General features: G+C 35.0%; 1 long non-coding RNA gene across 2 annotated transcripts; it reads left to right on the top strand.

Annotated features, from left to right (window-relative positions):
- The first annotated feature begins 11,751 nt into the window (after positions 1 to 11,751).
- Positions 11,752 to 64,205, top strand: LOC138809287 (uncharacterized). 2 transcript variants are annotated; one of them, XR_011366771.1, is made up of 4 exons: positions 11,768 to 11,836; positions 25,049 to 25,113; positions 32,391 to 32,589; positions 64,028 to 64,205. It is a non-coding gene; the product is annotated as an uncharacterized lncRNA (long non-coding RNA). The 2 variants fall into 2 exon arrangements; XR_011366772.1 differs by lacking the exon at positions 25,049 to 25,113 and having other exon boundaries at positions 11,752 to 11,836.
- The last annotated feature ends 7,884 nt before the right edge of the window (positions 64,206 to 72,089 follow it).

The following is a 72,089-nucleotide window of genomic DNA, read 5'->3' as shown; positions in this document are numbered from 1 at the left end:
ACACACACACACACACACACACACACACACACACACACACACACACATCACATCACATCACATCACATACAGATTTATCTGTTAATGGAGTCACATATTAAGTTAAAGGAGTAACATATGTAATTATAGCTACTAAGGTGACTAAAATCAGAGAACCACAGTTCATTGTAGGCAATGGCAGAAAAGTCCAGGAGATTCCATATCCAATAATCAGAAACATGACAGAGAGGAGTCAAGACTCAAGGGGTAGAATGACAGCTGAGTACAAGAAGGCCAAGCAAGATCACAGTGCTCTGAGTTCAAGCACTGCTAACAGAACCAACCAAACCAAACCAAACAAAACAAAACTAATAAAAGGACATCAATAAAATAAATACATGAGTACATGTTAAAACAATGTATTTCAAACTTGTATATTAGAATTAGCAGAGTAACTTTAATAAATATACTGATTCTTACTTCCAGAGAGGTTGATTTACTTCATCTGAAACATACATAGTCTAGGTAGGTTATTAAAAACAAAGACATAAACAAACAAAGCTCCCCCTACATGTTTTCTTCTCACTCTCACAAACATCTTTTCAAGTAGCACTTGAATGTTGAAATATTTTCTAAACACTGGTAATATAAATAAAAATAGCATATATATATCCCTTATACTTACAGACCTTCATGACACATTTTAGTCACTGTGACAAAATATCCGAGAAAAATAGTTTTGGGAGAGCTCCTGGTTTCAGAGGATTCACTCCATGATACCTGGATACCATTGTTTGTGGACCAATGTGGAGGTAGTACATCTTGGGGCTGTAGGGGGAGGGGAGGATGAAGTCCCTTAGCTCATGGTGTCTGGGAAGTAGAGGGAATTTGTGGGGGTGCGTCATGCACCCTGTGACATATTTTATCTATGTGATTCTATCAAATCATGAAAAGTTCAATGGATTATCACATTGATTAAATCTGAGCCTTCATGGCTCAATTTCTTCCCTGAAAGCCTCACTTGCATATATTTCACTGAAGGGATCAAGCCTTCAATGCTGGAATTTGTGAGGACATTTTATATCAAAGCCATGATGATGAGATAAAATGAGGAAGCATTCATGCCACTAACAGTCATATAAAGGAGTAGTGTTACAATGAGGCATGTATAGTTAATTTGCTCCGGACAGCATTCAGGGGCAAATGGTAGTGTGAGAGTTACTACAAAGCCTTTCTAGATATATATGAACACATATATTATATAATATATAGTTATATATGAACATATTACATATATTATATACTATATAATTATATATTATATATGAACATATTATATTATATACTATATAATTATATATTATATATGAATATATGTGTTATGATATAGAAATGCTATATTAGTCAATCTGAGTGCAAGATTTTTTTGTGATGACTACATAAAGCAAAACAGCATTTAGAGAGGCCACACTGGTTTTCCACATTCACTCAAGTGACATGAATGGAGAACAGACACTCCATTGGGCTGGAAATAAGTGATCGTTCATGAGTCAATTGGTGTTAAAGAGCTGTTAATAGAGTTCAAGAAAAACACTTCTGAAAATCCCTGAACACACCCATTTCATTCATGTTCCTTCCCAGCAGTATGAGTACTTCCCTCCAACAACATAACAGAGCCAACCCTGCCAACCTGTGGGGTGGGATCTAGAAGATGGATAAATAGTGGAGAGGAACAAATGAGAACATCCATTTTCACAATGACCTAGAATAATTTAAAATATGAAGCATTTGGTAATAAAAGGAATTGAAAACCAATCTCTCTTAATTTCATTTGATGGGCATAGGAAAGAAAAATTATGAAGGTTCTTGGAAAAAAATGGCACCAACAACTAGTAGAGAATTTTAAGAAAATACACATATCTATTCAGTTTTCCATTTTATATTGGCAATAAAGTGACACATTTTAAGTTGTTGATTACATTTTTGGACATATTCATCTGAGAAACTAAAGATTAATAAATACTGCATGTTCAGCAGTGATACTCACTAGATATTATGTTGAAAATGAACTATACAACTCATTGATGAGGGGGTTGGGAGGGAAAAAAACTGGAGAAAATGAGAGAAGAGGTGACTCTGTTAAAAAAGAAATGTGCTCATTACCTGATTTGTGTAAATATAACACTTCTATATGTCACATTTACAATAAAAATAATTAATTTTAAAATACTGCCTGTTAGGCTGGGAAGGTGGCTCAGTGGTAGAGTGCTTGCCTTGTATGCATGAGGCTTTGGGTTCAATTCCTCAGAACCACATAAGCAAAAAAATCTGGAAGTGGCACGTGGCTCAAGTGGTAGAGTGCCAGCCTTGAGCTGAAGAGCTGAGGGACAACACCCAGACCTTGAGCTCAGGCCCCACAACAGACAAAAAAAAAGAAAGAAAGAAAAAGAACAAAATACTGCATGGTACAGAAAATGAGCATTCAATAAATAGTTTTAAGTAAAAATGTAAATTAAATACTGGTACTGATTTATAACTTAAAATATTATACTTACATTAAATGGATACATCTGTTTCCAAACAGATGGTAAGATCATATTGGCAAGCTGTAGCTATACAGCCTTCTGAATACATATTTTTGATTAGTGGCCAACAATTTATTTCAGAGGTTCTGAATGACTCAAAGCTGGCAGGTAAAACATCATAAATAGCACAAAGTACTGAAAATGATGCCTTCTAGATTGAGGTACAGGCCAGCCTGAGCAGAAACACAAGAACTTGTTAAAAAATTAGCTTAAAAAAAAAGAGTTAGTAGACTGGATCAAGTGGTAGAATACTTACCTAGCAAGTTTACACCCCTTAATTCAAATGCTAGTATCATAAAAAACAAAATTAGAATTAACTGTTTTCTCAAGTGTGCAGTCAAATATTTACCAGAGAATTTCCATGATCAGTTTTGAACTTATTGGTGTCAGGAAACATAAAAAAATTTCTTCCAGCTGAATGCTGGTAGCTTCTGTATATAATCACAACTACTAAGAGGGCAAATTGAGATCAAAGTTTGAAGCTAAACCAGGCAGAAAAGTCTAAGAAACTCTATCTGTAATTATCCAGCAAAAGTCCATGCTGAGAGCATGGCTAAAGTGGTAGAACTCCAGCTTTAATCAAGAAAGCCCAGAGCAAACCAAAGAATAAGGTACATCTCATCCCTCCATACCAAAACAAAATCTCTTCATAATAAAAAAGTCATTCTAAATTTCACTGTTTGTTACGGGAAGGATCTGGATCTCTTAAATCAACCAAGAGTTGCTCAATGTAGAGGCAAAAGAAAGAGAATGCTTGAAGATGACAAGGTAACCAAAACTAAAAGTTGAAAATCAGATAAGTGCTTAAGTTGTCACTTATTTTATAGAAATGTATTCCTATGTAAAATCAGGTCAGTATCTCAGAGAACTGAAAGAAATACAACTGATGAATTTGACTATGGAGGTATCATTGGTGGTGATAAATTTTGAGATTTTATTATTACTTTTAAATTCATAAGAAATTCTGATGGGAGATCCAAATGACACAGAGAGCTTGCTGAGAAAATGGGGATAGTGATATGCCTTTTAGTTCCTCTGTATAATTGTAGTGCTCTAAAAATCAGGCCTTGGCAATTTCTTACCTATGGAGAAAGTTGATTTTGCCTTTTCAGAATCTTCTTTAACAACTATTTTAATAGATTTAGCGAATTATTTTTTAGTAGGAAATAATGAGAAAACTCCATCTTAGACATCAATGCTGGAAGAAAACAAGAAAGCTCATATGACTAATACATGTGGCTTTTAGTCATTATTCCAAGGGTTCCTTTTGATAGATAGATGGCTGTCAGAAGATTAGGGGAAGCACGGGCTGGGAAAGTAGCCCAGTGGTCGAGCACTTGCCTTGCAATCATGAGGCCCTGGGTTCGATTCCTCAGCACCACATAAGCAAAAAGAAAAAAGCCAGAAGTGGTGCTGTAGCTCAAGTGGTAGAGTGCTAGCCTTGAGCTGAAGAGCTAAGGGACAGAGCCCAGGCCCAGATTTCAGGGCCCATGACAGGACCCCCCCCCCAAAAAAAAGGTAAAGTAAATTTATCAGGGATAGGAAGAAGGGAAAGGAACATGCCAAGAAAGGGCCATAAGGACTAATTATGACCAAGGAATATTATATGTGTGCATGAAAATTCCATTAAAAATTCTACCATGTATAGTTTTTTAACAAAAAGGAAAAAAATAATTTCCTCAACAGACTGTAATATCCTTATGGGTTAGGCTATTTTACTGAGCACAGTATTTACAAGAACTCATAGAGGGTCTGGAAAACATGTAACCTTCAATCAATATTTGTTTCGTGAATGAAAGGCTGAATGGATAGTTACATTTTTTAGTGAAATTATTCTGTTTCCTAAAGTACTTAAAACTAAGTATAAATGACTTACTTTCATTATTTTATCATTCATTCATTCATTTATTTCAACTTGGTCTCTATTGGCCATAGTACTGGTAGCTGATTTTACAATTTCAAAGGTACGTTGTATACTAATCAGGCTTAAAAACCTACTGCATAGATTTCCAATAGAAAATTCTAGACACAGGATGTTTGGCAGTGCAAACAGTGGCTTTCTGCCTTTTTATGTGTCCTAGAAAGAAATTCAGAGAAGGAAATGGCAGGAAGTGTTTAACTTCAAATATGTTTTAGAGATTATATGTAAGGAGAGCTACAATGGCCAGTTACAAATGTAGTTATAAATAAGGAGTCCTGGGAAAGATTTGACAAGAAAACATAATTTGGATCAAAGAGTCCTGTTGTGCAAAAGACAGATTGTTGGAAAAATACCTTAGCCAGGAGATTAATTCTCTGGCTGCTGCTGTTTTGTGTGTGTGTGTGTGTGTGTGTGTGTGTGTGTGTGTGTGTGTGTGTGTGTGTGTGTGTGAGTGTGTGTGTGTGTGTGTGTGTGTGTGTGTGTGTGTGTGTGTGTGTGTGTGTGTGTGTGTGGTGCGCATGTGTATTTATGGACACGGACATTTTCATTTCAACAGGAGAGTTGCCATCTTGATCCACTTAGAAGCAAAGTCACGTGTTATCTAGGTATCCTTCCTTGTAAACATACAAAACAGGTAAATCATCGAGACAAATACATATGAAAATGGTAAAATGGGGGCTAGAATTACTCTAAAATTTCCTTTAATAATGTTTTTGTACTTTGACTGTTTCTATGTCTTTTCAACAACTTATTTTGGTACTTACTTCTTCAAGGTAATAACCACTGTATACCCCAGAACTGATTTTTTTTCAATTCTTTTTTTTTTGGGGGGTCCAGTCATGGGGCCTGAACTCTGGGCCTGGGCATTGTCCCTCAGCTCTTCAACTCAAGGCTAGCGCTCTACCACTTGAGCCACAGCACCACTTCTGGCTTTTTTCTTTTTGCTTATGTGGTGCTGAGGAATCGATCCCAGGGTCTCATGCATGCAAGGCAAGCGCTCTACCACTGAGCCACCTTCCCAGCCCCTCAATTCTTTTATATATTTTTTATCTCCTCTTTCCACTGACAATTTCCCTCTAATTCTTTCCCAGCATCCGTTGTACTGACATAGCTGCAGGTGATAGACCAATTCAGCTGTATAGAGAAAGAAGAAGTTTTAGATGATGTAATCGGCCAGATATGAAAAAATTTTTAAATCCATTGGCTTAGCAATATAATGCTGTTGTCAGTTCTTTCATCTTTGTCTAAGTCAGTATTTCTCAAAGTGAGAAGATTTTCCCCCTAAGTAAACCATTCAACAATGTTGGGAACATTTATGATTATAGTAATTGGAAGTGTACTAGTATCACCTGGTTTGTAGAGGCAAGATATGCTGTTAAATGCACTACATTCTCCCGAAGTGAAGACTTACATACTTCAAATGACCCTCATGTGCCACTAAATATTTGCATTAGCAGTAAGGGTTATGCCATTCATTCTCTATTCATTTTCCAACTAGGAAAGGAAAACAGGAGCTATTACCTGTAACTTGGTCTTATTAGACCAAGTTAACAAAGGACTTTTTCTAATTACTCTCAAAGATGTGACCATTATGAAAATGTGATAAAGGAGGTTCCAACCCAGGTCATATGTGACTTGCTAATCAGGGAAACTGGATGTTGGGGAGCCAACAATAATTTATTTCAGCCAGTGTTTAACTGCGCTAGCCATTTTTCCATCACTATGACAAAATAGTTGATATAAACAAAAGGAGGAAAAACATTTATTTGGCTGGTAGCTCATGTCAATAATCACTTGACTGTTATTTTGGGACCTGTGATGAGAGCTAAGCTTCTCACTTCCTGGTGGCCAGGAAACTAAGAGGAAGAAGAAAGGGCTTGGGTCCTAACTGCTTCTTCAAGGGTAAGCTCCCATTGACCTAATTTTTTTCATTGCTTTCTATCCCTCTCAATAATTCCAAGCTGTGACTCAAGCTTTAACTTCATGGATCTTTGGTGAACATTCAAATTATAGCACAAAATATAGTAAATTTATTTTTTTTAATTTTAATTTTAATTTTTTGTGGACATACTGTACAGAGGGGTTACAATTACATGGGCAAGATAATGAGTACATAGAAATATTATGTATTATGTATTTCTCCTATGTATTATATATTACATATATATGAAATATATAAATAGACATATTATCATTAGATGGTAGAACTTTTAATGGTTGAAGCCTCTTGAAATGAGACTGCCTTTGAAAAAAAATCAAGAAAGTCACCATTTATTGTCTCTTTCTTTGCTTTCTGACTACTATGAAGTAACAGTATTGCTGTATTATATGCACCTTGTCATGATACTCTGTTTTGCAATAGCCCCAAACACAGGACAATTAGTGGATGATGGACTATAGCATCTGATAACCCGAATAAACTTTCCTTCCTTGAATGTTTTTAACCTCAGGTATTTTTCTGCAATAAAAAGGTGATTAACAAAGATAAAAGACCCAGACAGGATGAGATTAAATTTATGTGTGTTTGTGGATAAACCTCTTCTCAAGTCAGTTTTGGCAACAAGAGACTTGAATTCTAGTCATACCTTTGCCACAGTCCAGTTGTGTGAGGCAGTCAATAAGCCATTGGCTTAGTTTCTCTTTTGTATATAAAATGATTCTGCTAGAATGTGTTTAATGGCTATCCTTTAAAATACAACATGTGGACAAATAATCTGTCATGTAGATATTGCTGCATGCTACCAGAGAAAAGATTACATCAAATTTATAAATTGTCATGGAGTTAAATTCAATTTAGTTTTAAGAAGGCATTTCAGATCAATCTGTTTCCTTGCAGGATATCCAATAAGAGTCCATCTAATTCAACAAGCAATGATTGAATTTTTGTGCAGAGGATGATGGTAGGCAGTAAGAAATTGAGAACAGCTTCTATTCTAGTCTTGTCTCATTTTTGCATATTTATCTGTCAGTGCAGAGTAGTTCTAGGGAAAAAAGGTATAACATGGAGGGGGGGTTGTCTGTTTCAGCTCCATAACTAAATATTTTCAACTGGGTAACTCACACATAACAGGAACAAAAACTGTTGCATTTCTGGATGCTAAAAAGTCCCATATCAAAGTATTTGGCAGATTTGGTGTCTGATAAGGGCCTGTTTTCTTGTTCATAGACAGAACCTTCTAACTGTTTCCAGAGCTTGTGAAAGGGGGTAGGAATTTCTTTTAAGTCTCTTTTAGAAGAACATTAGGTTGAGTAAGTTTTCCATGACTGTCACAGAAATCTGAGATAAATCAACTTATAAATAGAAAAAGTTATTTTGGTTAATTTTAAAGAATTCAGTCCAAAACTCAGTCCAAATTCAGCCCCATTGCTTTTGGTTCTGTGGCAGATTAGCACATTATGGCAGGAAAGCCAGTGTGGTGTAGAGCATTGAGACAGGGAAGGGAGACTTATATGCTCAGTCCCTTTCAAGGGCACACTTCCAATGACCTACCTCCCACTGGGCCCTCCCAAAAGAACAAAGCTATTTCCTAAGCCTTCTACACATGTGTTTTGGGGAGACACTTCTTATCCAAACTGGGCATCAAACCCATTGATAAAAAACCCCAGCCTCAAGATCTAATTCTTTGTTAAATACTCTAAATGAATTTTATGAGAATGCAAATATTTGCATATGACAATTTAAGTATTTATTTTAATCTGTTCTGATAAATTTCTCCAGCATAAAATCACCTCATAAAATTTTTAATGCCATCATTGGTGTTGTATTTTATTTTTTCAATCAAAAGTGTTCAAAGCTTTAGTACTATTTAGTATGTATTTCAATATATCTTGAGGTGCTATGTCTTGTTAGTTACTACTGTAAATACTAGAAAGAGGCTGCAGCTTTGACTTTGCCACTTAGTGAAAGCAGTGTAATGGTACAAATTATAAATTATGTTAAACTTGACAGATGATTTTTCTTAGTAGGTCACAGTATGCAAGTTTCTGTGCCTATCTGCCTACCATCACTACAATTTTAAAAATCCTTTGTATTATGTAAACCTTAGACTCTTGAAAGTAGAAAAGAATTTTTTGTATAAAAACAAGTTTTTGCATCAGCATTTTACTTCACATTAGAGGAGGAAGGAAAATATACAACTATGGTTTAATGACGCTTCTTGCAGCTGGGCCAGTCTGAGTTGGAAGGAAGTGAGGAATTAGTTGGTGACCTAGAAAGAGACAGAGGTGAGGATGTTTGGCTAGGTTGCATGGTTGGAGTGGGAGTAGGGAGAACAAGCTGGAGTGAGACATGGACCATGCTGTGGAAATGGCAGTAAAAAGGTGTTGGGGATAAGATTATAGTAAAGGATGGGAAAGAACTGCTACAAAATCTTTGCTTCAAGTTGAGTCTCCCATGTAAGACAGCACCAGAAGTGCTGATGTACACTGGGAGAGCATTATTTGGAAATGATTCATATTGTTTAGACTCAGACTCAGGATCAGAGCTGGAAGGATCCTAAAATTTCTGTCTCCAAAATCATCCGAAACAGATGATGCTTGTCTATGCTAATTATAAAATCTCCCAAGAGAACTTTTCCACCATCCAAGGAAACTTCTGACTTCTACCATCAACATCTGTACCTTTCACTAGTTATTAAGGCTACCAAGAAAACAATAGGATTAAATAAATTAACATTTGTAACAAAAGAGACAATTCTATTATATTGTTCCTCTTTCCCCCATTTTATTTCAACCATTTATTCTGAATTTGAGAAATGATTTTTATTCCTTAGTTCTAAGATAGAGGATGTGTTATCTTTGTACCTTTGCTAGTTGCCCTTCAGGCTTTGATGTCCTCTGGGGAGCTTTTTATTTTGTTTTTGTTTTTTGTTTTACTGTATTTTTTGTGTGTTTTTATTTATGGTACTGAGAATTGACCTCAGGATATTGCACTAACTGGGCAAATCCTTTGCCACTGAGCTACATAAAAACCCTGCTTTGATGTCTTCACTGTTGTTCTAAACAGCTGTTTTAATCAGGCTTCTGGACCAATTTTATCTGTCATTATCAAGTCATGATAATTGTGAAGGATTAGAAAAAATATAATGAAGTTATAAGCTGTTTTTCCTGTCATCTTGAATTATTTTCTTAAAGTACTTTGCAGGAGAGGTAAGGATGGAAAAAATAAAGAGAAAATCAGAGTGCCAAAGCAATCAGATCAGCCAGGACAGCTGAGAACAAATCAGGATATGTGTTAAAATTCAGAGATTTGGTCCATAAAATTTTATATTGACTGTTTCTTATAAAATTAATGTTATACTCACAATTTGATTGGGAACAGGGACATATTTTCATTAGTTGTTTGTTACCACTTTTGTGTGTATCTTAAGTTTATATCCTAGAACTCCCTACTGGCACTACTACTCCCTACTCCCTACTAGCTTTATTTACAATAAAGCTAAATGTTGGCTCTAGAAGACATTATTCTACTTTTCATGAAAACTTTTGAGAAGTAAGGAGAACTCAGACCCAAAAGACAAAAATACTATGAAATTGTTCTTAGTAGTGATTAAAAATCGAATTATCAGGACACCATTGTTGTCTCTCAGGAAAACCCTCAAATGCTGTTCTCCTTCACTGTAACTTCCTCGGTGCACATAATAATCCTGCATTTTTCTACAAAAAAAAACTGTTCATGTTTAGGTATGTCCCTTTCTAGGTGGCACTGAGTAACAGCTAAGATAGAAAACAGAATGAATCCCTGAGAATACACTACACAAGATAGATCAACCAGAGATTTGACCATCAGAATGTTGAAAATAGGAGTTATGCTGATTAATGAATGGTAGAGGTGAAAGAAGCTGCAGCTTTGAAGTGGTGCTGGTAAATTCTTTTCCAGAGAAAGTTGTTCTTAGCTGAGTCACAGTTTTGGATCTGACAGATAAGGAAACAACAGGATCAAGAACACACAGTGAAATGGTCTGAGATGACTACTCATCCTCTCATACATGTTTGAGCAGCAATGTTTACACACGAAAACTGAAATTTTACCTTCGTTAGTGGTTGAATGATGGACCTGATGTAGGTTTGCTCATAATGTGTATAGTGAGAAAGAACATTGTCTTTTCATAGTAGTACAAAATGAGACGGTACCTGTCACAAATACAATATGGAGAAAGTATTCTACTTTCAAAGAAACACATAGTGCCTCTCTGCATTTGTGGTGACCTTGATTTAGCCTCTCCTACTCCAAGGTTACCTACAATGAAGAGAAGCTTGATCTTCAAGAGGATCCATCCACTCATATGAGCATATCAGCAAGCTTTTTCTATTCATCCAGAGAGCTATACCTTTGAAAGTAAAAGTAAAATAACAATTGTACCAATGCAAGAAATAAAAACATGAATGTCCTATTAAAAGTAATATGTTGGTAATAAAATTGAAAAAATCATAGCACAAACGGAAGAGTGCTATAAGAGTTTTACCTATAAGAGCATATAGGTAAAACTCAGATCCTGAAACATTCAGACAGAAGAAAGACAGAAAGACAGACAGAAAGAAAGACAGAAAGACAGAAAGGAAGAAAGGAAGGAAGGAAGGAAGGAAGGAAGGAAGGAAGGAAGGAAGAAAGAAAGAAAGAAAGAAAGAAAAAGAAAAGAACAAAGAAGGAAAGGAAGGAAGGAAGAGAGGAAGGAAGGAAGGAAGGAAGAAGGAAGGAAGGAAGGAGAGAACGAAAGAAAGAAAGAAAGAAAGAAAGAAAGAAAGAAAGAAAGAAAGAAAGAAAGAAAGAAAAGAAGAAGTAAAGAAAGGAAGGAAGGAAGAAAGAAAGAAAGAAAGGAAAGAAAGAAAGAAAGGAAAGAAAGAAAAAGAAAAAGAAAGAAAGAAAGAAAGAAAGAAAGAAAGAAAGAAAGAAAGAGAGGGGAGGGAGGGAGGGAGGGAGTAAAGAAATGGAATTAAAAGTCAGAATAACCAAAGAGACAGGTTAGAGAAAAGATAGCAGAGCAAGAAAGAGACAATGTCTTCTAGATAATTGTAGGGAAAGCATTCCGGGTTGATAGAGGACTGGGTTCTCAAAGGCCTAGAAGTGGGAATGTTCTGGTTTTTCTAAAGAGCAACAAAGAAGTCCTTGTGCAGGAGTTGATGTCACAGCTGAGAATGTTTAGATATGCAGTCAGTAAGAAACTAGGTGTTTCAGCTCCTTGTTGTCCATTGTTGAGTCACACTTAGGTGAGTGGGAGTGATTGGAGAAAGAATGACATGATTTGACCTCATTTGTAAAAGGATAATGGCAGCTTTTACTCTTGGTTAAATTATGTTTTGAATAGCTTTGCTGTGTTCATGGAGACTAGATGAGTTTAACCTGTCTCTTTGAGTAAGTAATACTCTCTATTGTGTGTATTGCATGAATAAAAATGTTTGGAATCTACACTGGTCCTGACAATTAAGTAGATAGAAATTCAAGCATTTAATGTGATTTAAAAAAAAAAAAGAGGAATATGAGATGGCACTTTTTTACTTTTACTTTATTTTTAGATAATTTTTTGATATTGTTCACACTTGAACCACTGATATCTAAACTGTGGCCATTTAACATTCTATACATAACATTAATGAGGCTTAAGGAGATTGAGGCCTTTTATTTATTTCCTTTTTTTTTTTTTTTTTTTTTTTTTTTTTTACAGGTTTTACCACAGTGCTTGTGGTACCTGATATTTCCCCTTTTTTTGATTCTCCATCAGAATGGATTGGGATATGCTTTTCTCACACACGAAAACCATCAGCTTGAGAAGAGAGTTTCCCAAGGGAGGGAAGCTAGTCTTAACTTGGCAGACAGTCGGATGGGTCATTATGGTGAAAGGACATCAGGAATGAGATAATAAGACCAAAACCTCTCCCAGCCAAAGTCCAAACCTCTGAAGACTCCCATAGCCCTTCCTCAGGTTGTGATACATTGTTGAGGAATCTGGAGACAGTAAGTCCTATTTAGCTACACTATTCATCTAGCCTTTCTTCAGCTTGGAATCATTGTGCCTCTTTAAATTGTCTCCATACTTTTAGGTACAGATCTATGACATTTTTTCTGGAGTTATACCATTCCCATGGTATTTTATTATTAATGGTGCCTTTTAAGCAAACAATAACTCAGGAGTGGTTTGCTTGCTTAACAATAGCTGCTTTTTTTTTGGTTTTGTTTTTTTTTTTTTTTTGGTTCAGTCATAGGGCCTGAACTCTGGGCCTGGGCGCTTCCCTCAGCTCTTAAGCTCAAGGTGAGCGCTCTACCACTTGAGCCACAGCACCACTTACAATAGCTGCTCTTTAAACATTACTTTACTACTGAATCCATTTCATTTAATAATAGACTAAGAGCCCTCAAACTCCAGAAAACAAGACAATTTACCAGACCTGGGAAATAAGTTGTAAATGTGTTGTCCAAACTATGTTAATTTTAAGCTCATCTGATAGAAAAACATCTCATTCTAGATATGGCCAGGAGTGAGCAAAGTGAGTAAAAAAATGGGGTGAGGAAAAATTGTTCTGAAAAATAATTTTCCAACTAAAATAGTAAGTATGAGATTCATGTTAGATGAGCCTTTTCTCCCTTGCCCCTCTTTTTGTCCTAAAGATGGTCTCAATATACTTTCAGTTATGGAAGACACATGTGACTCATAAAATGAAATATGGTAGATCAGTACAAATGAACCTGCATTGTAATTGATTCAACTCAGAGCTGCCTGATCAATCCTGGGAGAGATTTTCTTAAGCATACAGTTATAGCTTATGATTTAAGCCAGTATTATTCAGGTATTCTGCTGACATTTTTTTCTAACAAACACAGCTATTTAAGCAATAGAATTTTGATAGGAATATTGGTATGTTAAATATCTTCAACCTTTCTAAATAAAGGATGGTGGTGATATTTCCTCAATAATAGGAGTATTTAGACATGCCATCATTATTGTACCTATTTAAAAAAAACACACAGAGGTTACAAGAAACAAGATCTATCCTAGAAAAGTTGACTCTGGAAGCTCAAGTAGGTTAGAGGCATTTATCTAGCAGTACAGTTCACTGGAAAATGTAATCCCAACTTGATTTGAAGCAGTAGTCACAGAGTGATTCATCCTTGCATATTTGATTTTGAAACATGTTTTCCCCAGATTCTTTTAATTCAAGCTAATGTAGATGACATGGAGAGTTTTGCAATGGGAAATTGAAATGTTTAACACTCTCCATGTATAGCTAGGTAAACAGACACAGTGTTGGTAAACAGTTTGATTACTGGAATAAAATATACATAGCTTCTTGGCTTGGAATGAGGTTCAAAATAACAAAGATCAAGAAGAAAAGTATGCTATCTGCATCCTCAGAGTGTTTCTGGAAATTGCTGGAACATACTCCCCAATTGATACACATCAATTGTGTATCATTGTTATTTTAGGATAAGAATGCTATGAAAAATTCTTTATATTAGAATAAAGATATGAACAAATCTATATTATTTATAGTTCACTAGAAACTAGAAAAATATATTACACATATGTTCTTTAAGAATGAATAAGTCCTTTCAAGACTACTATTGGCTACGTTTAATCCTAGAACTTGATGGAAAAATTTTAGAACAGTTTTAGGGTCCATCTACGTGATTATTAATGAACTGGGAATCAAAGTGATTAGGAAGTCTAAATGCTCTTTACTTGTTTAGTCTTGGTAAACACTGAGAGAGGATTCTGGTCTCTAAGTATATAAAAGAGGAGTACACAAAGGAAAAGAGCCAGCTGTTCTTCTTTGGTGACCAAAAAGGCAAAAATGGGCTCCATTTGTGATCCTCTCATGGACATAGGCCTGGGCAAGATCTATGTTTGTGTAACATGGGGATAATGTGGCACTCCTTTCCTCAAAAGGATATTCTGGAATGTTTGACCTTTCATAAAGCCTTTTAGCTCTATTATTCAATTCCAAAAATGAACTGAGTTATGTTTTAATAAGATAAAAGAGTAAGTAGGAGGAAAAAGCCTTCAGAATGTTGACAGTAACACACAATCTCTGATGAGTCATGATTCTTTGTTCTCCTTTAGAAAATTTACAAGTCCAGAAATGAAAATAAATGTTTGATGGGTGGAGATCAATTTATACTTACAAATTTAAAAAATAGACCAACTCAAATAATCCATTACTATATAAGTTTAGCATGCTACATTTTAAAGAATGCTTTAAGTGTTGGTGTCTCCGCTTATTCCCACTGAACATAGCTAACAGACTGCCCCTAACAAGTCATGGAATTGTCTAGTAGGGAGTCTTGCCTGTACTAATTTTGGTTACACCCTAGATGCAATTCCATTTTCAAGACCCCTTACCCGGAGAGGATATCAGTTCCCTAGCTTCAAGTTTTAACAATCATTTCTTTGGTTTATCAAATGTTTTTGGCTGTTAATAGCATCCTTCCTAAAAGATGTGCCTTCACAACTTGGGTTAAACATTCCATCTTTTCTTCCAGCTACAGTTCAGAATAAGGGCTGGGTCTTAACATAGCTTGACTTCTCAGTCAAAACTGGACAGAAGAGAGACATGCTCACTCGAGCTCTGGCAGATTTATCCCAAGATCTGGCCAAAAGCAGGCTTTCTCACATTATTTCATTGTGTCCAGTTCAATCCAGGTCAGAAACCAGAAATGCAAAACATTCTCCAGTGTTTCTAGACCTTCAGAAATCTTCAGAAATCAGACTCTTGGGTGGCTGAAAATGTATTTATTTAAGCCTGATCCCCCTTTAAAACCATTTACCCTGCTGGATTGATAGACGCTGTGGGAGGTGGTGTGCCAACAGAAAATGACTCTAACATGTAACGTCTTATGTTCCTCATTTTACCCTGTATATTTCCATGGTTTTTCTTAATTTCTGGAACTCAGTAAGAATTCCATTATATCATTAGTCTTGACATTTTATATCAAGTATCAGTCAAAACCAAATATAAACATTTAAATTTTGATTCAGTAAATGTACAAGGAAATTATGTGTAATTTATACAATGAAGAACTTATTTTAGTGTGGTTGGTATTTGTCAAAAAATGTAAAATAATAAATAATGTTATGGGTATTGTGGTTTAGTTAATCAGTAATACTTCCTTGTCTTAGAGATTTTGCCGAAACACATAGAGACTTGAAGTTCAAAATTTCTTAGCCCGGCATGTTTGTTCATGTCTATAAACCTAATACTTTGGAAAGGAGGTGGGAAAATTATGAGTTGAAAGATACTTTGAGCTATATAATGAGTTTCTGCCCCAAAATTCAGAAAAGACAAAGACATAAAGAAAATATAATCTACATATATATCACAACTTCCAGAGGTCAATTCTAAGTTTCACAAGATTTTCTTTATGATTGTAGAACTCTTCTCTTTCAGATTAAGAAAAAGTATATTTTAGCAATACACATCTCTCTATTACATATAGAATAGTACATTCACATGCACACAAATTATGTGCTATAAATGTTTTCAAGTGTTGTGATGATACCCTATTCTACCTAGTATAATGATACATGACATTTACTAGATATGTACTTAGGCATTTTAGAGAATTTGAGCACAATTTGGACAATAACCATAAAGCCATGAAGTGTAGTCAGATGAGCAGTTATGGACCTGAGCCAGTGTAGTTTAAAGGCTCTTCCCAGATTTTCCAACATTTGTGTGACTCAGGACTCATGGCTCAATAATTTTGAACAAAAGTATCTATTTTGAACACTAGCCCAACTGAGGTATGAGGAGTGTAAACTTTGTAGTCACTTTCTAACTAAAGTACCTTGGTCAGTATGCTACAAAGTAGTTGCTCAATATCAGGGGCAAAAAGAACATACCAGCTACAACCAAGACAACATTTATTAAGCTCTGTAGTAATTTACAAAGAACTCAAGAATATTCAGTTTTTGAACTAATATCTCATGATCAATTTAATCCTATATTTATAAAAACAAATTATTTTGTAGTTTATTTTTGCAATCCTGGGACTTGAACTCAGGGCCTAGGCACTATCCCTGAGCCTCTTTGTGCTCTACCACTTGAGCCACAGCACCACTTTCGGCTTCTGCTGAGTAGTTAAGAGTATCATGGACTTTCCTTCATGGCTGGCTTTGAACTTCAATATTCAGATCTCAGCCTCCTGAGTAGTTAGGATTACAGGTGTGAGCTACCCACTAGGTTCTCTTATTGTTGTTTGGATACATCTATATACTTGGAAAAAATCACAAGTGATGTATTCATTAGGCAAGTAATATTTTAATATCATAGAACTAAGAAAATTAGACTGTTTTCTACTTTAGTCTTTTATCTTGTACATAACCTTCAGAGATAAGAACCTTTAAAGAAAGGTATATATTGGATAAGTAGAGAAAAGATAACTTTTTTGTGGAAAACATAGATTAACATATCTTTTCTCTTTCATAATTTCTCTCCTTCCCATTTTCTTACTTTTCTTCTTGTACCCATTTTCTTTTTTTTTCCTTTTTGTTAAATTTTATTTTTATTTTTTGTGAACATACTGTACAGAGGGGTTACAATTACATGGGCAATACAATGAGTACATTTCTTATCAAGCATTGCAGCCTCCTCCTTTGTTTACCTTTCACATCCCTTCCCAGCCTCCCCCTGCCCCCCACCCAATTCTCTACCCCCCCCTCCATTCCCCTTCCCCCCCCCCCCGCCCCCGCACCAAAGTTGTAAAGTTTGTTTTCGACATGACAACTTGTACTTCTCATTGTTGCAACGGGTCCACCTGTATCCTTAAACGACTTGTTTTTCCCCATCTCCTCCACAAATTATACCGACATCAAATATAGTGAAAGCAGGGGTTATACTGTGGGGGAGGGACATACAAAGCAACAAAGAAATAATCTTATAAATGCGTTAGAAACAAATGCATGAAAGAAAAAAACATTTAAATACATTTTCCTAACATCACATTATCTGACCTTTTCTGCTTGACTCATACATATACTAGACCCATTTTCTTTTTTAAAAAAATTATTTATATGGAAAATTATTTATTGTTTAGTTGACATTCATACATTTCCAAATTCTGTATATTCTGTTGAACAGCCATATTTTCTAGAAGCTTCTCCAGTTGTCCTTTTGTTGTACCCATTTTCTTATACCTTACTGTAGAGTAAAACCATTTTAGTTAGACTTTTTAATTAAAGGAAATTCAAGTCATTATTCACAATCTTCTATGTGCAAAAATATTGTAACAAATACTGAATAATTTGCAAATATTTTTCTTGTAACAAAAAAGTCTGTCTCATGTATTATTTGGCAAAAATTCCCTTCCTCCCTCCCTTCCTTCTTTTTTTCCCCTCTCTTGTCCTTTTTTTCCTAATTAAAAAATCTTGTAAAAAAAACTCTTTTCCTTAACATGTAGACACTGAACATATTTGCTTTTCTAATAATCACTTCACAATTTCATGTGCAGATGAGTTAATGATTGTTCTATATCATCACAGCTGTGTTTTTATATATCTGTATTACTAGTCTTCTTGACTAAAATACATGACATTTTAATTACTCTATAAATTAATTGTGAAATAAGTCAATGTAAGGAAAAATTAGTAGCATAATTAGTCTATACATACAACAACTAATGTAATAAATTTTCCACACTAGAAACAGAATCTAATCAAATTCAGTATTCTGAATATATAGTATTGTAAAGCAATTAAACTTTTGATGTCGTATTTCACAAAACTATTTTTTAACCTATGAGAAGAAAATAAGGAAAAATATACTTTATATGTTTCTAGATTTGTAGCCTATTTACCTACTGGTAAAAGTGTAGTAAAGAGGTGTTTTACTTTTTTTTACTCTAGAACATAATTGCATTTTTCATTAGAGAAGCATAGAGTGGGTAAGTTGATGGGTTAGTACTCTTTGAGTTCTTCATTGCTTTAACTCACCTATTTCTTAATTTTAAAAGTGGCTATTTTAAGGAAGATTTAACTGTTTTATGTTGGTAATGCTTGAGGATTTAACCAGTTCCAATTCAATCATTAAAGACTATTTTTCCTTTTCATTTTTTTTCTGCTTTGCTTTCTCCTATAGTTTCAAATGCACTGACTTATAAACTTCTCTAGAACACATCTAATAGACATGGGTAATTCTGAACATGATCCTTAGGTTCAGTTAACAGTGGATCGCATGACAATGGATCTAATTGATTACAATAATCAAAACTGGTCAGTAAGCTTTTTAATATTACATTAGTTTTTATCAAACTGTTGGAACCCCAATCACCCTTAGCAATCATTGCAATTCATTCTTAAAATTCACAAGAGAAATGTACAGATCTCTGAATTATGTTGAGTTTGTTCATCTTAGTGCTTATTTACTCATACAAATGGCTTTTTTAAAGGAGGTCATGTTCAACAGCTTTCTAGCAGGTTTGACTGAGACTGGCTTTCGTTTTCTATTACTTCATTTATTGCATTATTAAATCAATGCCTACTGTAGTTGCCAAGAAAATGTTTTATATTGCAATATGGTTGCCTCCCTGGAGTTCATTAGCTCATTTTCCTTGTATTAACTCTGTGTTTGCTACACTTCTCTCTTAATTTTCTGATTTTGAAGTCCTGTTCAATGATTTCTAAAGTCCTGTTAAAACATTAGTTTGGTCTCATATTTTCATAGACTGCTAAAATAGAAAGTAATTTTATCAATCATCTATCTCAGACCTCTACATTTGTCTCCACTTGTAGGAGAATTCTTTGAGGCAAGATCATGTCATTTAAGTGTCTATGTCAGTATACACTTGTGGACTAATTCTGGAAAACACTTGGATTTCTGGAAGCATCGGGTCTGCCCTTTCTATGACCTATTTGTCATGCTATTATATTTTAATGTTTTCAAAGAGCTTTAACACAGAAATAGAGGTTTTGTGCTTTATTTAGAACTATGTAGCTAGTGTATGAGAGTACAGAAACAGATTTTTGACTGATTTTCTAGTTTTATTTCAACTCCATTAATGTGCATAATATCTGAGTTATTTATTTGTCTGTCATCTATCACATAGATCAATATGTACTCATACAATACCATAAATTCAAAACTAAACAAGTGGATCTCTCTTAAACTTAGTAAAATGGATTTTCTGACTAACAGAAAACTGATTTCTTGTTAGTAGCTTTAATTTAGATTGTGTTTCTTTCAAACTAAGTAAAACATGCATACCTCTTGCTATTTTAACATTCATTCCTATATGCTCTGACTTTTAATATTAGTTCACTAGAAAAAGATCAGTTTGGAGGGCTAACTTCAATGAAAACTCCAGATTTTCAAAGGATTTTCAAGTATTGTCTTTATAACCTTTAACAGACTTCACTTTACCTAGTCTACAATTTGCCTAGGTCTACACAACAATGATGTGAATTATTTATGAGGGTGGAAGTCACCAATAGCTAGTGAACACCCTTGATGTTAAGTCTGTAATCTCTTTTAGGTAATAATCTGTATTAAGCAATACAAATGCTTGCACTGTCTTCTTTTCCAAAAACACCTATTCTTTGAATTTGAGATCAGAGATTTGTTTTAACATTCTGAAGGTTCGTAACTATACCTTTCTAAAACAAGAAAGAACAAAAGAGGGTTACTTATGATCAAACAGAAATCCTCACGGATACTGCTCACTTGGTTACAGAAGTTACATTTGTTTTTCTAGCTAGATTAGCACTTGCTCTCCTCCCCATGTTTCTCTATCTAAAAAAGAAGCTGAACATGCTGGGCTGTCAGCTTTTCCAGCAACACTCACAAATATTTTCCTTATGCTGCAAACTAAACCCTTGACTCAGTGTCTCACACAGTAGACATTTTTTCATTTGAAATAACACAGCTGTATTTCAGATTTTATGTCTGATACCTTTCTCCATGAGTTTAGTAGCTAAAGTTTTAAGAGAATTATATTTAATACATTGTTTTTGTGACAGAATCTCCTAAACACCAATATTAAAAAATTAAAAATAGGTGTGTTTCTATTGTTATTATGGTAGGCATAACACTTGGAACAGAAATGAAATATTGTATATATATTTTTAATTGTTGATGACTCAATTGCTTTACTCACTCTTTTGATAAAATGTATATATACATAATTAAATGAATTGATTTCATGTTTTTTCTCTTTACCATTTCATAGCAAATGGTTATGAGTTGTGTTTTGTGATGGAAGCTTTTAAAAAATTGTATGTAGAAGGACCAGGATAGTTAGTAAGTCTACAATAGTGGTAAAAAGCAATGGATATCCCATTTATCTAGCCATAAAATATGGGGGAAAGTGAGCTGGGTAAAACCTGAGAGTATAAATCTCAGATGATTCCATTACCAATCAATATCAGTTGTTCAGAAAGTTGACTGAGGTTTTTATGAGGCAAAGCACTCACTGTACAGGATCTTTGTAAACAGCAAAAACAACATCTAGATAGGAAAATCAAATAGAAAGATCTAGATAGGAAGATATGCCCTTAAGAAATAGTGGCATGTGGCTCCAAGAGCAGAGGCAGAATATAAATGCACTTTAAATTGGGTCAGAATGGATTCTAGTAGATGCATGTAAGTTAGTGCAGAGAGCAGAGTGGAAGCTGTTGTACTCACAGTACAATGCAAAGATCTAGAAAATCTCTAAGAGACTTCATTTTCCTGATAATAAATAATAATAATAATAAATAACAAACCATTATTTAGAATTAAAAATATTGGCTTCATTTAAGGTGAACATGGATAGGGAATTCCTCTACTATGAATAAAGAAATCTACTTTTAGGCTTAATAATTTAAAATGAAATTAGTAATATAATCAGTCCTATGTCTCAAATTGTTAATATTTAGATAGAACTGAAAAAATATCCATATCATGATTGATATAGTCAGTTGTGTTTCATAAAGGAAATGAATGTAAACTAGCAAAAGGAAGACAACGAGAAAAAAACTAACTGTAATGTGTTAAAATATGAAATTGTCAGGTGTAGATATAAAACTAATGGCAAATCTATGCCAGGTACTCCTTTTCTCTGTCATATTTCTTTCCTAATAAACTTTTTTACCCTTCTGGTGCTGGGCCTTGAAATCAGGCCTGGACACTATCCCTGAGCTTCATTTTACTTAAGTTTAGTGCTCTACCACTTGGTCCACAGAGCCACTTCTGGCTTTAGTAGTTTATTGGAGATAAGATATCATGTGGCATCTCAGATTCCTGAGTATCTAGGAGTATAGATATAAGCCACCAGTGCCTAGCTCTAATAAACTTTTCTATTACCTATAAAATAAAAGAAAGACAAAATTGATGATATCCAAAAAGAATCAGATTCTTTGAGAATAACCAAATAGAAAATATATTTATAACTTCAAAAGACAATTTTCATAAATGCTGATGTGTATGTTGAGACAAGCTCTCATACCAAATATTTTGTAATTCTGCATTCCTTCATTTCTTGGAGTAGATCTTCTCTTTATCAAATAATTGTTTGGGATTTTCTCCAAATATATTTCACATTAAATGCCCATTTTGTGCCAATAAAAATTCTTTTTCTTAAAGTGTGAGTGCAAAATCATCTCATTTTACAATCGCAAAAATGTGTTGTTTTTCTCAGGTATGTCTACTGAAATACGACTGCTACTATGATTAATAGAATTGTCAGATACTCAAGCACAACTGAATGTTTTCCAAGCTATTATTAATTGATGTTGCTTATTACATTTAAATTATCCTGTTCGTCCTGAAAAATCTAGAATGTAAGAAACTTTATAGGTTACATCCTATTTTCATTTCAAGCAAATTCATTTTTACTATAAACATTTCAAAGACACTAACTATGGATATTAAGCACATGCTAGCAAGTACAAATATTAACAAAAAATAGAGCTGAAGAGATAATGTTGGATTATATGAGTGGAAATGTTTGTAATATTGGAAGTTGCTAGCCATTTTTTATTTTTAGATTTTGTGCTTGCTTATTCTGGACCACCTTGGATTCTACTCCTTGACTTGAATTCTTTCCTTCAATGGCACAATAACCTTGAGATGTTAGGTTTTTCATTGGTAAAACAATTAGTAAACATCTTGAGGTTAATGGCAAGGCCCATGATTAAAATTGTCATGCATTTAAAATAAAAGTAGGCTGGGAGTATAACTTCTTAGGTAGAGCACCTAGGTAGCACCTAGCACCTAGAGAGGCTTGGAGTTTGACCACCAGCAATATAAATAGTAAAAATAAATGCTAATTATATTATCTATTTGTTCTCTTGTGCTTAAGAATCCTTTATATTTTGAAGCTTCTACCTATGCAAATGCTGATGCCTCTACTGTATACTCTGTTTTCCATGTTCCACTGTATTTTCTTTTCCTAGGAGTATCTTACAATACCTCTCCATCATTTGTTTGTACACTATGCCTTCCAGGTTTTTATCTTGAAGTAGTTATCAAATCCACAATAACCACATGTACTAAGTTGCCAGTGGCTGTGAATGTATTTCTCTAGATTAGAGTATGTCTTGGCAAAATTAATCAGTTACTAATCAATGATTAGTCAACAAAACATAAGTGGATGTTTGATCACAGGCAGGATGATATAGATATCTGGCTTCATTTACTCACCCAACTTGCAAATTAAATTGTATCAAGAATAAGAAACAAAAACAAGAAGTGCCTCATTGGGTGGTAGAAAATTTACTCACATTATATTTAGCTATTGTGATCTTCCTTATAATTGCATCCAGCTAGAACTGATGGAATAGATACTAAGGTGAAATGAATATAGATCAATTTGATGTAAAACTGAAGAGTAGATAACTTGAAAGGCTTCCTTAGATTTAATACAATCGTTACAATTAAAAACAGTACAATAAAAAAACTTGCTTCCATTTCTTGGCATTCATTTCAATAAGCATCATTTTATATGATCACATTCACATAGCATATACTGGGAGGAAGGAAGGAAAGAAGATAGAGAGAGGGAGAGAGGAAAATACCTGAATTTAACTAATTGTTTTACATATTCCTCAAGTAAACTTTTCTAAAAGCTCATTATATAGGATTATTTATTAACTGAATAGATAATAAATAAGATTCATAGGACAGGATCACAAGGGCTCAATAACTATGTATATAAGAACATATAAAATGATGCTTACCAAAATGAACTCCAAGAAATGGAAGTAAGATTTTTATTATTCTATGTTTTGCAGTTCCTTTTCCTTTTATTTTTTTCTTTCCTTTTTTCTTTGGTTTATTCCCTTCTATTGCTGTTTTTTTATTTCTGTACCCTTTGTCTTGTATATAAGTTTATCTTACTTGGGGAGAGGAAAAGGAAGCACAGAAATGGTGGGACAAAGGACAAATCAATTCAGTAGTGAAACCAACTAGATACTATGTTGGAAATGAACTATGCAACTTGAGTGCAAGGGGAGTTGGAATGGGTAAGGGAGAGAATGACTGAAGGGATGACACTGTTCAAAAGGAAATGTACTCATTGCCTGACTTATGTAACTGTAACCTCTCTGTACATCACCTTTACAGTAAAATTTTTAAAAGAGATTTAATTATGTTGAATAAAACACTGAAACTTTTGGATTTCTCATCTTCTCCCCTGCCTTTTGTGCAATTACTTTAGGTAGTAGGAAGAGACATTTATGACCTGTGGTGACTGAATAAGGGGAGCCCCTCTTTTTGATGGAGTTTGGGTGTGTGCTGGAATATTCCTTTGAAATGAGTGAGCTTCCCTGCTTGAGTCCTGTTGTCTGGGATAGCTGATGTCATCTGATTACAGTAGCCTATTTATTTTTAGTTTGCCCAGACTTGAATAACTTTTTGTCATCCCCTCCTACCTTGTTTTATTACTAAGGTTGTACATCTCAGTTTGTGTCACCTGTGGCTAGGCTCCATGACAAATCTGTTGGTTCTATATTTTGTATCCTTGGTCTTATAAAATGAGAACACAAGTTTTCCCTTTTTCAACTGCACCATGTCTATAATGGTAAAACACTCTTTGTTGGCAACAAATCATCTTGTAGGTTGGTTACTTCTCCAAAAACTTCATTCTTTTGGCATTCTCCTCAAGTTATCTAACACATTCGTCAAATTCCAGGCCAATGTCCAAAGATGGGAGGCATGAATCCACATAACTCATTCACCAGTTATCCATCCTGTGTATTTCCACAGTTCCTAAGGCAGGAAGTACTTGACTATACCCTTATATTTTTCTCTGATACTCTGAATTGACATCTCCCCTAATTCTCTGGAACTAAAGTGTAGGAATGGGGTATAATGCAAGGCAAAATAATTTCCAGTAAAGTAATGCAAATTGAGAATTATTTACTAAACATCACTCTTGTTACACAAAGGAGAAAAGTAAAACACATCTTTGTTTAATCTAGCCAAAATGCCTCATGAATGTTTCTTGTCCCCTCCTTTCTGTGACACCAATCTCCTATTATTCTTCTATGGCCCCTCCTTCCCAGTCCTTTGTGGGATCTTCTACTAGGATATTTAATTCTATTGTCACCTGGGTTTGTCTGTAGCCTTCTTTAATTTTCAATCTTTCATTTCTTCCTAGATCATCTTAACCATTTCCATGGCTTCAAATAGATTGTGTTGACTTATGCTTTTCTGGCACAAGAGGTAAGTGTTGTTTTCTATCCCCATTTTATAATATATTTATAAAGCAGGTCATGGACAATTATTAAATAATTGTGAGTGAAATAAATGCATGCTTTCTGATAGCTAAAAAATCTCTAGGATAATTCTGTGTATTTTGTGTATCAATGGAAATTAATGCAAATGAAATAAAACTTGTGCATTTATCCAGCAGCTAGAGGAAGGTTTTTTTCTTTATTTCCAGAATAGAGAATTTTTGTGTAATAATAGAGTTTTTAAAAGTAAAATTAAACTTCTCATTATAGGATTTGGGGTTTGATTCATTGTCTTTAAATCTGTAAAACTTCATGATTCTTTGTTAAACAAAAATGGACTATATACGTGGAAAAATGAATCTATTCATTCCACATTTTATCTGCTTACTTGAAGGCAAGAAAAACATAACTATTCAAAAATTAACAAAACTTTATTTTTTACTCTTGAGTTATTTATGGCTAAAGACTATTTAGAGCCTTTGTTTAAAAGTGTTTATTATTTAGTTTGAAAGAGTTTATTATTCAGTTTAAATTGTTTTACTAAAAAGTTATCACTCCAGCAATCACAAACTAAAATTTTGTTTGAAAAAGAACATTGTAATAGTTACTTTGATAGTAATTTATATTCTAACTACATGTTGAGACCTCTTTATCATAAAATGTGTTTTTGAAAACTTACTTAGGCTCTACTTTTGTGCTGCTTGATTGAGAAAAAGAATCAATTAACTGATTAAAGAATCCTCTTTCAAAATATCATACATGCTTAACTTCAGAGAAATTTCTTTGTAATTATGTAGAAATCACATTTTCCTTTATAGAAAGGTATTTAAGTAAAAATGTTATAGAATAATTACTTCAGAGGGCTAACATTGATGAATTCTTCCCAGATTAATAAGTATTATAGGTTAAACTATTACAGCTTGTTAAATTTCTCAACTGTGAAGTAAGAGTAAACATTTGAACTTAACACAGAAAGAACCACATCTGGGCCTAGGTTGTTGTTTGAGTGTTGTTACAGTAATTCTTTTAGCTTTAGTCCTCGCCTAAATACACATATAAATATAGTTATGTTATATATACAAAGCACAAATGATCAAGAAAAATGAGTAAATTTTAGATGCAAATGTTTAAGATGATTGTGTATCTATCTCTTTTAAGACATCAATGTGTGTTTTTCTTTTTGCAGATGTCTCTAATAATGAAAGAGATTTTTTAAATTTATCTTATTGTAAAGGTAGAGAAGGGTTACAGTTACATAAGGAAGGTAATGACTACACTTATTTTCTAACAGTATTCCCCCCTTGTTTTCACCTGCTTCCCTCCCTCTATTCCCCACCTCCCCCAGCCAGCCAAATTGTAGAGTTCATTTCCAACATGGTGTCTAGTGAGTATTGTTGTTGCATTGGTTCATACTTTGTCCCATCATTTCTGTGATTCCCCTTACCTTTCCCAAACTGGATAAACTGATAAACAAGACAAAATCAGAGACAGTGGCCATAGGAGTAAACCAGAGGAGAAAAAAAGGAAACACAAAAGAAATAACTGCAAACAGTATACTAAAAGAAAAAAAGAGAAAGAAAAGAAAACAAAACAACCATAAAAAAACCCTCTTATTTCTCTATTGTGAAAGAGATTCATCCATAGAAGTTGTACCTCATACAAAGTAGGAGGCAACAATGCTTGATAAGAAATGTACTCATTATCTTGCCCATATAATTGTAACTCCTCTGTACAGTATTTTCACAATAAAAAAAAGATGTACCTCAGTACCTCAGTACTGCCATGTGTGGATATTAATATATGATTACAAATTATACTGATTATTTTCTTTCACAAATTCCTTCAATTAACTGACAAAATTATAGGCAGATAAATATATATTCATCTATGAGATGAATGCAAATTATGTGAAGAAATTCACATATCTAGAAGAGATACTTTTTAAATATTTTTTTGTTTGTTAAATAGCAGTAAATTGATTGTTAATCTGTGTCTTGTCCCTAGATGCTCAAAAAATTTTGTATGATTTTAGATAATGAAATGATTCTGTGTAAAACTAAACTGTCATCATTATCCTTTTTTGATTTAAGGTAAATAATCTATAACTGATTAATTCAATGGGTAAATTTCCACATTTAAAATTTTTTCAATGGCATGTCCTTTATACAAGCTTCAACTTCAAAATGTGGTGATCTCTACCATATTCTTCAGTATTAAAATTCTATTCATTTTCAATATTTTATAAGTTTATATATGAAAATTGCAGCCAGGAAATATTGTAAAGTTTAATTTTGGTTTGCATGTAGCTTACTTAAATGCAATTAAAGACGTAAGGAACATTCTATTGTGGGTTCTGTGTGAATATCTGTGTGTGGGAGGAAAGAGAATAATGAAATCATCAAAGATTGACATTTTGGCTTTATGTTACAAAGCATATATGTATATAGCTGGAGCTAACAAAAAAAACATTTACTTTGTTTTTTTTACTTGATTTGAGCATTTGTATATCTTTCCTTAAGCAGCTTCTACAAATACAAAATTGCCAGGACCTAACATTACTTTTGTTTACTTTCCCCCTAATTTGACCACCCACAAGTTGAGTCAGAGTTGTACTTTACATTTCCTTATAACCAAAACCACATGGGAGAAGTACACTTCCTTGGGCCTCTTTAAATATGAAATTGAGTTTTGGATTCTCTGTCCAGGAAGCAACAGAGAATTTCTTCTGCTAGGGAATATATCTTCTTACTCCAGGGAATGTTGTCACAGCTGACCTAGAAAACTGTCACTCTCCAACACAGTCACAGAGCTTAGAGTTCAAAAGTCATAGAAATAAGTCAAAATCAAGAGCTTCTTATAAATAAGCAAACTTTCACTCAAAGAAATTGAGCTTTCACCCATGGTTATTACAAAAACAAAATGAGGCCTAGAGATTTGGTGCCTTACCATAGTCTACTCCAATTAATCACTAGGAGCCTATTATTAAAACATTTAATACAACATGTTTCTATAAAACTGTATTGCTTTCCATCCTATCCCATCATTTGAATGTGTTAAATATTGTCTTATAGATATCAAACATAAATAGTTGACACTAGTATAGATTTTAAATTATTTTTGGCTCTTTATAACTTTCTTTGGCCCGCTTCCCAGTTAGAGAAGTCTTTCCTCCCTTCCTTCCTTCCACCCTCCCTCCCTCCCTCTCTTCCTTCCTTCCTTCCTTCCTTCCTTCCTTCCTTCCTTCCTTCCTTCCTTCCTTCCTTCCTTCCTTCCTTCCTTCTTTCCTTCCTTTCTTTCCTGAGAATTTAACTCAAGACTTAGGCACTGCTCTTGAGCTTATTTTGCTCAAAAACAGTGCTCTACCACTTGAACCACAGCTCCAAATCTAGCTTTTTGGTGGTTAATTGGAGTTAGTAATGTCATGGACTTTCCTGCCAGGCTGGATTCAAACCATCAACCTCAAATCTCAACTTCTTGAGTAGCTAGGATTTTAGGTGTGAGCCATCAATGTCTGGCTGAGAAACATATTCTTAGAAACTTTTCCTACCTTCCCCTCCACAAATTATACCAACATCAAATACAGTTAAATACAAGGGTTATACTGTGGGGGTGGGACATACAAAGCAATGCAGAAATCATCTTATAAATATGTTAGAAACAATTGCATGAAAGAAAAAAAACATTTGAATACTTATCTTGGGGTTCATTCCCCTAACATCCACTTATCTGACCTTTTCTTCTTGACTCAGACATATACTAGTTATTGCAAAAAAGGGAAACCTTCCTTGGATTTGAAAGGCATGCTGAAATGTTGCCTTATCTAGCATGAGAGGAACTTCACAGGAATTCACAGGATTCCTAAGAGCTCTTTTTGCTCTTAGGAATTTTTAGCTACTTATTCCCAAGGCAATTATGAAAATTCTCAATAGGTAACATCACTGAGTATGTTCTGGTTTTCTGAAATTTCAAGCTACAACTATGTTAAGTTTGGTGTCCCTTCTAAACAGTCTAGTTTCAAATCTGAGATTTTAACCCCATAACTAGAACACTCCTGGATGTGTATGAAAATTTTCTTCTTCTAATAAAAAAATTAGCAATTATCTTCTTCTTTTTTAAAATCACAAACAGGCAGTGGATTTACTGATGTGTGATCACATAGTAAACATCAGAAGTTCTCAGAAGTTTAATGATTAGTCTCCTAAGCTTGACTGGGCCATTCAGAAGTAGATTTACGATGCCTGACACAAAATAGATGAGCAGCAAGTTTTAGTTTGATTCAAGAGCAATGATTACATTTGCTAGAAGGACAAATTATTTAAACTCTCTGCACTTCATATTTCGTATTATTACTTCTTGTCATTATTCTCTGTGGGGACAAGACTTCACTCTTCATCCTGTTCAATAGTCTAACAACACTATTGACATTTCCACTTTCCTTATCCAGCAGTGTTGACAATTAATTGTATTACTTTACTGGGTTGTCCAAATAAAATACCGCAGACTGAGTGGCTTACACAAAAATCTACTTTATCACAGTGATAGAGGTTAGACTGGAGCCTGCTTCCTTGGCTTGCCGATAGTCTTTAACTCACTGTGAGTTCCCTCACATGGTCTGGCTCACATCCCTCACATCTCTTTGCATGTCCAAATTTCATTTTGTAAGGATTCCATACCAGTTAGACAGGATAAGGGCCCATTCTAATGACTCAGTTGTTTTTTTTAACATAATAATATCTATAAAAGATAGTTCTTTAGATATAGTCATATCATGAGGTACTAGGGATTAGGGTTTAACAAGGTGTTAGATGGAAGGACACAATTCAGCTCAGAACTTTCAATCATCAGATGCTTTAATCCCTTAAAACAATAAAATAAAGAAAGAAAAAAACTAGAATCCATGCACTTTTCTCCATCCTTTCCTATGCAAGCTATTATTATTTCTGAGTCAGAATGGGCAGTTTCTATGATTTTCCAGGATGCTCTGATTTGGGGTATTTGTGCATTGGTAGAATCCCCTATATTTTAGTGTGGGCTGGCTCAATTAGGGACACAAAATTAGAATATGATAAAATTGATAAAATGCCACTTTTGTTTATATGTTACAAAAAGAAGTAGGGACTGACTTGTTTTTTCTCTTACTCTCACTCTTACCTTGATAAAAGCCAGTTGCTGTATTGTGACTGATGGATAGAGAGGATTTACTGGCAAGGAGCTAGCCCACTGGCCAAGAGCCACCAGGAGACAAAGCGCTCTTCCAAGAATTGAATTGAAGAACTGAATGCTTCTAATGAGCATTTGAGTGGGTTTGGAAGTGTAAACCCCTCCACTCAAACCTTGAGATGATACCTGGACTAAAACTTTGTGAGTGGAGAGCTAGAAAATCCAATTAAAGTGGGAGCAGATTTCTGCTAAGAAAAGCTAGGGGAAAAAAATGTTGGTTTTTAAGATTTGATATCCAGCCAGAATAACTAGCATATCTAGTTATTTTGATGGTCTAAAAGTTGTCTACCTATATCCTTTATAGGACTTCCTCAGATAGGAATCAGACTTAGCATTTAACACAAATAAACCTATGTTCCACTGAAATCACTCAATAGCTTCCTATTTATTTCAGACCAATGAATTAACATGATAAACAGAGGCCTTCTTAGTCTGGTTCCATCCAGGTCCCCAGCCTCATCTCACATTCAGTTTTACTCTCTGCCAAGCTATAATGAAATTCTTTCGGTTCCTTGATATTAATTCTGCTGTTTATACAAGTCATTTGCTCTTCCTAATGCTCATTTCTCTTTTGTTTACCTTGTTAACACCTATTCTTCATTCACATAAAAAACTCATTTTTTTAAAGCAGGCTACCTTTCTCCAGGTCAAATGTTCTTAGAAACAGTTGCTGAAGAAAGTTTTATCAAGGGATTCTGTGAATAATATCTTTGCTACCTACTGACATAAAAGCTGCTTAAGATAAGGACATAATAAATGCTATAACATAATAACTGTGTAGTTTATATTGTAAATATTGGTAAATATTGGTCAGGTAACAAGTAAACAGTTGGATACTATTTACTATTAATTTTTCTGTGGCCCTCTTTGTCAGCAACTTTGCTTATTAATACTACAAAAATTCAAACTATATGGTGCTATTATCTTTTACAACTAGACTTTTCTGACAATACTTAAGAGGTTGCTACCTTTAGGGAAAGAGTACAAAACCATGTTTCTCAACTTATAGTGGTATTTAATCTTCCACAATCATGGTAAGCTTATAATGTGCTGAAAGAATAAAGAATGAACATCTGATGGAATATGTCAGGTTGAAATATGTAATAAAAAATTGAATACTAAGACTTGTTTATTTAAAAATTGCACCTCTTATTTTCAGCAGATCTGTCAGCTGAGTGACAAATGTACATATGGCACAGCCTTACAGTTTTTTAATGGAAAGAATTTACTTATTGGGTAGTTGCATCTGTATGTAAAAGTGAGCCACTAATACCTATGTGTCACACTTTGGTGTTCATGTAAATCATGCAATGTCTTTGGAACAGTATGCATTATCATTCACATGAACTAGAATTTGAACACAAGTAAATTACAGCAAATTTGGTATTTCTTTATTTTACAGCTTTGGCTTTCTATCTTTTTTGTGTTTTAATATGAACATGTTTTTTACCTGCATGCAAATTCAGCTGAGCACTCTATTTAATACTAGTATTATGTTTAATGTTTTCAAACAGTAGACATTCATACACATTAAAAGGGATAGGATATGAAATAGTATTTTAATGGAGGCAAACAGAGGTCATTTTTAACCCACTAATGGTAGAGTCTGTTGCTGGAGATTCTGAGTTTTATAGAGAATTTGGATATCTGAATTTTATCTGAAATATCTCAATTTTGCAAAATAGCTCCAATAAATTTGCTTGATTTAATAGAAACAATGGCTCCTTTATGGTATGGTATGGTTGAGAAAATATGTGAATTTTGGAGAGAGACACAAATCTGAATTCTGACTCAAATAGTTTCTCATGTGGCTGGAAAGTTCTTTGATCTATGCTGAAACTTCACGTCTTCAGTTTTAAAATGAAAATATATTATTGGTTTCTTTAATTTCTGAAATATAAGGGATCAAGAAATCATTTTTATTAGCATGATTCATTATAGTTAAGCTTTCTTTCCTTTTGCATTCTATAATCTTAATTCTTCATATCCTCTACCAAGTTGATAGTAGTCACATTCATGATTATCTGCTTTCTCGTTTTTATTTAGCAAATATACTTCATGCCTGGAGAGTGGTCAATTATGATTTAACCTGAAAACTAAAATGAATCGTCTATGGAACACATCTGGAAATAACATCCTTATTGGGGGCAAGTGCTAAAGTTATTTTTGTAAGAAGGATAGTGACCAAATGTGCTACTGAGGAATGAGTTGGAAGAATAATACAAGGATGGCCCTAAGGAATGAAGTAAGACATTCATATTTAGGAACTAAGTATAACATAAAGTTATTGGTAACATTGGAAATGATTTTTCCAAGGATTCCAAAATCAAAGTTCTCTGTAGTATGTCTGGTTGGTTGGTTGATCTTGGTTAAAGATGGGAAACTTTTCTATAATCTAGGTACACTAAATTTCTGGGTGTTTTTCCCTAATCATAATCAGCACTTGCAAAGTTATCATTTTTTGTGTGAAAATACCATACAGAGGGGTTATAATTACATGGGCAAAATAGTGAGTACATTTCTTATCAAACATTGTTGCTTCCTCCTTTGTTTCCCCATACCATCCCTTCCCCTCTCTACCCCTCCAACTTCTCACCCCCCCTACAGCTCCACCCCGCCACCCCACATAGATACTAGACCTAAGAACCTGTTTAGAAACCAGGTGCCAGTGGCTTACGCCTAGCAGATCACGGTTCAAAGCCAGTCTGGCAGAAAGTCCGTGAGACTCTTATCTCCAATTCACTACTAGAAAACTGGAAGTGGTGCTGTGGTTACACTGGTAGAGCGCTCACCTTGAGCTGAAGAGCGCAGGGATAGCACCCAAGCCCAGAGTTCAAGCCCCACGACTGACAAAAAAAAAGAACCTGTTTTAGCCAGGCATTGTAGTTGACTCTGTAATCCCAGCTACTCTGGAATCTTGAGGATTCTAAGCCAATCTGAATAAAGTTAGGGAGACCCTAACTCAAAAGTAAAGTACAGAGTTGATGACTTGGTTTAAATGGTAAGCCAGAAAGAATCCTATATGCCTTAAGAAATGTTTATTGGGAACTGTCTACAAAAATTGATTAATTTAATATATTAATATGTTGATTCACTAGTCTCACCCAATGAGGCTAAAAATGTCCTATCACATCAGTTTAAAATTCATCTCTGTCAGATATTGACTGTTACAGGCAAAATGTTTTTCTTAATTTTATTGTAGTGTTGTAGAGATATAATGTGATGTAATCATGTTCTATGGAAAATATAAATAGCAAAATCAGAAGGGCATATCAAAAATTCCTGAACCAGGAAGTGGCGCAGTGGATCAAGCGGTAGAGTGTAGAGTGCTCGCCTTGAGCTGAAGAATGCAGGGACAGCGCCCAAGCCCAGAGTTCAAGCCCCACAACCGATCAAATAAAAACAAAAACAAAAACAGAGTCTCATGGATTTCATAAAAAAGCTGGAAGTGGCGCTGTGGCTCAAGTGGTAGACCACTATCCTTGAGCTGAAAAGCTGAGGGACAGCGCCCAGGCCCAGAGGTCAGGTTCCCCTCTCCCCCAAAAAATTCCTGAACCAGAAATGGAGTACCAGCAGCTCATATCTAATTCTACATAATGAAAAAGCTAAAATAGTGGGCATTTGAACTCCAGCCCAGCACAGGCTGAACAATCCACAAGAATCATTCAATGGAAGAAGAAGCTAGGTATGGCACGCCTTTCATCACTGCTATGGCAAGAAGAAAAAAAATAGAAAAATCCTGGTCCAGGCACATGTCTAGGCAGGAAAGGAGTCTACCTCAAGAAAGAAGCAGTGACACATTTATAAGATTATAAGATTATTTATTGCTTTTTATGTCCTTCCCCACAGTATAACCCCTGCTTTCACTGTATTTGATGTCCGTATAATTTGTGGAGGGGAAGGGGAAAAACAAATTATGTAAATAGGGATACAGGTGGACCCATTGCAACAATGAGATGTACAAGTCGAAAATGAACTTTACAACTTTGGTGCGGGGCGGGGGGTGTGTGTGTGTGTGTGTGTGTGTGTGTGTGTGTGTGTGTGTGTGTGTGTGTGTGTGTGTGTGTGTGTGTGTGTGGAGAGGATTGGGTGGGGGGGCAGCAGGGAGGATGGAAAGGGATGGGAAGGGGAAACAAAGGAGGAGGCTACAATGCTAGATAAGAAATGAACTCATTATCTTGCCCATGTAATTGTAACCCCTCTGTAGAGTAGAAGCAGCGTATAAAAGTGCTAAAGGTAGGGCTCACAAGTCCAAGTAATAGCCCCCCAAAATGAATAAATTAAATAAATAAATAACTCTTGAACTGGAGTAATTTTAGAGACATTGTTATTTAATTCCTATATTTACAGATTCAAGAAACTTGTAGAAATTAAATGGCTTGCCCAACATCAAATGACTTACTGGAATATCTGCTTCTTATTTTAATACTATTTTTTTCTTCGAACAATGTGTTGATAACCTTGATAGAAACAGGCAGATAACTGAAAAGAAAAATATCCTTCTCACAAGGAATCTGATCAAACAAGCAAAATGATTTGTTGTAGTAAAGGGAAGGAGACATGAAATGAAATAATAATTCTAGATATGAAGGAAAATATAATAAAGCAAATTGTCTGTAGTCATTATTTTACATTTCCACTTTATTAGTTAGATTTTCTCAGTTGAAAGGGAATATAAACAGGACAACAGAGGCATAGAATTCCAGCAGAAGAATTTTTAGTTCAAATTCACCAGTTTAAATGATGATAATAGTTCTTGAGCATAATTTCCTGATAATACATTTTCATGAATGTCATTTCATGTGGGAACAACCTGAAGTCTATTTACCTTGTTAAAACACAGACACTAACAATTCAGTAGAAAATTGTTTTATTCATTCAGACATTTTTTCCTACTCAGTGTCAAGCAACCCAGAAGTTCAGATCAAAGGAAACACTGTAATGAAATCAAAGAGTCCCACAGCCAGTAATTTGAAAAGCAAAGTTTGGACAGAATGCCTGGGCAGGAGTCCTAACGCTGCACCATTGGAAAATGATATAACGATTCATTACTGAGGGATTCTCTCATCTGTAAAAATGAAGATGGTATAAGGACCCATATTAGGTTATTGGTGACTATCAAAGAAATAATAATAATAGTGATAATTTGAGACCATAATTAACATAGATTAATGTTCCCTATGATATTATTGTTATTATTTTCAGGCAATGATCAAACGGTATAGCAGTAGAGTCATTTTATCTAGAAATAAAGTCTGTTTGCTCAAATTAGTATATTGAGGTCATAGTTCATAAACAACACTATGATATACATAAAAGGAGCTTTTGCACATTTATTTTGCCTACAATAGATATGTTGGATATAATTGGCCTATATCTCTTTTTTTAATAAATTTTTATTGTGAAAATATTGTATAGAGGGATTATAATTACATAAGCAAGATAATGAGTACATACCTTACCAAGCATTGTTGACTCTTCCTTTGCTTTTCCTTTACCATCCCTTCCCTCCCATCTACACAACTACACTGCCCCCAACCCCTCCTAAATTGGAAAGTTTGTTTTTTGACATAGCATCTTGTACATCTCATGTTGCAATGGGTCAAACTGTATCCCTATTTAAACAATTTGTTTTTTTCCTTCCCCACCCCAAATTATACAAACATCAAATACAGTGAAAACAGGGGATATACTGTGGGGGAGGGACATACAAAGCTACAAAAAAAAAATCATATGGTACCTTATAAATATGTTAGAAACAATAGGAAGAAAGAAAAAAATTACTTATGTCCTTATCTTGAGGTTCATTTCCCCTAACATCGTCTTATCTGAACTTTTCTGCATGTCTCAGACATATACTAGTGATTTCAAATAAGGGAAACAATAAGACCTATGTTTCTTTGCACCTGGCTTACTTCACCTACTACAATTTTGTTCCAAATCTTTCCATTTCCTAACAAATGAGGCAAGGTCATTCTTTCTGATGGAGGCATAGAATTCCACTGTGTATATATACCACACTTTCTTGATCCATTCATCTACTGAGGGGCATATGGGTTGGTTCCATATCTTAGCTATGGTAAATAATGTTTCAATAAACATAGTTGTGCTGGTAGCTTTAACATAGCCTTGTTTGTGATCATTCAGGGAAATGCCCAAAAGCAGGATTGCTGGGTCATAGGGGAGTAATATGTGGAGTCTTTTGAGTAACCTCCATACTGCTTTCCAAAGTGGCTGAATATGTTTACACTCCTACCAACAATGCAGTAGGGTTCCTTTCTGTCCATATCCCCTCCAGCATCTGTTGTTATTAGAATTCTTGATTATAGCCATTCTAACTGGGGTGAGGTTGTATCTCAATGTTGTTTTGATTTGCATTTCTTTTATGGCTAAGGAAGTTGAGCATTTCTTCATGTGTCTATTGGCCATCCTTCTTTCCTCTTCAGAGAAGTTTCTCCTTAAGTCTTTAGCCCACCTATTTGTTGGGCAGTTGTTCTTTGAGGATTTGTTGTTGGGGGATTTAATTTTTTGAGTTCCAGATATATTTTAGATCTGAGACCCTTGTCTGTTATATGGCTAGTGAAGATCTTCTCCCAATCTATGGGCTTTCTATTGATCTTGCTAGCTATGTCCTTTGTCATACAGAAGCTCTGAAACTTCATGCAATCCCATTCTGCCAACCTTTCTTTGATTTGTTATGTTTCTGGGTCTTTATTAAGAAAATTTTGGCCTGTGCCAAGGAGACCTAGGGTTTCTCCTATTTCATCTTGTAATATTTTCAGAGTGTCTACTTTGACTCCGAGGTCTTTGATCCATTTGGAGTTGATTCTGGTGCAGGGTGATACATAAGGATCTAGCTTTAGTTTTCTACAAGTAGTTAACCAATTTTGCCAGCACCATTTACTGAAGAGGCTGTCTTTCTTCCATTCTATTTTTTTTTAGCTCCCTTATCCAAGATTAGATGGCTATAGGTCTGTAGGTTCATTTCTGGGTTTTCAGTTCCATTCCATTGTTCCTGAGGTCTGTTCTTGTGCCAGTACTAAGCTGTTTTGATTATTATGGCTTTGTAGTAGAGTTTAAAATTTGGTATTGATATTCCTTCAGCACTGTTCTTTCTGTTGAGGATCGTTTTTGCTATTCGGGGTCTTTTATTGTTCCATATGAATTTTTGGATTGCCTCTTCTATTTCCTTGAAGAATGAGGTTGGAATATTGATAAGTATTGCATTGAATTTGTAGATAGGCTTGGGAAGTATTGCCATTTTCAGGATGTTGATCTTTCCAATCTAGGAGCATGGGAGTTTTTGCCACTTTCTAAGTTCTGTTTTGATTTCCTTTTTCAAGTTTTTAAAGTTTTCATCGCAGAGGTCCTTCACTTCTTTGGTTAAGTTAATTCCTAGGTATTTTAATTTTTGTGGGGCTATTACGAATGGAGTCTCCTGATTTCAGCCGTGCTGTTCTCATTGTTGGCATACAAGAAAGCCATTTTTTTTTAATTGTGAAAATACCATACAATTACATGAGCAAGGTAATGAGTACAATGACATGTACAAGACCATTGATTTTTGAGGGCTAATTTTATACCCTGCTACTTTGCCAAAGTTTTGAATCAGTTCGAGTAATTTGGGAGTAGCGTCAGTGGGGTTCTTTAAATACAAGATCATGTCATCTGCAAAGAGGGAGAGTTTTACTTCAACTTTCCTTATTTTGATACCCTTTCTGTTTACATCTTGTCTTATTGCTGTAGCTAAGCATTCTATACTAAATTGAAGAGAAGTGGAAAGAGTGGACATCCTTGTCTCATTCCTGAGTTTAGAAGAAATGGCTTTAGTTTTTCACCATTAAGTATAATGCTGGCTGTAGGTTTGTCATATACAGCCTTTATTGTATTGAGAAATGTTCCATCGATTCCTAATTTTTCCAGAACCTTCATCATAAAGGGGGGTTGGATCTTGTCAAATGCTTTTTCTGCACCTATTGAGATAACCATGTGGTTCTTAGGCTTGCTCTTATTGATGTGATGAATTATATTAATTGATATGCATATATTGAACCAGCTTTGCATCCCTGAAGTTAATCCTGTTTGATTGTGGTTTATGATTCTTTGGATGAATTGTTGAAATTGATTGGCCACAATTTTGTTGAGAGGTTTTGCATCAATGTTCATCAAAGAAATGGGTCTATAGTTCTCTTTCTTTGATAAGTCCCTGCCTAGTTTTGGGATGAGGGTTATGATGGCTTCATAGAATGAGTTCGATAGTGAACTTTCTCTTTCAATTTCATTGAAGAGTTGGAAGAGTATTGGTATGAGCTCTGCTATGAAGGCATTGTAGAATTCCACTGTAAAATCATCTGGTATGGGCTTTTCATAGATGCTAGGTCTCTTATTGCTGTTTCTATTTCAGTGCTTGATATGGGCCTGTTAAGGTGGTTTAACTCATCTTGGTTTAGTTTTGGCATGTCAATATTTGCTAGGAAATCATCCCTTTCTTCCAGGTTCTCAAACTTACTAGTATGAAGGTTTGAGAAATATTCCCTTATAATGTTCTGAATCTTGGTTGTTTCTGTGGTGATGTTTCCATTCTCATCTCTGAGTTCATTTATTTGAGTGTGTTCTCTTCTTTTTCTGATAAGATTTGCTAAGGGTCTGTCAATTTTGTTTATTTTTTTCGAATAACCAACTCTTGGTTTTATTGATTCTTTCTAAGTTTTTCTTGGATTCTAATTTATTTAATTCTGATTTAATTTTAATTATTTCTTTCCCTCTACTGGATTGGGGTTTATCTTGCTGCTCTTTTTCAAAGAGGCTCAGATGTCTCATTAAATTGTTGGTTTCAGATCTCTCCAATTTGTTGATGTAGGAACTCAGAGCTATAAACTTGCCTCTGAGTACTGCCTTTGCTGTGTCCCAGAGAAGCTGGTAATTTGTGTGTTCATTTTTGTTGAATATCATGAACATTTGAATTTCCTTTCTAATCTCTTCCATGATTCACTGGTGATTCAACAGTGTGTTGTTCAGCCTCCATGTGTTACAGGACTTTCTTTGGTGGCTTTTGGTGTTGAGTTCTAATTGTATTCCCTTGTGGTCTGAGAGAATGCAAGGTATAACTTCAATGTTTCTGAATTTGGACAAGTTTGTTTGTGACCTAAAATGTGGTCTATTTTGGAAAATGTTCCATGTGTTGCTGAGAAAAACGTATATTCTGATGCTGCTGGGTGAAATATTCTGTAGATGTCTGTTAAATCTAGTTGATCTATGCAGTTGTTTAGATATGCGGTTTCTCTGTTGAGTTTTTGCCCAGTTGGTCTATCTAGAGGGGATATTGTGTGTGAACGTCCCCAACAACTAATGCCTTTGGATCTATGTGAGATTTGAGGGAAAGTAGTGTTTCTTAGATAAATTTGTGTGCTCCGTTGTTTGGTGAATAGATACTTAGAATTGTAATATCCTTCTGAAGGTGAGATCCATTAATTGGTATGTAGGGTCTTCTTTATCTCTTCTTACTAACTGTAACTTGAAGTCTATTTTATCTGATATTAAAATTGCAACTCCCACCTGTGTATGCGGGTCGTTTGCTTGGTAGATTTTATTCCAGCCTTACACTTTCAGAATATGTTTGGTTTTATGGGCAAGGTGTGACTCTTGAAAGCAGCAGATAGAAGGATCTTGCTTTTTAATCCAACTAGACAATCTATGTCACTTAATTGGAGAGTTAAGTTTATTAATGTTGAGAGTTAGGACTGAGAAGTGTTTGCTAGTTCCTGCCATTTTATACCCCTTTTGGGGGGCTGCAACAGCTGGGTTCTTCCTATGGTTCTTGGATTCTCAGTTTGGGTGCAGTTTCTTGGTCTTTGATGTGGTCTTGTTGGTTTTCTATGTGTAGGACATCTTTAAGTATCTTTTGTACTGCTGGTTTGGTGGAAGTATATTATTTCAGTTTTTTGTTTGTTTGTTACTATGGAAGGTTTTTATTTGACCTTCTGTTATAAAGGAGAGTTTAGCTGGGTACAGTATTCTTGGTTGATAGTTGTTTGTCTTTAGGGCATGGCATACATCATTCCAGGCTCTTCTTGCTTTAATTGTCTCAGCTGAGAAATCTGAGGATATTTTAATAGGTGATTGATCTTTTCTCCTTGACAACTTTAAGGATTCTTTCCTTTATTTGAAGTGATCCTTTGCGGATTATAGTGTGTTGATGGGATGTCCTGTTCTGGTCTAGTCTATTTGGGTCCCTAAAAGCTTCTTGTATCTGAATAGGCCTATCTTTTTGCATGTTTGGGAAGTTCTCTGCTAGGATACTGTTACATGAATTTCCTAGACCATTAACTTCTGTCTCTAGGTGCTCCTTTACAACCATTATCCTCAGATTAAGCCTTTTGATGGTATCTTCCAAATGTTGAATAGACCTATCATATTTCTTGGATTTGTCTTGGATAGTTGTATATTCTTTCTCTATAATATCTAGGCTGTCTTCCATCCCTGAGCTTTGATCTTCTGCATGGTCTAACCTACTGTCAAGCCTTTCTTTCTTTCTTTCTTTTTTTAATTTCCTTTCCTTCTAGTTGGTCGGCTTTGATGGCTTCAAATTCTTTGTTGGAACTTTGTTTTAGATCTTGTATGAACTTCTTTACTTCCTTAGTTTGTTGTTCAGTGTTTATTCTCAGATCACCTCCTTGATTGATTATGGTTTCCTTGGGCTCCCTTTCCTTCTGATGGGCTCCATTCAACATTCCCTTAGTGATTTTCCTGGATTCCTACAGCTGTCTGTTTATGGATTCCATGAATGTCTTTATGGATCTTTGTCTATTTTCATCCTGCTCACGCAATTCCTCTATTACTCTTTGATCAGCTTCCTCATGCTCATACAATTCCTGTACTTCTCTTTGACTGTTCTCAGCCTGCGCATGCAATTCCTGTGTTTCTCTTTGACTGTTCTCAGCCTGCTCACACAATTGCTGTATTAATCTTTGAGTAGCTTCCTCATGCTCATGAGATTCCTGTAGTAATTATTCGTTAGCCTCAACATGCTCATGAAGTTCCTGTATTAATCTTTGGTTTGCCTCATCTTGATCCCTATCACATTCAAACTGAGTCCTTTTTAGATTTTCAATTTTTTCATTCACCATGTTTACCAGTAATGTTTTTAGAGCTTTATTGGAACTCTCCTCTGCATTATTCATTAACTGTTCTCTCACCTGATTATCATGAGTGGGAGTTGAGATACCCGGACTTGCCATCTTTCTTGTGTTTCTCTGGTTTGTTCTAACCATTTGGTATGAAAGTAACACCAATTTTGTGCTAGAACACTATATTAAGGCAAGCATCACCAGAGTCCTGTAATTTTACAGTCAAAATGGCTTCAGATACAATGTAGTTCAACTAGTAAAATCTATTCAACATCAAACAACTATGGATTAATGAGCTAAGAACATCCAAGAGGGATTCATCAAACCAGAAATTATTGGGTTTAGGGAGAATTGTGGGGGAAAATAGGATTAGAGGGATTTGGAGAGGTTAAAGAAGAATGAATTTAACCAAGTCCTAATCTCAGAGAGGGAAATGGATAGGACAGAATGATAGGAGAGAGATAAAAAATAAGAAAAAGTAGAAAAACAAAAATTTTAATTTAAAAAATAAACACAAATATTATGTAGGTATAAAGAAATGATATTGAGAGAAGAAAAGGATAGGATGAGAGGAAGGGAAAAATAAAAAGGAAACATGAAAACATCAAAGGTAAAAATTCTTAAAATTGAACTACTTGAAAATTATATAGGTATAAAGAAACAATACTACTATTAAAGAAGTTAAGCCTAAGAGGTTGTGAATTGAGTAATAAATTTCTGGATTAAGTATGTACACAATGAGAGATAAGGTCTAATAATCAATGATGGGTATATGTCTGGGGATGAGCAGAACAGCAATTAAGTCACGCAAAAAAGAAAAAAGAGAAAAGAAAAAGAAAAAGGAAAAGAAAAAAAAGGACCAAAAGATCAATAGAGGTTTTTTAAAACAAGACCACACTAAAGCTACCAGCACAACTATGTTTATTGCAGCATTATTTACCATAGCTAAGATATGGAACCAACCCAGATGCCCCTCAGTAGATGAATGGATCAAGAAAATGTGGTATATATACACAATGGAATTTTATGCCTCCATCAGAAAGAATGACATTTCCCCATTTGTTAGGAAATGGAAAGGTTTGGAAAAAATTATATTAAGTGAAGTAAGCCAGGCCCAAAGAAGCATAGGTCCCATGGTTTCCCTTATTTGCACTATCTAGTATAGGTATGAGTCAAGCGGAAAAGGTCAGATAATGTGATGTTAGGAAAACGAACCCTTAAATATGTATTTTAATGTTTTCGTTTCTTTCATGCATGTGTTTCTAACGCATTTATAAGATTATTTCTTTGTTGCTTTGTATGTCCCTCCCCCACAGTGTAACCCCCGCTTTCACTATATTTGATGTCAGTATAACATGTGGAGGAGATGGGGACAAACAAGTCGTTTAAGGATTCAGGTGGACCTGTTGCAACAATGAGAAGTACAAAATGTCATGTCAAAACCAACTTTACAATGTCGGTGTGGGGGGGGAGGGGGGTATAATTGGGTGGGGGGAGGGGGGAGGCTGGGAAGGGAGGTGAAGGGTAAACAAAGGAGGAGGCTGCAATGCTTGGTAAGAAATGTATGCATTATCCTGCCCATGTAATTGTAGCCCTTCTGTACAGTATGTTCTCAAATAAAATAAAATTAAATTAAAAGAAAAAAGCACACACACTCCTAAAATAAGACTTACTAAAGAAAAAAAAAAAGAAAACAATTTAAAAAATAATAAAAAATAAGTAGAAAAAAGAGTTCTTTGATTTATTTTTGGGGGGGGAGGGGAGATCTTGTATCTCCCTTGTATCTCTTGGTGAAGTCCATGGTCTGCTTGTGGTGTTTGGTTTTCCTGTGGCTTGATTGGTTTCTTAAGTCAGTTTGTTTTAGCAGGCAGACAGGTCTGCCTTATCCAGGACTTTGTGATCCTCTTCCCAGGCTAGTTCAGTAGAAGGGAGATCTTCTTTGAGTATCACAAAAGAGGGAGATGGCTGTTTCCTCTAGTTTGGAGTTGCTGTGATGATGCTGGGTTTTGGGTAGGTTTGAGGCATATCAGCAAACAGTAGCTTTTTCCTGAGGGGCTAGCTCATGAGACACTCACAGAGCCCAGCCAGAAGCCATTCTCAGGTTTTATGTTTACTGAGTTTTAATTGTCTAAACTGCAATGGGGAGGGGCAGCCTCTGGCTCTGTTTACCCATTGAAGAAAGTCACTCCTCCTGGGGTGGAGCTTTTTCTGCCTGGGCAGGGTGACTTTCCCCTGAGTGGAGCTGAGCCTGGCAGGTCAAGTCAGGTTCCTATGACCTGCTAATGGCTCCAATTGTTTGATTGTTGGGCCTACCTTTGTCAGTATGAAAGATGGAGATCTTCTCCAATGGTGGGGCAGAGGGTGGGAGGGTGGGGGAGGCTACCTTTCCACTGCTGCTCCATGAGAATGAGTGAGGATGTCAGGGTTCTACTCATGCCGGACTCTTAGTTCCTGGGATATCCCTGGCCTGTTATCAGCAGGATGAAGATTTCTGTTCCTTGTCAGTTCTTGCTAGTTGTTAGTAGAATCTGCTTGCACATAGCGTCTAGTGCCTTTGTCCCAGACTTTCTCTGCCATGGCAGCTACCAGCAAATGCTCAGATCTTTCTCCTTGACCAAGCTGCCTGGATTTTTCCTCTCTGGCCAAACTCTCTGTATTGTGATGGCACACTTTGTGTGATTCTCTAACCTAGGACTGTTCACTGGAACACTAAAACTGCTTTCTATGTGAGAGCTTGTTTAACCTCCAGCTTCTCCTCTGTCATCCGGTCCATATCTCTTGATAGACAAGAAATAATGTTTTCAAAAATGTACCCAATTTTAAGTTCTATTGGCAAACATGGACTTTTACCTTTTTGGGAGAAGGGGGTCCAGTCATGGGGCCTGAACTCTGGGCCTGTGCACTGATCCCTCAGCTCTTCAGCTCAAGGCTAGTGCTCTACCACCTGAGCCACAGCACCACTTCCGGCTTTTTTCTTTTTGCTTATGTGGTGCTGAGGAATCAAACCCAGGGCCTCATGCATGCAAGGCAAGCACTCTACCACTGAGCCACCTTCCCAGCCCCAGACTTTTACTTTTGACAAACAATTTTAACTCTGTCAACAACATTATTCCTCTTTAAAAGACAATATTGTGGAGGTAGATTATATAACCTTTGCTTTGGACAAATTGGGGTCCACAGATCTGCACTGGGTCTTCTGCTCTTCTCTTTGCTAAATGGCTCTCATATTTATCTGACATTGGACATCTGTCATTAGTTATATTTTCATCTCTTTTGTCTTACCAGGGACACAGAGTCAATACTTTAGCTTTTCCAATCTGTAGAATTTGTGAGCATAGCTGTGACTACCATTTGACTTTGGCTCAGAAAATCTTTACTACTCCTTTGACCTCTGCTTCTACAGGCCTCCTCTGGTAATAGAACCTCCTACAGTCATCTCCTTCTAGCTCCCATATATTCTGTTCAGGAAGGCTAAATATCAGACTTTTCTATCTGACCATAAAATTTACCAAAATGTATTTATTACTTGAATTAAACCCAGAGATGAGAACATTCTATACAAGTGGTTTACTACTTAACTCCCCTCCTCCCCCCTGCCTGGCCTAACTTTTGGTTGCTTTTTCATTTCATTTCTTGAGATAAGGTATCACTACATTAAGTTTATTTATTTATTTTTTTTTTTTGGTCTTGGGGCTTGAACTCTGGGCTTGGGCACTGTCCTTCAGCTCAAAGTGAACACTCTACAGCTTGAGCTACAGCACCACTTCCTAAGTTTAATTTTTACCTGCCATCAACTCTCCAGAAAGCAATTATACTCTAGAGTAGCTTATATGGATAAAATCCTTTACCTTTAGTTTCCTCTGAAATATTTTTATATTTCTAAATAGCTAACCATCACTCCTTGCTTGAGTCACCTCCTCAAAGAGATTTTTTGCATCTGTTCTTCATCATCCTGTTCCTGTTTCAACCCAGGATTCCTTAGGGTAGGGAGAAAATGGATTTCCCACATTTCTTTTCCATCTGGACCTCCCTTCTACTTTTGAAAGGTATAAGGTGTGGGAGCAATAAAAGAAACATGGAATTTAGAAAATTATTTCTCTAACAACATTGCTTGGCTACAAAATTCCAGAAGAAACTTGGTATCTCAATCAGTAACTTGTTCTTTGACACAATTTTAACTATTTTAAGGGATTCAATGAGGAAAAGTGCATAATAAGAATGGCCAATAGACACATGAAGAAATGCTCAACTTTCCTAGCCAGAAAAGAAATGCAAGTCAAAACAACATTGAGATTCCACCTCACCCCAGTTAGAATGGCTATAATCAAGAAATCTAATAACAACAGATGCTGGAGGAGATGCAGCCAAAAGGGAACCCTACAACATTGTTGGTGGGAGTGTAAACTTGTTCAACCACTCTGGAAAGCAGTATGGAGGTTCAAAGACTACACATGACTCAGCAATCCCACTTTTGGGCATTTACCCAAAGGATCACAAACAAGGCCGTACTGAAGCTATCAGCACAACTATGTTTATTGCAGCATTATTCACCATAGCAAAGATATGGAACCAACCAAGATGCCCCACAGTAAATGAATGGATCAAGAAAATGTTATATATATACATATATATATACATATATATGTATATATATATGTATATATATGTATATATATACACATATATATATATATAAAACACAATTTCTCAATTGACTAATACTCTAGTACCTCGTCTAGTAACTCACTTGTTTTTAGAAGCATAAAATTTTTAGAAACAAAATTTTGGAAAATAGTGATCACGATTTAGAGGTAAGTTTTTCCCCAAGACACATTCTATGTTTTGTACCCCTGACAAAAATGATTATACTAAATGGTACACATGTTGAACCTAGCTATAGAAAATATGTAATTGTAAAATTTCAGAAGGAGAATTATATAATTTTTATGTAGCATTTTACTAATGAGTATTTTTAAAAGGCATGGCAAGTAGAATTTTGTTGAATTATAAGTTAGGTGGGAAAATTTGCTTACAGAGAATTCCACAACAGTTATGCTTCATTCATTTTTTAATGGGTGAATGTATCATTGATATATATATATTATATTTTTTTCTTTTATATTATTAAATGATTCCTGAGAGATTTGTCAAATTTATAAACAGGTATAATTTGGATATACTAACTTTTGTCTATATATTATTTATAAAAGTATAAAATATAAATATAAAAATTCATCTGAAGAAAGTTGAGTTGGAAATTCCTCTAAATTTTATACTATTTTCCAAGACTTTAAATTCAGTTCATTATTCTTTATACCACAGATGCATTTTTATCAACCATCATAAAGCATTTAGCCTCAACTTTTAAAGAAGTCAACTATTTTATAATTTTATTTCATTAGTTCTTGTAATGTTTGCCAAATTAAATAATTATAACATATATAATATGAAAATATATTTTGGAACAAACGTATTCTTTTTTATTGTGAAAATAGTGTACAGAGGGGTTACAATTACATGGGCAAGATAGTGAGTACATTTCTTATCAAGCATTGTAGCCACCTCCTTTGTTTCCCCTTCCCATCCCTTCCCATTTTCCCCTCTCCCCCGTCCACTGAACACTCCTCCCTCCCACCAAAGTTGTAAAGTTCATTTTCTACATGACTTGTACATCTCATTGTTCCAATGGGTCCACCAGTATCCCTATTTAAACGATTTGTTTTTGTCCTTCCCCTCCACAAATTATACCAACATCAAATACAGTGAAAGCAGGGGTTATACCATGGGGGAAGGACATACAAAGCAACAAAGAACTAATCTTATAAATGTGATAGAAACAATTGCATGAAAGAAAAAAAACATTTGAATACATAACTTAGGGTTAATTTCCCTAATATCAACTTGTCTGAACTTTTCAGCTACTTTGCCAAAGTTTTGAATCAGCTTGAGTAATTTGGGAGTGGAGTCTGTGGGATTCTTTAAATACAAGATCATGTCATCTGCAAAGAGGGAGAGTTTTACTTCTTCTCTTCTTTCCCTATTTGGATCCCCTTTATGTTTGCATCTTGTCTTATTGCTGTAGCTAGGAATTCTAACACTAGATTGAAAAGAAGTGGAGAGAGTGGACCTCCTTGCCTCGTTCCTGAGTTAAGAGGCAATGGCATTAGTTTTTCACCATTAAGTATAATGCTGGCTGTAGGTTTGTCTTATACAGTCTTTGTTATGTATTCAATGCTTGTTGAACTTACAAATAAATATATTAAATCAATAACGTCTTGTCAGTCATAAGAACTTTACAATTACAGAAAACAAGGCTAAACAAGGGCATTTCTAGATGAGATGAGTTGACCAAATAAAATAACAAGAAATAGGAAGAGGGGAGGATTAGTAAGAAAATAACTGAGTAGGATTAATTTGGTTAAAATGTGTAGCACAGGATTGTTTGTGAATTTTCTTGTTGTAGGATCATAGCTTACATGGTAGAGTGCTAGCCTAGCAAGGAGGAGGTTCTAAATTCACCTCCCAAACTCCACCAAATACCACCAAAACAAGCAAAACAAACATCATTACACTTTCTCACTTTTCGTAAAATTAGGTTATCCTGGTAGCCAGTTGTCAAATTGATTAGGGAATGAAGACTAAAAGACAAGATTAATATTCATTTTCATAAGATAAAAAATGTAAAGTTGCTATCCTGTTTGTAATGTATGCCATTATCATGCTACAGATATGATTTAAGCTTCTTCTACTACTCTCTTGTAGTTACTGACAAGTTATTTTGTACTCCAGAACATAATGTATTCACATATAAAGTTACTCTAATTTTTATCATTTGTATTTATACAATTAAAATAAGAAATACAAGTATAAGATATTATGGTCTTGCTGGGCACCAGTGGCTCATGCCTGTAATCCTCGCTACTCAGGAGGCTGAGATATGAGGATCAAGGTTCAAAGCCATCCTGAGCAAGAAAGTCTGAGAAACTCTTATCTCCAATAAACCACTCAGAAAACCAGAAACAGCATTGTGGCTCAAGTGGTAGAGTGCTAGCCTTGAGCTGAAAAGCTGAGGGACAGTGCCCAGGTCCAGAGTTAAAGCCCAATGACAGACAAGAAAAAAAATGTATGTATATACATATATACATATATATATATACATACATATATACATATATACATACATATATATATATATATATATGGGTCTCTTCAGAGTTTCTAATGAAGAAATATAAAAGAAATATAAAATCTATGCTTGAAGTTTTAGGAAACAATTTCTTAGGCTAATATCTTATACCTAGAAATATAGTTGTTCTGTCTTTTCTTATCATTGTTGGAATAGATTGCCAAATACTTCTCATTAAGCTTGTAATTCACTGTGACCACTGGAAAAAAGAATATTTTTCTCTTATATGTGTTTATGTGTGTATGTGTATATGCATTTTCAATAATTACTGATTGTATGTTTGCCTAATGTTGACTCTAATGAAAAGTTGGGCTTGCGTTGTATGACCAAATTTAGGTTGTTCAAAATGAGCTTGATGACCTTTATCACAATGATCAACAGTACTATCTGATCAGAGATGTTTTGTTTGTTGTGAATTGGTTTTGTTTCTTTGCTTTCAACACAGCTTTTCTTTTTTTTATTAATAAGTTTTTTTATTGTGAAAATAACATACAAAGGGGTTACAATTACACGAACAAGGTAATGAGTAAATATCTTATCAAGCATTGTTGCCTCCTCTTTTGTTTCCTCTTACCATCTTTGCCCTCCCATCTCCCTGCCCCCTGCCAAAGTTGTAAAGTTCGTTTTTCGACATAAGGTCTTGTACATCTCATTGTTGCAATGGGTCCATCTGTATCCCTAAGTGAAGTATGCCATGCCCAAGGAAACATAAGTCCCACGGTTTCCCTTATTTGCAATAACTAGTTTAAGTCTGAGACAAGCAGAAATGGCCAGATTAGTTGATGTTATGTGAAATGAACCCCAAGATAAGGACTCATGTGGTTTTTATTTCTTGCTATTGTTTCTAACATATTTATAAGATGATTTCTTGGTTGTTTTGTATGTCCCTCCCCCACGGTATAAGGCCTGTTTTCATTGTATTTGATGTTGGCATAATTTGCAGAGGGGAAGGGAAAAACAAATTGTTCACCATAGCCTTTCTATTTCAAATATTTACATATAAGATATAAATTAGTTTTCTGTCCTTGAACTACCACCTAAATATCGGTTTTCATACTTTCCTCTTCAATTTCAGTGTTACCGTAACCATGTCTAATCTCAAATAAAAGGAATTCAGATTTTTGAACAAAATGATTGGAGAACAGAGTATTCTGGCAGTTTAAATATATTTTTAGCTAATTCCAACTGAACAGGTATTTCTTACTGAAAAGATGGTGCTGATTAATTCAGTATTATTCACACTAAAGTGGTTCTTGACATATAGTTTATAGAGACAGTACAATGCTGGAAACAATTTGCTTAATTTACACCATTAATCTTTTATAGTTGGAATTACATAGTTTTAAAAATATAAATAGTGTGAGGTAGTACAAGTATATGTTCTCTTTGGACAGTGAAAATGATAAAGACTTACACAATTTGGGTTCCTTTGTTACTTTGGTTGTCTATGTCCACTAACAATACTTTTTATTTTGCACAAGAATCTAGATAAATTTTATGTCAAAAAATATTTTTTAAATGTCCTGAATAGCCAAAATAGTCCAGAGGGGAAAAAAGGAATACTTGAGGTATTACAATTCCACACTTCAAATTTTACTAGGAGATATAATAACCAAAATAGATTGGTACTGGCACACCAAACAGATCTGAAGACCAATATAATAGACTAGATGACCCAGAAATAAACCTATATACCTAAGTCCGTCTAACACTTGACAGGAGAAACAAAAATATATGTTGAAAATAAGAGAGACTCTTCAACAAATGGTACTGGGAAAATTGGACATCCATATGCAGAAGACTGATTCTGTATCCTTGCATGTCATCTTGTACCAGTATAAAGTCAAAATGAATCAAAGAACTCAATGTAAGACTTGAAACCTTGAAACTACTTCAGGAAGAAGTAAGAAACATTGTATGTCCCTCCTCCATGGTATAATTTGGGGAAGGGAAGAGAAAAAACAAATTGTTTAAATAGGGATACAGGTTGACCCATTGCAACAATGAGTTGTGCAAGACGTTATGCAAAAAGTAATTTTACAATTTAGGTGGGGGGGGAGGAATGTAGTTGTGGAGATGGGATGGAAATGATGGGAGGGGATAAACAAAGGAGGAGGCAACAATGCTTGATAAGAAATGTACTCAATACCTTGCTTATGTGATTGTAACCTTCTGTACAGTATTTTCAAAATAAAAACTTATTTAAAAAAAGAAGTAAGAAACATTAGAACTTACTGTCATAAACAAGAACGTCTTGAGTAGGAGTCTCAGAATATAGGAAAAAGAATTGACCAGAGGTATTCCATTAATCTAAATGTTTCTGCACAGTGAAGAACTTATTTACAAAGCCAAAACAAAAACAAGCCTATGGGCTGGGAAGGTGGCTCAATGGTAGAGTCCTTGCCTTGCATGCATGAGGCCCTGGGTTCGATTCCTCAGCACCACATAAAGGGAAAAACCTGGAAGTGGCACTGTGGCTCAAATTGTACAGTGCTAGCCTTGAGCTGAAGAGCTGAGAGACAGGGCCCAGGCCAGAGTTCAGGCCCATGACTGACAAAAAGAAAAGAAAAGAAACACAAAACAAAACAAACAAACAAACAAAAAACAGCCTACAGAATAAGAGAAGATCTTTGCCAGCTATATGTCTGACAAGACCATAATATCCAGAATATAAAAGGAACCTATAAAACTATACCCCCTCAAAGATTTACTAACCCAGTTAATAAATAGGCAAAAAGCTAAATAGATCCTTCTTAGAAGAGGGAATCAAAATGGCCAATAAACACAGGAAGAAATTCTCGATATTCCTGTTCATAAAAGAAATTCAAAGTAAAACTATGAGAATTTATCTTACCTCCATAATAATGGTTATTATAAAAAATACAAATAACAGCTGGGTGCTGGTGGCTCATACCTGTAATCCTAGCTACTCAGGAAGCTGAAATCTGAGGATCACAGTTCAAAGCCAGTCCGGTCAGGAAAGGCTGTGAGACTCTTTTCTCCAACAAACCACACAGAAAACCAGAAGTGGCACTTTGGCTCAAGTGGTGGAGCACTAGCCTTGAGCTGAAGAGCTGAGAGATAGTCTCAGGCCCAGAGTTCAAGCCCCATGACCAACCAACAAAACAAAACAAAACAAAACAAATAACAAATAATACTGAGCAAAATGGGGGCAGAGGAGGGGAATAGGAACCCTATTACACTGCTATTGACATTGTAAGCTACTGCAACTACTCTGTAAGGTAGTTTGGAGATTTCTCAAGATTCTAAACACAAAACTATTGTATGATCCAAAAATGCCACTCTTAAGCATTTGTCCAAAGACTGTAAGTCAAGATTCAGCCAAATCACTTGAACAACCATGTTCACTGATGCACTACTCACCATAACCAAGTTATAGAAACAGCCCAGATGCCTTACAATAGATTAATAAATCAAGAAAATACATTATACATACAATGGAATTTTACTAGTCTGTCAGGAAGAGTAATATTATGTCATTTGTCAGGAAATGGATGAACTTCTAAAAAATATTATGTTAAACAGAACTTAAAAAATGGCAAAACCTCCCATGCTCCTGGATTGGCAAGATTAACATTGTGAAAATGGCAATACTTCCCAAGGCTATCTACAAATTCAACGCGATACCTATCAAAATTCCACGCTCATTCTTCAAGGAAATAGAGGAGGCAATCCAAAAATTCATATGGAACAATAAAAGACCCCGAATAGCAAAAACGCTCCTCAACGGAAAGAACACTGCTGGAGGAATATCAATACCAAATTTCAAACTCTACTATAAAGCCACAGTAATCAAAACAGCTTGGTATTGGCATAAGAACAGACCTCAGGACCAATGGAATAAAATTGAAAACCCAGAAATGAACCTACAGACCTATAGCCATCTAATCTTCGATAAGGAAGCTAAAACAATAGAATGGAAGAAAGACAGCCTCTTCAGTAAATGGTGCTGGCAAAATTGGTTAACTACATGTAGAAAACTAAAGCTAGATCCTTATATATCACCCTGCACCAGAATCAACTCCAAATGGATCAAAGACCTTGAACTCAAAGCAGACACTCTGAAAACATTACAGGATGGAATAGGAGAAACCCTAGGTCTCCTTGGCTCAGGTCGAAATTTTCTGAATAGAGACCCGGAAGCACAACAAATCAAAGAAAGGTTGGACAAATGGGATTGCATAAGATTGCAGAGCTTCTGCAGGGCAAATGACATAGCTGGCAAGATCAATAGAAAGCCCACCGATTGGAAGAAGATCTTTACTAGCCATACAACGGACAAGGGTCTCATATCTAAAATATACTTGGAACTCAAAAAATTAAACCCCCCAACAACAAATCCTCAAAGAAACAACTGCCCAATAAATAAGTGGGCAAAAGACTTAAAGAGAAGCTTCTCTGAAGAAGAAAGAAGGATGGCCAATAGACACATGAAGAAATGTTCAACATCCCTAGCCATAAAAGAAATGCAAATCAAAACAACATTGAGATATCACCTCACTCCAGTTAGAACAGCAAAAATCAAGAACTCTAACAACAACAGATGCTGGAGGGGATGTGGACAGAAAGGAACCTTACTTCATTGTTGGTGGGAATGTAAACTCGTTCAACCACTTTGGAAAGCAGTATGGAGGTTCCTCAAAAGACTTCACATAGATCTCCCCTATGATCCAGCAATCCCACTTTTGGGCATTTACCCAAATGTTTACAAGCAAGACCACACTAAAGCTACCAGCACAACTATGTTTATTGCAGCATTATTTACCATAGCTAAGACATGGAACCAACCCAGATGCCCCTCAGTAGATGAATGGATCAAGAAAATGTGGTATATATACACAATGGAATTCTATGCCTCCATCAGAAAGAATGACATTTCCCCATTTGTTAGGAAATGGAAAGGTTTGGAAAAAATTATATTAAGTGAAGTAAGCCAGGCCCAAAGAAGCATAGGTCCCATGGTTTCCCTTATTTGCACTATCTAGTATAGGTATGAGTCAAGCGGAAAAGGTCAGATAATGTGATGTTAGGAAAATGAACCCTTAAATATGTATTTTAATGTTTTCGTTTCTTTCATGCATGTGTTTCTAACGCATTTATAAGATTATTTCTTTGTTGCTTTGTATGTCCCTCCCCCACAGTGTAACCCCCACTTTCACTATATTTGATGTCAGTATAACATGTGGAAGAGATGGGGACAAACAAGTCGTTTAAGGATTCAGGTGGACCTGTTGCAACAATGAGAAGTACAAAATGTCATGTCAAAACCAGCTTTACAATGTCGGTGTGGGGGAGGGAGGGGGGTATAATTGGGTGGGGGGAGGGGGGTAAAATTGGGTGGGGGGAGGGGGGAGGCGGGGAAGGGAAGTGAAGGGTAAACAAAGGAGGAGTCTGCAATGCTTGGTAAGAAATGTATGCATTATCCTGCCCATGTAATTGTAGCCCCTCTGTACAGTATGTTCTCAAATAAAATAAAATACAATTAAAAAAATATTATGTTAAGTGAATTAAATTAGACTAAGAGAGACAAAGGGTGAATGCGTGATCTCATTGTGGAAGTTAGATCTAAATTATAAAAATATATAAAAATATATACAGGGTCATATACATATACATATATATGTATATGTACAAACAAAATAACTAAACGTTGTACACAGGGGAAGCATTTTGGTGTATCTGAGTGACTGGTCCAATAGTCTAATTCCCATAAACATCTAATAGTTTAAAAAATGAATACCAGACATTTGGAGCATGTGTTATTCAGTGACAGATGAGGGTGTGAGGTAAGAAGAAGGAAAACAGATGTAGGGGAAGGGTAGGGAAAATAGAGAGAGGAAGGTGGCCCAAAATAGGCACAATATTCATTTTCTATATATGAAGTGGAACTAAACAACTTGAGGGGAGAGTTGGGATTTGAGACAAGTAGGGCAATGATGGAAAATGGTGACATTAATCAAGATTCATAGCACTGGTGGGGTTGAGAGGGATGGGGGAGCATGATGAACAGTGACATTGATCATGATACATTGTATCCATTGAGTGCTTAGTTGAATGACAACTCTTTTATACAACTACATAAAGATAAACAAAACATACATTGTACTCATGAATTGACATGATGAATTGAAATCTCTTTGTGTAACTAAATGTAATAACAGTAATAGAAGAATAACACTTCAAAGGAAACATGTTTAATAATATAAGTAATAATATACATATTATAAACATATTTAATAACATGAGACAATTTAAAAATGTAGACTCCTATAAGTAAATTGTCAAAATAACCACTTCTTATTTGCATTAGTCTTATTACATTAATGACAAATGATAATTATTAAAATTAATGACTCTAGGATACAATAAAATAATAGCATAATTCTATTTGTGTGTTCATTAGCATGTTTTTTGTACAGGGATTTGATTTTGATTTGTCCATGTATACATGCAACACACAATGGATCTTGTTTATTTATGTATTTTTATTATATATATATATATATATATATATATTTTGTCAGTCCTGGGTCTTGAACTCAGGACCTAGGTTATGTCCCTGAGCCTCTTTGTACACACTACCACTTGAGCCACAGATCCACTTCCAGTTTTGGGGTGGTTAAATAGAAATAGTCTCATGGGGACTTTTCTGCCTTGGCTTGCTTCCAACCATGATCCTCAAATCTCAGCTTTCTTGAGTAGCTAGGATTACAGGCATGAGCCACTGGCAATCATCTAGATGTTATTTAGACTCACTTCTTCCATCACTCTCTCCATATTACCCTTACCAAGAAAATCTTCACTCAAGATTAGCATTCACAAACTTGTCCAAATTCAGAAACATTGAAGTTATACCTTGCATTCTCTCAGACCGCAAGGGAATAAAATTAGAACTCAACACCAGAAGCCACCAAAGAAAGTCTTGTAACACATGGAGGCTAAACAACACACTGCTGAATCACCAGTGGGTCATGGAAGAGATTAGAAAGGAAATTCAAATTACCAGCTCCTCTGGGACATAGAAAAGGCAGTACTCAGAGGCAAGTTTATAGCTTTGAGTTCCTACATCAGCAAATTGGAGAGATCTGAAACCAACAATTTAATGAGACATCTGAGCCTCCTTGAAAAAGAGCAGCAAGATAAACCCAATCCAGTAGATGGAAAGAAATAATTAAAATTAAATCAGAATTAAATGAATTAGAATCCAAAAAAACATAGAAAGAATCAATAAAACAAAGAGTTGGTTCTTTGAAAAAATTAACAAAATTGACAGACCGTTAGCAAATCTTCTCAGAAAAATAAGAGAACACACACAAATAAAAAAACTCAGAGATGAGAATGGAAACATCACCACAGAAACAACTAAGATTCAGAACATTATAAGGGAATAATTCGCAAAACTTTATGCTAATAAGTTTGAGAACTTGGAAGAAATGGACCTTTTCCTAGCAAATATTGACATGCCAAAACTAAACCAAGATGAGTTAAACCACTTTAACAGGCCCATATCAAGCCTTTAAATAGAAACAGCAATAAGAGACTTCACATCTAAGAAAAGCCCAGGACCAGATGATTTTACAACAGAATTCTACAAGGCCGTCAAAGCAGAGCTCACTCCAATACTCCTCCAACTCTTCAATGAAAGTAAAAGAGAAAGTTAACTACCAAACTCATTCTATGAAGCCATCATAACTCTCATCCCAAAACCAGGAAGGAAGTCATCAAAGAAAGAGAACTATAGAGCCATTTCTTTGATGAACATTGATGTAAAACTCCTCAACAAAATTGTGGCCAATCGACTTCAACAATTCATCCAAAGAATCATACACCACAATCAAACAGGAGTCATTTCCGGGATACGAATCTGGTTCAATATAAGCAAATCAATTAATAAAATTCATCACATCAATAAGAGCAAGCCTAAGAACCACATGGTTATCTCAATAGATGCAGAAAAAGCATTTGACAAGATCCAACACCCTTTAATGATGAAGGTTCTGGAAAAATTAGGATTCCATGGAGCATTCCTCAATACAATAAAGGCTGCATATGACAAACCTACAGCCAGCATTATACTTAATGGTGAAAAACTAAAGCCATTGCCTCTTAACTGAGGAAGGAGGCAAGGATGTCCACTCTCTCCACTTCTCTTCAATCTAGTATTAGAATGCCTAGCTACAGCAATAAGACAAGATGCAAACATAAAGGGGATCCAAATAGGGAAAGAAGAAGTAAAACTCTCCCTCTTTGCAGATGACATGATCTTGTATTTAAAGAATCCCACAGACTCCACTCCCAAATTACTCAAGCTGATTCAAATCTTTGGCAAAGTAGCAGGGTATAAAATTAACCCTCAAAAATCAATGGCTTCTCTGTATGCCAACAATGAGAAAAGTGTGGCTGAAATTAGGAAAGCAACTCCATTCGTAATAGCCCCACAAAAATTAAAATACCTAGGAATTAACTTAACCAAAGAAGTGAAGGACCTCTATGATGAAAACTTTAAAAACTTGAAAAAAGAAATCAAAACAGAACATAGAAAGTGGCAAAAACTCCCATGCTCCTGGATTGGAAAGATCAACATCCTGAAAATGGCAATACTTCCTAAGGCTATCTACAAATTCAATGCAATACCTATCAATATTCCAACCTCATTCTTCAAGGAAATAGAAGAGGCAATCCAAAAATTCATGTGGAACCAATAAAAGACCCCGAATAGCAAAAACGATCCTCAACAGAAAGAACAGTGCTGAAGAAATATCAATACCAAATTTCAAACTCTACTACAAAGCTATAGTAATCAAAACAGCTTAGTACTGGCACAAGAACAGACCTCTGGACCAATGAAACAAACAGAATTTAAAACCCAGAAATGAACCTACAGACCTATAGCCATCTAATCTTGGATAAGGGAGCTAAAAAATTAGAATGGAAGAAAGACAGCCTCTTCAGTAAATGGTGCTGGCAAAACTGGTTAACTACTTGTAGAAAACTAAAGCTAGATCCTTATATATCACCCTGCACCACAATCAACTCCAAATGGATCAAAGACCTCGAAGTCAAAGCAGACACTCTGAAAACATTACAGGATGGAATAGGAGAAACCCTAGGTCTCCTTGGTACAAGCAAAAATTATCTTAATAGAGACCAGAAACACAACAAATCAAAGAAAGGTTGAACAAATGGGATTGCATGAAATTGCAGAGTTTCTGCATGGCAAAGTACATAGCTAGCAAGATAATTAGAAAGCCCATGGATTGGGAGAAGATCTTCACTAGCCATACAACAGACAAGGGTCTCAGATCTAAAATATACCTGGAACTCAAAAAATTAAATCCCCCAACAACAAATCCTCAAAGAAACAACTGCCTAATAAGTAAGTGGGCTAAAGACTTAAAGAGAAACTTCTCTGAAGAGGAAAGGATGGCCAATAGACACATGAAGAAATGCTCAACCTCTCTAGCCATAAAAGAAATTCAAATCAAAACAACATTGAGATACAACCTCACCCCAGTTAGAATGGCTATAATCAAGAATTCTAATAACAACAGATGCTGGAGGGGATGTGGACAGAAGGGAACCTTACTGCATTGTTGGTGGGAGTGTAAACTTGTTCAACCTCTTTGGAAAGCAGTATGAGTTTTCCTCAAAAGACTCCACATAGAGCTCCCCTATGACCTAGCAATCCCACTTTTGGGCATTTACCCAAATGATCACAAACAAGACCACACTAAAGCTCCCAGCACGACTATGTTTATTGAAGCATTATTTACCATAGCTAAGATATGGAACCAACCCAGATGCCCCTCAGTAGATGAATGGATCAAGAAAATGTGGAATATATGCACAATGGAATTCTATGCCTCCTCTGTCAGAAAGAATGACATTGGTCCATTTGTTAGGAAATGGAAAGCCTTGGAAAACAATTATATTGAGTGAAGTAAGCCAGTCCCAAAGAAACAGAGGTCTCATGGTTTCCCTTATTTGCAACAACTATGTCTGAGTCAAGCTGAAAAGTTCAAACAAGTTGATGTTAGGGAAATTAACCCTAAGGTAGTATTCAAATGTTTTTTTCTTTCATGCGATTATTTCTAACATATTTATAAAATTATTTCTTTGTTGCCTTGTATGTCCCTGTCCTACGGTATAACCCCTGCTTTCACTGTATTTCATGTTGGTATAATTTGTAGAGGCGGAGGGAAAAAACAAATCATTAAAACAGGAATACAAGTGGACCCATTACAACAATGAGATGTACAAGTCTTATATAGAAAAATGAAATTTACAACTTTGGTGAGGGGGAAGGGGAGGGAGTATTCTGTGGAAAGGGGGGGGAGGATAGGAAGAGATGGGAAGGGGAAACAAAGGAGAAGGCTACAATGCTTGATAAGAAATGTACTCAATATCTTGCCCATGTAATTGTAACCCCTCTGTACAGTATTTTCACAATAAATAAATAAATAAATAAGAGAGACATCCCCCCCCCCAAAAAAAAATCTCACAGACTATTCTGCTGCGGCTGCCTTTGAATCTTCAGATCTCAGCCTCCTGAATATATAGGATTACAGCAGTGAGCCACCAGCATCCAGCTCCAAACTAATTTTAATACACTTTAATCTATACTGAAAGAAATTAAACTAAAGCTGTAACAAACCTAGAATAGGAGCACAATGTGTCATATTTCACTCTGGAGGCCTAGCAAGAAGAAGTCACTTTTATTGTGACAATTTGTTGCAGTCTCTATTGTATTTTTAACAACTTTATTACAAGTGTGTGTATATGTGTGTGTTTATGTCAGAGATAGTTCATATGAATGCACTTATATAATATGCCTTATATATCTTAGGATGATGTTTCCAAATTTCATATATATACACTTTTTTCTTTGCATGGATATACATAACCAACAGTATTATATTCTACATTTTATTTGTCAACTTCTAGATAGTTTCTATAAGTAATGTTGTTAATAAGAATTAATGTACAAGTTTTGTTGTTGTTGTTCATGTTTTCATTTGTCTTCTCTATACCTAGAAGTAGAATTTCTATTATATGGTTAACTATTGTTTAACCAGTTGAGGAGTGGCCATATAATTTTCCAAAGTAATTGAATTGTTTTCTATATCCACTAAACATATATACATAAGCAACTGTTTATCATTCTCACCAACTTTCTAATGGGTAGGATAAGATAGTAACATATTATGATTTTGAATTGTATTGTCCTAATAACTAATGATAAAAAGTATTTAATATGCTTATTGGCCATGTCTATGTGTGCAGGTATATACTGATAGACAGATAGACAGATAGACCTTATGACCATTTTAAAAGCTGTCTTACTCATTTTTACTATCATTGAGTAAGACAGATGATTTGCAAATTTTTTTTTGTTCTGCAAGTTAACTTTGTACTTCAGGAATAGTGTTCTTTGATGCACAAAAGTTTTTCATTTTGTTGAAGTTCAAATTATCTTTTTGCTTTTATTGCTTGAGCTTTGTTGTAAAGAATTTTTGTCTAATTTAAAACCATGGATATTGGTCTATGTTTTGTTCTAAGTGCCCTAAGTTTTAACTCTTATATTTAGGGCATTATATGAGATGGTTTGAGTTAATTTGTATATGTAGTATAGTATTAGGTAAGTGCTCAGTTTATTCTTTTGAATTTAGCTATCCAATATGTGTGTGTGTGTGTGTGTGTGTGAGTGTGTGTGTGTGTGTGTGTGTGTGTGTGTGTGTGTGTGTGTGTGTGTGAATCTTTTTACATTGTTTAACCAGTTTACCCATTTTGGAAAGTATTTAATCATTGATACATGTCTATAGATAACTTAGTAGCACATAGTCCTAAAATATGTTACTTAATACTAACTTAGCTAGAAAGTATGATTTTTTCTATTTATTCTTTTTTAAAAATCAAGTTTATTTCAACTACTCAGAATTTTTGCAATTTTATATGAATTTTGAAATCAGCTTATACATGTCTATAAGAATTGAAACATGATGGGGGGGGAGGATTGGGTGGGAGGGTGAGGGGAGGCTGGGAAGGGATGTGAAGGGTAAACAAAGGAGGAGGCTACAATGCTTGATAAGAAATGTATGCATTATCCTGCCCATGTAATTGTAACCCCTCTGTACAGTATGTTCACAAAAAAATAAAATAAAATAAAAGTAAAAAATAAAAAAATTTTTTAAAGAATTGAAACATGATTTTCATAGTGACTTAAAGAATCTCATGCTATATCAACCCTGTTGAAATTTGCAACATATAGATAAGATGTTTTCTAATAACTTAGATTGACTTTAATTTCTTTCTATGATATTTTACGATTTTTGAGACTATGCCTCTTTTACTTCCTTACTTTTTGTCTAAGTGTTTTGTTCTTTTGATGCTATTGTAAATGGTACTGTTTTCCTAATTTTATTTCCAGATTACTATTTAAATAATGAAATAAAGCTGCTTTAAAATTTGAAACTTTTTCCATTTATTGGCCATAACACTTTTAGTTGATTATTTAAGATATTTTTATTTAAGGTATCATCTTTGAATAGAAAGTTAAATTTTTCTGTTCTAACTGCATGTCTTTTATTTCTGTTACCTACTCACCCTGGCTAGAATCCCCAGTACAATGTTAGACAGACTAACAGAAATCTTGTAGTGTTCCTATTCTTAAGATGAAAACATCCACTTGTTCATCTTTTTTTTTTTTTTTTTTTTTTTTGTCCCAAACTGGGACTTAGACTCGGTATTTTTTCCTTTGACTCATTGGCTGAACCTCTACTACCTGAGTCATTTCTTCAACTTTCTACTCTTTCATCTTTAGGTGTAAGTTTTTCAAAGGTGCTTTTGTGTTGCTGAAGAAGTTACTTTCTGTTCCTAGATGGTTGGATATTTTTAAGTATAAGAGAATGCTGCATTTTGTCAAATTTTTCTGTATATATTGACGAGATTATGTAATTTCTGTCTTTTAGACTACAGATGCAGTATAAGAATTTCAAGGATAATTAATCCACCTTTCACTCTGAATATAAATTTCAGACTGAGGAAATATGTACTTTTTATAAATTGGTGGGCTTACTATCATTATTATTATTTTTGATTGGTCATGGGGCTTGAACTCAGGGCCTGGGCTCTGTCTCAAGGCAAGCGCTCTGCCACAGCGCCACTTCCCGTTTTCTGGTGGTTTATTGGAGTTAAGAGTCTCACAGACTTTCCAGCCCTTGCTGGCTTTGAACCGTGATCCTCAGATCTCAGCATCCTGGTTAGCCAGGATTACAGGCTTGAGCCACTGGTGCCCAGCTGGACTTATTTTTAAACTATCTTTTTGTTCATTTGGTTAAGAAAGGAAAACGTTAAGTAAGAAAAAAGTTAAGAAAAAAAAGTTTTTCTGAGTTCAGAATTACCACTCAGAGATACTAAGATAAAAATGAATTTATAAATGGAACCAAATTGGGGGGAAATTTTGTATGTTGCTAATCACTGAGTTTAGTGTGATCAGAACAAGCAAGATAAATAACCACCAGGACTGGGAAGAAAGCTATGCAATAGAGGAAATAATTATTGGAGGACAGAACTGCTACAATAGTAAAATAAAAAAGGAAACTCTAAGTGACACAGGTAATAGTGAGGACTCCAGACTCAGAAGCAGGAAATTGAGTCCAGGAAAGAATTCTTTTGTAGGAAACGTTCAAAATGAACATAAGGGAAAACTTATTTCTGATCTGGAATTTAGAATGTGCCTATAAAATGTCTCTCTGCCCAAGGTCACAGAAATAAATGAGTGTATATGAGCTTATGCCAAATCATGGGACCAAAAGTAGATCAATAGGATAATTAAGCAATTGGATAAATGAAGACACAATAATAAGAGACAGTGATTTTTAAAACCATGATTTGAAAGCTCCATCAACTACAACTCAAAGATCATTTCCTCTACTGTGTTTGTGACAAAGATGAACTATTAACACAATGTTTATTTTTTCTGTTTATTCTATTGGGTTGGTCTCAAAGCCTGGTTCTTGTTAGGCAAGCACTTTATCATTTGAACCATGCCCCCAGTCCTATTTTTTATTAGTTTACTTATATTGCAGATAAAGTCTCACTTTAACTTAGATCCAGTCTTAGACCATAATTCTCCTCTCTATTTCTCCTGTATAGCTGGGATTACCTAATTATACTCCATTCCAGCCATACTATGCACCCATTTTAATGCTTTCCTATATTTTCTCATCTGTAATTTTCCGTGCTTTCTTTGCTAAGCCTTGCTTTTATTATAATGTCTCCTGAATCATCCACTTAAAAATGTTTTATATTATAATTAATGATGATATCTGAAATAAATAAAGGAATCATACTGAAGAACAATGTAGGACTTTTCTAAATATAAATGACCATATATTTAGACAAAGTGGGTTCTTTCTGTGGCCTTGGTGACATTTTATTAGTTAGTCCTCAAGTTCTTTGTACCATTAAAATTTCATCTACTAAAATATTAGAATATTTATTTCTCTTTAGCAAATGCTAAAGGGATATCATAGTGGAGATTTTTAGTATGAAACCAGGTTTGAAAAATACCACTTATGCCTGCAAAAGCAATATTTTTTTTAAAACATGCTACTTTTGTTCTCATATTTATAATCTTAGGCTGAGCAATCAGGGAACGGACAGGTTTAAAGAGAAAATTGTCAAACAACAAGACTATGTATTAAATCTTTCTCTGTTTTTCAAAATCACAGTCCATAAATCAACGTTCTCTTACGATGAGAAAACTACTTGCCCTATAAAAATGCCACAAATATTTAATCTCTTATAGGAGTAAAATAAGATTCTGATTTCAAATGAATGATGAAAAGATAAGACACTTGAACCCCACCCTTGTACTTCTTCTTGGAAACCATTCACCTAAAGAGAGAATTCTGTTCTCTCTTTTGTGTTTTCTCTTTACCAAAAAAAAAGGTAGCACAAAATTTTATTAAGTAAAAGATTGTCTATGTCATTTCTATTGCCAGAAAGAAACTTTTTTATTTCTTCAAACTTGTGCTTTCCATTTTCCAAGGCCTACAGCAGACAGACAGATAATCTGGATAAATTCATCAGTCTGGGTACAGAATGTATTAAATGGTTGACATGATCCTTGACAAAGAAAGTAGGACTTCTTAACTCCAAATAGGTTGAAGAAATCCACTAATTATTTATTAATGATCTCTTCACAACACATAGCAGTGGCACATTTTCTATGCTTCTTTGCCATTAGGTGAGGCATGATGGATTTGTTTTTTGTGGGACTGGTCATACCATATGTAGACTAGGAGCATAAAACTCTTCTGTATGTAATTATACTGTTCTCGTTCTAGATAGAGAGCACTCTGGATCGAGAAGAAGATGGAGTCATTTGATGAAATGAGCTTGTGACTGGAATATGACATTTTGGTGGACAGCCATCCAAAGAAGGTGCTGGATCAGGCACTTTTTGAATCATTTCTCGAGAAAAGTGTTTATCATGTGAACCACCTGAAAACTTGTGGTAGCTTATTAAAGAATGTAGCCTGTCATAATTAATTCATACTGTCATGCTAAAAAGAGAGTTTATAGTTTTCATCTCAGTTTATCAAGACAAATTGAGAATTTGAAGTATAATGAGAAATCTTCTAATTAGTCATTCATCCATTTAAAAAACATTACTCATCCTAAGCAATCATGCTTTAAACCAGAACTGATCTTCAGGGTACACGTTTGTAAGCTTGCTTTGGTCACACATGATATTTACCACTTTCTGACCACATCTTACATTTTTTTCTGCCTCATACTTTCATTCACATTGTTCTCTAGCCTGATCTTTCACATTTTCTCCCTTCAGGAAAAACTCTCCTGATCTTTCTATTAGCATGAATATTTAAAGCTTTACTTGATATAGAAATCATTATATTTAACCACTTGTCCTTAGTGTATAAAGTATAAATTTTTCTATAAAAGAAATGAAAAGTAAACTTGCAGCAAGATAAGACACTTACAAATAGGGATGTGTGTAAAGAGTTAAAAAAGAAGAAATGAGGAAAATTGAAGAGTAAATAAAATTTCATTGTGGTATAATATAGCAGATTGCATTAAATGTTTTTCTCAAATTAAGGTCACACTTATAAATGAAAGTGTTTAAGACCATTTTGCAAGAAGCTGCCATCATTCAAAGACATTTTACAGTCAAGTTTATCATCAGTTTGCTTAAGTAGAAGAGTAGAAAGATATCATCTAGATTTTTTTTTCCATATATGATCTGATACTACAGAAAGTAACAAAAGGAAAGTACTAGATCAATAAAAGTTCGGGTGACTGAACTGTAATTAACAAAAGGGATATATTTTGTGTATTAAGAGTAAATTTAGAGCAGTTTTGCCTATGAGATAACTAATATGTTAGTCTTAACACAAGGATTCCATAAGTACCAGTCTAATGAAAGGCAGTATAGTGACTTATATGTCAAAGAAAAGAAAAAAAAAGAGATAGGAACTAAATAGAACAAAACAATATTTTTTGTTATTCTTGAGTAAGGGTTTCAACAGTGGGACAGTAAAAGAGGACTGGTAATTAAAGCTATAATTTCTCTCATTTTTATATGTAAATATAAAGTAGTCATATAAGTCATTGTTTACAAAATAGCTGTCATATGTATAGCTCCCATATATATCTAAATATGACAGTTCTTTCTTTAAATGTAAGTCCTGAAAGCCCACTCTTAAATCTAAGTAGCTGGATGATTTGCTCTAATCATACTTGGTGCAGGCCTAGGACTGAATAGACCCAGGAGCACAGGATTTCACTAACCTGCAAGTTCAGATGAATGAAAAGAAGTTACCAGATGCTCACATGGAAACAAGAGAAGAAACCTAAAAAGCTTAGGCCCCAGTCAGACATGTCAATTGGACCAGACTCATCTTGGTAATTTAATAAAAAGGACCAACAATCATTATTTTATGCATCAAAAGACTGCAAATATATAAGAATATGGTTCAAACATCTAGCAAAGTCTTTTTACTCAATCTTAGCATGATGATAGGCATCCATTATGAGATAGAACAAGTATGACATTTTGAATATCTCTTGGTTTTCTTACAAATCTAACATTATTTTAGCTATATCACCCTTACTACCTCTTCTAATTCAAGACACTCCCCAAAGGGTTCATGTTCAAATCCCATTACCATGACTGTTTGGATTAAGTTTCCAGCATATTCACTTTTGGTGGACACATTCAAGCAACAATACAGGCCTTTCAATTCTTGTTACATATAACATAGGGTAGGGTAGTGTTAATTAATGAAGACTCAGATTCAGATTGCCTTACACCACTACCAAACTATGTACACTGGGAAAATTATGTAACTTCTGTAAGTAAGAATTCCCTTATGCATTGAATTAAAAGTTCTGGATAGACCATATAGTATAGACATATAATCCCAACCTCTGCTACTTGAGATGCTGAAAATGAAGGCTATTAAACTTAAGAGCTGCAGAGGTTACAAGTTCAAGATCAGCCTAGATGACTTTTCAAGAGTCTGTCTCAAAATAATGTAAATAATAATTTATTTGATAATAGTAATAACCATAGTATAGTAATAACCATATATTAACTAATATGATTGACATAATATATAACATTTAATACATATATAATCAATATATAACTAATATATTACTAATATAGCATATTAATATGATGTATATACATATTAATATAGTATATGTTAATTAATATAACATATTACATGAATATATATAATATAGTTATATTATATAATTAAGTAATTGATATTAGCTAATATATTATTGATATGATATGTTATAGTTTCTATAATAGCTTGGATGTGGCTCACTAACCCAATGCTTGTTTCATATCTCAAAGCCTAAGATTTCAATTTACTGTATTGCAGAACAAATAATCTTAGTAGTCATCAGCATTTTTTGAGCTGAAAGTTTTGATACCAAGATTAAAGCTTAAAATTAATACAGAATTGTCTAGAAATTGGACTTATATATTTAATACAAGGAACATTAGTTTATCTACACCTTAGTTTTAGGTTAAAACTGAATAGGGTATTAGCAGGCTCTGGTGCAGGGCAAAAAAGTTTGAAATTTTATAGGCTTAATAAAGATGTGAAAATTACATTTTACTTTTACTTTCACATTGTAAAAAATTAGAAAACTTTAAAAAGACTTTTATCACAGCATTTCTTGCAACATTAATGTTTGTCTATTCTACATGACAAATGCCTTAAAACAGTCACTCTATTAGGAAATCCTCAACTGGCCATATGTGTGCTATTAAAAATTTTCATTTGGCTCTTCTCTGCAATTAGCATTCCAAAGGTTATGATGGCTAGTTGTGGATACCATATGTTTGGACTAAGTCCTTCAAGTCCTGCCACATGTTCTTTTTGATAGCAGAAGCATTATAATGGAGGGGAAAAAAGGTTCCCAAACATTTCAAACCAAACTTCAAGCCTTAAATTTGTAAATTGCATAAGGATAAATACTACAATGATTGCAATTATTTACTAGTATGATTTGAATATCCATTTTGTGCCCACTGTGTGTATTTTCCAAAACAAATATTCAAAGCAAGTAACAATGACACTTGGAAGAAATGAAATGATTAGTTTCCTATTGCTTAATTTGTTTAGGAAAAAAATCAAAGATGTTTTAACTTTATGTAGAATTGGAAAATCTCATGATACTCATTTTCATCATACATTTGCAGATGGGTTTTGTGAGAAGACTATTTGTCCATATATTACAAGTAATATTTTCTCTCTGTGTGTGAGGGAGACAGAGAGAGAGAGGGAGAGAGAAAGAGAGAGAGTGCATGTGTATTTGTTCTTGGGCTGGAACTCAGGGCTTCAGTACTATCCTTTGGCTTTCTTACTAGCGGCGGATGCTCTACCACTTGAACCATAGTTCTTCTAGCTTTTTGATGGTTAATTGGGGATATTAGTCTCATAAACTTTTCTTCCCTAGGTTGGCTAGGGAAGGATCCTTAGATCTCAGCCTCCTGAATATCTAGTATTACAGGATGAGCCATTGCTACCTGGCTCCTCAAAGGTTTTTGGTTTTTGATTTTTTTTTAAATTAAGACACTGAGGGAGACATCTGATTTTTCTTGAAAAGAAAGGAAAATTGCCTTGAAAAGTACCTTTTAGTGTCTAATAAGATAACTCAAAGGATTGAAAGATTTACTGATTTACTATTCTTGCTTTGGCTCGGTATTTGGTAATGTCTTAATATTTGGCAAGCAAGTAGACTCAGTCAGATAAAGGCTACCTCAGTAGATTTGAGTAATAAGAAGACAAAAGCTTAAAACACAGTGGAGCCTAAAAGAAGCATGCCTGTTGGTAATCCTTTTAAGTGACACAGCAAAATAGAGAATGAAGGGAATGTACCATTTTTCTATTTGTGGCCATTTATTTCCATCCTATAGAAGCAATAAGAGCAGCATCTGCAGCTCTCTGTTTTTGTGTCTTGTAGATAAGAAATAGTGAATTAACAAAACTACAGGGTATTTGAATCAATTGAGTACTAAGACTACATCTTTGGAATACATTCTAAAGCTCTTTAGCTTAAGACTGGCAGGTAGTCCAACAAAGGGTGTCAGAAGTATCAGATGATCTCCTCACAGCATTTGATTCTAAAATTAGCTTGAACAGACTCAGAGAATTCATGTTGTTTCGAAAACATCAAGTGAAGCAAGAATCATTTCCTGTCTTTGGGGCTTCAATATCTGGTCAACTAATAGAGAGAGACTTCCTGAGTTTGCTTCAGGCTTCACTGAGATTGTAAATTTTCAGTTCACCAGGTATTGTGTGTCAGAGAGATATTGACTTATCATTTTTCATTCATATGAAAATATTTGAGCCATGACTAAGTGACAGGTACTGTTACACAGGGAAATTCGGCACTGTTCAAAAGAAGCATTGTAACCATTCTAGAGCTTACAACCCTGAGGTAAAGCCATTGATTTTAGACAAGTATACAAATTTATACTCAATAAGAATGACATAAGGTAATGGATGTACATATCATGGACTGGGGGCTATGGGAGAGAAGGACTTTAAACTAGTTCATCGAGTGCATTTCTGTAAGGAAGGCACTTTTTTTAAAAATTTTATTTTATTTTTAATTGTGAAAATACTGAACAGAGGGGTTACAATTACATGGGCAAGATAATGAGTACATTTCTTATCAAGCATTGTAGCCTCCTCCTTTCTTTCCCCTTCCCATCCCTTCCAATACTCCCCGTGCCCCTCCACCCAATCCTCCCCCCCCCACCAAAGTTGTAAAGTTCATTTTCAACCTAACGACTTGTACATCTCATTGTTGCAATGGGTCCGCCTGTATCTCTATTTAAACTATTTGTTTTTCCCCTTCTCCTCCACAAATTATACCGACCTCAAATACAGTGAAAGCAGGAATTATACCATGGGGGAGGGACATACAAAGCAAGAAAGAAATAATCTTATAAATGAAGGCACATTTATTTTACTCAAGGTTTGAAAGAAGAGCAAAGTCAACCAGACAAAAAAGGGTCTAGAAAATGTTTGGCTCAAGCATTGAGAAGTAAAAATTAGAACATTGAAATCAAAATACTTTAAGGCCAAAATGCTGTTAGAAAAAAATGCTTTTTGAAAATTCTTACCATTCAGAGTGCTGTTAGCTTACAAAACCAGAAATAGACTGTACACTAATGAAATTTTAAATGGCATAAGAAAAATTCACAAATTTAAGAGATTATAAAATTAAAATATGGATAACTATAAAATATGTAATGGACAAATGAGACCATAAGTCATGCTTGTTGAGAATAGCTTACTAGAATGTTGTCTTTCCCCCTCAGTAAACTAATGCAAATGCTACTTCTGCATCCAGTGTGGGAATCAAAAGCTGTTCTCAGCAGTTTCTATGTAGTGTTATTTCCCTTCTCTGTTGGCTAAGTATATTATCACATTCCATTGAGTAGAACAGGTAATATTGCACATTGCTAGCAATGTTCTGGTTGACAATATGCTACAGATTTTACCACTTGTCTTTTTATACTTTAATTTATTATTTTAGATTTCTTTATTATCATTATCTTTAAATAGTTGTATAAAGGAGTTTATGAATACAATATATCTTGATCAATATCACCCCTTTTAACATTATCACCCATCACTCTCCTTTCCACCTCTTCCCTCACTCTTCTTAATTTTGTAGGAAATGCATTGCATTTTTCCACCTCTTCTTTTCTACATTTGTCTACTCCTTGTCTTTAAACACAATCAAGACACACTTGATGTTCACATTGCTAAATGTAATTTGTTTTTTATTTTTCTTGAATATAATTTTATTGTTACTATTAAGATATTATACAAAGGGGTTTCTATTTTGTAAATCAGGTTATGAGAGTATTTCTTTTTTGGACAATGTCACCCCTTCCTTTGTTTTCCCAGGTTCCTCTTCCTGTCCCTGCCCACAAGTTACATAGCTCATAGTATATACTGAATGGCAGGTTGCATTTGTTCACCCTTCCTTCTTCCCTTTCTGCACCTCCTCTTTGCCACCACAAAATGAAAACAGCAACAAAAAATCCCACTATCACCACTAACAACAACAACAGCAGTAGCAGCAACAACAAAAACATGTTTCCATTCCTGGAATTCATTTCAATAAATAGTTTGATAAATGTCCAGAGGAGTTACACCTTTGTGTTGCTCCCCTACTAATGCACTTTACAAGCAAATAAAATCCAGTGTGATAATAAATGCATAGTTCATAAATAATGCAATATGAATTCTCTGGACTTATGTGGATAATCTTGAAGTAGAGCAAGTAGACAACACCATCATTCTTCCATGAAAAGCAGGGGTGCTTTTGCGTGATAACTTAGCCATGTTTTCAATCCGTGGTTGTTGCTGGGCCAGTTGGGAACTATAGACTGCTGCTTGTCTGATAATTCTGCTGGCAACTGGTCAGGAAGATCTGGAGGACATGAGAAAGTTCTGAGGACTCTAAAAGGTCAATATGACCTACAGCACATGAGTCAGTCTACTTTAAACATTCCAGAAGCCTTCCCATAACTTTTGTCTATCCTTGAGTCTCAAAGTCTAATAAATGGAACGAATGGTTTGAGTCTCTCAGATCAGCCACTTGGAGAGGGCGCATGCTGTGTTTTCCTTCTGGAAACATCAAAACTTTAGTGGTTAGAGGCCAGCAAAGAAGGGTGGGGAGCTCTCTACAGACTGGAAAAGGGAGAGCCCGAAAGAGTGGTGCCCACTAGCTATGGAAGCCAAATTGTAAGGTCATGGGGAAAAAGAGCTGGATGTTACTTAAAAGTAACTGTATCAGAGCCAATGTCTTTCAGCAAATGGCCTTGAGTGCCCTCTTCTCTAAGCTCATTTTCAAGGGATACTCTGCCCCCAGCTCTAGTCTATCATGTTCAAATACACAGAAGCTGCCAATAATTCAGAATTCAGACTGTGGCAAATGTCTCTCCTGACCACATTTTTCTTTTTTTATAACAACTTTTTCAAACAAAAGATTTGGTTATCTTTCCAAATTACTTTCAAAACAATAAGGTAAATATTTCTTCAGTTTCTGAACTATTGCTTATTGTGTACAGATTAAAAAATTAGATTAATTCTGGACATTTCTAGGTCCCACAACAAATAAAGTCAAGCATAGCATGTATAATTCTGATCCCATAAGCATGTAAATTTAACATTGGAAATAGCCATCCCTGACCATTATATAATAGGTGTTCATTCACAGAGCTCCCCTAATCACCTCATTCTCTCACATCAGTAAAGTAAGTAGAAGATGTTGGTATCCACATTTCACAAGTGAGGAAATTGAGACTGGGGAAGACTGATGTGACCCCCATAATGCTGGGAGGTAATGCCAAGAATGGAAGCCAAGATTCCAGAGTCCAAGTTTATTATGTATTTCCATTACTCAGTCAGTTATCCAGACTGATATTAAGTTTGGAAGGAAAAAGGGGTTATAGACACTTGACAAATGGCTTTCCATTGCAAAGATGGGGGGATGGGCAAAAATTAGTGCAAACCAATATATGATGATGGTTTCCTTGGCTCACAAGTGAATATACTATTTAGTGTTCAGAACTGGTTCCCTGAAGGAATCCTGTCTAAGACTCAATTTACATGCGGATCCACATGGACAGTTTTCAGCTCAAGAGATTGCTCAAAGTGGCCATATCTATGTCTACTAGTTACACTTCTGTATGTTCTAGTCATAAAACATTTCCCACTTCTCATTTTAATTTCAGTATACAAGCTAAAAGGCAGGTGTTTTCATACATTTAATTAAGTGAATGTTATCTCTACAAAGAGGTTTCACCATGCTATATTCACACATGCATATGCTGTACTA

This window comes from Dipodomys merriami, unplaced genomic scaffold (genome assembly GCF_024711535.1).
Source record: "Dipodomys merriami isolate MVZ:Mamm:240054 unplaced genomic scaffold, mDipMer1.0.p SCAF_49, whole genome shotgun sequence".
NCBI lineage: Eukaryota > Metazoa > Chordata > Mammalia > Rodentia > Heteromyidae > Dipodomys > Dipodomys merriami.
The sequence above is the reverse complement of the archived record's forward strand: the minus strand, read 5'-3'. Positions and strand labels throughout refer to the sequence as shown.